The following is a 72,089-nucleotide window of genomic DNA, read 5'->3' on the forward strand; positions in this document are numbered from 1 at the left end:
ATGGCAGGTCACAGGAGATAGGTGTGGATTGTGATGAGACCTTCAGTCCGGTAGTTAAACCGGCCACTATTCGCACTGTTCTCAGTCTAGCCTTGGCTAAAAGGTGGTCGATACATCAATTAGATGTCAAAAATTCCTTTTTACATGGTGATTTGCAGGAAACAGTTTACATGCATCAACCTCCGGGTTTTGTTTATCGGAGGGCTCCTTCTCATGTCTGTCGGCTCCGCAAGGCCCTCTATGGCTTGAAACAAGCTCCCAGAGCTTGGTACCAACGCATTGCGAATTTTCTTATTAAATTGGGATTTGTTATTGCTAAAAGTGACAACTCTCTATTTACTTTCCGGCAGGGAGATGATATGGCATATTTGCTCTTATATGTTGATGATATTATTTTAGCTACATCTTCTGACAGGTTGCGCACATGGATCATATCTCAGTTGCAAACTGAGTTTCCCATGTTTGACTTGGGGCCTCTGAGTTATTTTTTGGGTATTGCAGTAACCCGAAAACCTTCTTATTTGCTACTTTCGCAGGAAAAGTATGCATAGGAAATTTTAGAGCGTGCAGGGATGGCCTCTTGTAAACCTGTTGCCACTCCAGTAGACACTAAGTCCAAACTTAGTGCAGATTCGGGACCACCTTTTCGGGATCCTACTTTGTACCGCAGTTTAGCAGGTGCTCTTCAGTACCTCACTTTCACCAGGCCAGATATTTCTTATGCGGTACAACAGGTGTGTCTCTTTATGCATGATCCCCGGGAACCTCATTATGAGGCATTGAAACGCATTCTGCGTTATGTTCAGGGTACCATTGATCACGGTTTACATTTATATCCTATTGTTTCTCATCGACTAATTACTTACACTGACGCTGACTGGGGAGGTTGCCCCGATACCCGGCGTTCCACTTCGGGCTACTGTTGTTTCCTTGGGGACAACCTCGTATCTTTGTCATCTAAACGTTAGCATACTTTATCTAAGTCGAGTGCAGAAGCAGAATATCGAGGCGTCGCAAATGTTGTCTCTGAGGCGTGTTGGCTTCGCAATCTCTTACTTGAGTTACATTGTCCTCTGCGGCCGGCTACTATTGTGTATTGTGATAATGTCAGTGCTATCTATCTTTCTGGCAACCCGGTACAGCACCAACGCACCAAACATGTGGAGATGGATATTCATTTTGTTCGAGAAAAGGTTGCTTTGGGGCAGGTTCGGGTTCTACATGTTCCTTCTAGATATCAGTTTGCCGACATTTTCACTAAAGGCCTACCACGAGAATTATTTCTGGAATTTAGGTCCAGTCTTAGCGTACGCCTTCCTCCCGCTACGACTGCGGGGGTGTGATAGATATTATATTTATGATAATATTTGTCGCAGATTAGGATAATTTTGTATATATCTTGTTATATATCGTATCCTTATCATAACAGGATTACGACTCTTGTAAACCCCTATATATTTGAATCAATGGTGCACACTCCAATCTGAGGAGTTTTCCCGAAATCTAACAAATAGGATATATTTTGTGACCATATTTTATGGCTAGAATATATTTTAACTAGATGAAGCCCGTGCGATGCACGGTTTATTTGAATTTTTTAAAATAATAATTTTACATATATATTTATGTGCTAAAAATTGTTAAATGTTTAGATAAAATTCCTGATATTAAAAGATAATATTTTATATTTAATTAATTTAAACTGGATTATCTGATTCACCAATTTTGCTTACGTGTCAGTTAAATTATTTAATTCTAAAAGAAATTAATAATCTCATATTTAATTGGCTACCACTAAAATTTATTATCTTACGTGGTGCGCTGAAAAAATTAAATCTACGCGGCTCTCTAAAAACTCGGGAAAAAACTCCCCTTTATATATATATATATATTAGATTAGCTTTTGTTAGTTTCCTAATTCTATCTGATTAGGGTAAACTTGTATTATATATTTGCCATGGCAGCCATCAATGAGAATCAAGCTATTATGTTCATTCAATTTATATTAGCAAACTGTTATCGTATTCAATTCTATCCCCCTTCCCTTCCTTGAGTACTAGCTGCGCTTTCAACATCACTGTCTAACCATTGTTCCTAGTCAAAGATAGCCTTGGTTCATTCCACATGTATAAACTACTACTCCCTCCATCGGGGAATTCCCACAATATATTTTCTATTTTCCTATTTTAGAGACCCAAAATGTTATTTATGTTTCCATTTTTTTTTATAGTAATTTATAAAGATCATTATACCCCATTTTTTTTTAACTTTATTTATATTACTTTAATTTCTAAATTACTCATGAATCTTGCACATGCCTGGTATTTTTTGCACTTTCTCTCACTAACTTTTGTCTAAGGAAAATTTGTCTAAAAGGTACTTATATGTTTATTTTTTTGTGAAAAAGGGTCTTATATGTTAAAACTGGTAAAAAAGGTCCTTATAAGTTACTTTTGTTGTAAGGAGGGACCTTGACATCGGAATATGAATGCTGACTTTACTTTTTCGGCATTGACCATCATATAATATGCGCGTGATGTTTTAAAAATGTCTTTTCCTTCTTTTTTTTCTCTTGAATTTAAGGAAAAAGAAGGGATTTCGAGAGAAAATTTGGGGATAGTAAGAGAGAAAATGTGAAAAGGTGGGGAAAAAAATGAACGAAAGGGTATTTTTAAAGCATCACGTGCCACGTGAGTGATGGTCAACACCGGAAAAGTAAAGTCAATGGCCATATTCCGATGTCAAGGTCCCTCCTCACAACAAAAGTGACTTATACGACCTTTTTTACCACTTTGAACATATAAGGTCCTTCTTCACAAAAAAGTGAACATATAAGTACCTTTCTAACAAATTTATCTTTGTCTAATTGTACTTATCACTTTTTTAACGTAATGTGTCTTTTTCTCCTCGCATTTCTTAAATACTGTCAAAAACACAAACATGAACTATATATTATGGGATGGAGGGAGTATATATTTACTTACTAGAGGGTAATTCATGCACAAATTTAATTTGCTCGGTTAAGCTATACTTCCATGATTGATTGCTCTCATGACATGCTTATATGTATTATTCAAGATATTTAATTACCATGCCAAGACACCCTAGTTTATGTATATTGTTAGTAAGCATAGACTTTTCATCAAGGATCCTATACCCATCATTGAATCATTGAGGCTTTATATATGTCCTTGAATCATGTATTAATTAACTTTTTCAATCTGGCTATTGTGTATTTGTGTTAGCTAGAGAAGATGTTATCATCATTGTTCTAACTTTAGCATTTTTACCTTCTCCTAGCCTACATATATAATCTGACTGTTGTTGTTAGCAAAGCATTTGGTCAACATCTATTTAAAAAGACATGTTAGAAAAGAAGGTAACAATTACCTTCCACTATTGTTAGAATTGAATTAGCCTAATTTTGTTCATTCCTAATTTTGTTATTTTTTGGGGAAAGTGGGGCCCACACAGCCCATCCTAGAAAACTGTGGGTGGGAATGCCCAGGGATGTGCTCGATCCCGGTTCGAGACCACGGAATGTGAGTGTAGCTCCACTGAGCTATTCACTCACTGCACGTTCGTTCCTAATGTAGCATTGAAGTTTTCAACCAATTTTTTTGACGATGGATATGATGTCCTTATTGAACATATATATACTCCATGTTGATTGAGGTCCAACCTTGGTGAGGAAGTGGAAATGAAGGAAAGTTATGCATTTGTAAATACATAATATTGACTAAAATATTTTAAAAACACATGGTATAGAGAGAAAAGAGGAGAGATAGGAAGAGAGAGGTATGTAGGTGGACCCCACCTATTTTATGATCGGATTGTATCACGTGATGAGGGACTACATGTTGATTGTTCCACTGAAAGTTTATATGGTACAATTGAATCATCAGTTGTACTATTTATGCATAAATTTTGTACAACTGAATGCATATATAATAACATTATGTGCATATATAGTATCACTATATATTCAGTGATGTTGTTGTCAAAAAAACAATATATATATATATATATATATATATATATATATATATATATATATATATATATTCAATGATATTATTTGATCATCCAATGATACCAGAATATGCATTCATTTGTACATATGTATAATAACATGAATACCCCTTGTTATGCATTTTTACATGCCTAACATTCCTCCCTTTAAAATCCCTCCAACCTTTAATTTGTAAGGGAGATAAGTGAACTTTGTGTGAATCAAAGTAAAAAAAGAAAAAAAAAAAAAAAAAAAACGATTTCTCGTAACCTTAAAAATGCAACTTTTATGTTTTCATAAATTCATTCCTTTATTAGTCTGATTTTATAAAATTATACATTCATAAATTTTAAATGAATGAATTCGAAAGTAATTTGGTTGATTTACGTGGAATATAATTAGTTGTATACTAGGTTAGTTCACGTGTCATGCACGGTAATTTTAACAATCAATATCATTATAATTAGTGTTTTAAAAAAAATCTTAAAATATAGCTGACAAATTTTGATCAAAATAAAGGATTATGAAAGATTTGTTATTAGATATGAAATGATGTATATAATGGTCGATATGTTATAAAAATATGATAATTGTGAAATATTATTTTAAGATTGAAATAAATGTATGACAAATAAATTTTATTGGTTAGAGTAAGACAAATTTGTACTATTAGTTCATAGGAAGATTTGTAAAATAGATTATTTTGGATAATTTTTATTCTATAAGAAGCATTGGAATAAAGAAAGAAAAATATTGAGAATGTGGATGAAATAATAATAATAATAATAATAATAATAATAATAATAATAATAATAATAATAATAATAATTTTTCTTTCAAAAAAAAATAATAATAATTTACTATAGTTAAATTTCACATAATAGTGGTTTGTTATTTTAATAGTTTTGCATATGTTTGGAGCTATTTTCATTCTCATCTGTAATATATTAATATTTTAGCATTTTAAAAGTTTTGAATATTTGTAGAATGTTTTGCAAATTATGTTAAGAATTTTTTTATAGCTTTAAATATTTGTCTTAGTTATTTTTTTTTTATTTTAAGTAATTATATAGTATACGATTAGCGAATTATTTTTGTATAAGATTTGTTCGTTTAATAGAAATTTATCAAGTAAAAAAAAGGACATACCATGAGATGACATGTGTCATTGTTAGTGTGTCTTTTAGTATATAGTTATTGATTGATTGATGATTATTGATGATTGATTGATTTCGTGTCTCATGGTTTTTCTTGATAAGATTCGTTTTGAATTTTAATTAAAAAAAGGTAGGGGATGAATAGTTAAGGGAAATTATTAAGGGGCATTTTAATATTTTGCTAAGTTTCCCTTACCAATATTTTTTTTAACCAATTAACGTGAATAATGTCATTTGGAAGATAAATAAGTTAGCAAGGATTATTTTGTTAAAAAAGAAGAAAAAAAGCGGAACCATTCCAATCATTCAACATAGTAAAATTTAGGGGGGCTTCTATTGAAAAAAAAATTTAAAAATAAAAATTATTTTGTATCTAAGACGGTGAAAAAAAGTGTAATCTGTGTGACATATTGTGTGGTCGGCTGACACACACCAAAACGATGATTAGGCAACCCTTAACTAATCAAGTAATCTTTTATCAAGTAATCCTTGACTGAGTATCCTATAACCAAGCAAGCAATCCTTAACCAATTAATCCCGGCCACACCCATGTGATGTTATTTACAACTACATACAAGTACATATTTGTTATACCTTATACCATAAACTTCTTAAAATTTTGTAAAGAGTATAATAAATAAAACCTCCAAGTCTCCAACCAATATAATTATATAATATACCTACCAAATTTATTGTTTTGGCCCCATATTTTGATTTTTTTTATTTTTTTTTTTTTGACGGAATAGTTTTGCTTTTCTTGAATAGAACTTTTAACACCTAATTATTGCTCCTTTCCCTCCAGTTAATTGCCTCCTTCTCCATCCTCCCCTCTCATCCATTGAAATCTACTCACTCAAATCATCAAACACAACTCGACAACTCGCCCTGAACACGTGAAAGGACGAATGATCAAGAATGGTACATATTATTGACAAAGGAAACAAAGAGGATCCCCTGTTTTATTGTTTTCAAATGTCTAATTGTTTGTCTTATGGCTTAATAACAACTTTGGGCTTCCAATCTATCAATATCGGTCATCCAACTACCAAACATAAGGTGCAAACGTTTTAACTCTGCCTATTTTGTTCAATTTCAGCACCTTTTTTTGTTTTTTTGTTTTTTTTTTTTTTTGGGTTGGTCTTAATTTTGATTAATAATTGTTAGATTATGGCAAACTCCTCAAATTGGTATTGATACCATTAAGGGGGTGTTTGGTTCAAGCATATTAGGTATAAGGTATGGGTTTGGAATGACCAAAACCCATACCTTGTGTTTGTTTCTAGAAATTTCATTTTTCAAACTCATACCTCAAACCCCCAAGGTATGGGTTTTTGAAACCCAAGGTGGGTATGGCTCATACCCATACCTTTAGTTTAAAATTAAAAGGAAAACTATCATTCGTAGATAAAAACCAAACACATGAAATCAAGTATCAAGTTCCAACCCTATACTACCAAGGTTTCATTCCTCATTCCAAACGTATACCATTATTTGTACCAAACGCCCCCTAATTAGTATACATAGAATTTACAAGATTAACTCTAATCATGTTAGAGGACCTCATGCAATAAAAATACAAACTATACACAAAGTCTATATCTGTAACAAATATTATCCTAAATATAATATATATCACACCCCCGCATTCATAGCGGGTGGAGTTCATGCGCTAAGACCGAATCTTAAATCCAAAAATAAGTCTCGTGGAAGGCCTTTGTGAAAATGTCTGCAAATTGAAACCTGGTAGGAACATGTAGACACCGAACATGACCCAACGCAACCTTCTCTCGAACAAAATGAATATCCATCTCCACATGCTTGGTACATTGGTGTTGAACTGGGTTGCTAAACACATAGCTAGATAACATTAATTTTATCACAATAAACAATAGTAGCCCGACGAAGAGGACAATGAAGCTTAAGTAAGAGATTACAAAGCCAACAAGCCTCAAAGACACATTTGCAACGCTTTGATATTCTGCTTCCGTACTCGATCGGGATAAAGTAGGATGACCAAGAAACGAGTTGTTCCCCAGAAAGCAACAATTTCCCAAATTTAAACGACGAGTATCGAGACAACCTCCCTAGTCAGTGTCAGTATAAGTAACCAAACGAGTCAGAGTAGACGGATATAAATATAATTCATTATTATTGGTACCCTGAATTTACGCAGAATGCGGTTTAACGCATCATAATGCAAGATTCCTGGAATAATACATGAAAAGAGTTGCTTGCTATACCGCATAAGCCATATGTGGCTTAGTGAAAGTGAGATACTAAATAACCCCTGCTAAACTGCAGTATAGAGTAGGATCTTGAAATATGGTCTCGAACTTGCACTAAGTTTAGACTCAGTATTAATAGGAGTTATTGCAGGTTTGCAAGAGGTCATACCTGCATGCTCTAGGATCTCCTGTGCATATTTCTATTGGGACAAAAGTAAATATGAGATTTGCAAGTCACTACAATGCCTAAAAAGTATCTCAAAGGCCCCAAGTCGACCTGACATAAGAAACTCAATTTATAACTCAAAAATGATTCATGTTCGCAACTTGTCATTAGAAGTGACTAATATAATGTCATCAACATAGAAGCAAATATGTCATATCATCACCTTGTCGAAAATTAAAAGGGAATTGTCACTCTTAACAATGACAAACCCCATTTTTATAAGAAAAATCCCAAATCATTGGTACCAAGCTCGCAGACCTTGTTTTAAACCATAAGAGTCTTGCGAAGCCGACAAAAATATATAATTAGGTATTTTGTCGATCAACAAAGCCCGAAGGTTAACGCATATAAATAGTTTCCTGTAAGTCACCATGTAAGAAGATATTTTTGACATCTAATTGATCAATAGACCACTTCTTAGCCATAGATAAATTAAGAAAAATACGAATAGTAGTCATTTTAACTACAGACACTAATACTCTCATCACAATATACACCTTCTTGTGACCTACCATCACAAATAAGACGTGCTTTGTGCCTTTCTAGGTCACTATTAGACTTGTATATATTTGTGTTTAAACAACCATATACAATTAATAATATTCACTCCCGTAGGCTTATGCACCAAATTTCAAGTCCCTGTTTTAATTAAAGCATTATATTCATCATTCATTGCCGCATTACAATTTTGGTCATTTAAGGTTTGTTTGCAAGTTTTAGGTAGCGATGATTTATGTGGAGCTGACATGGCATAATGCGCATATTTGGCATTGTGCTTGAATATGTCGTAGTGAGAGAGGGTTTGCATTTGAGGTGAGTTAAGAGTAAAGGGTAAAGGTGAAGGGGCAACTCGTTGGTGTGACCCAAGTGATCGAAGAATGGGTTGTGGTAGTTGCAAACCTTGCTGGGCCAGGAGAAAAAACCCTCTAATTGGACCGTTGGAGAACCAACATGCGCTGGGCCAGTGGCAATCAGTGGTGTTTGGGTCTCTGAGTTGCTCTCTAGGCTACGAGCATGATGCGCTGGGCCTAGAGAGGGGGGAGATGCCATGCTAGAGATGTTAGGCTGCTAAGACTAAGTAAAGCTGGGGCCAAAATGCTGATTGGGTGCATGTGTGGGCTTGTGTTTGAAGCATAGTGGCGTGGGTCAGTGTAGGTGAAGCGTCCCTTTTGCCCAAATATTATTACTCTTCAAGCTATATTGACCCAGAATTTGATGAGGAAATGAGGTCTCATTGAAGGTGACATGATGAGGCAATATGACTTTATTTGTGTAAAAGTTAAGGAACCTATATCTACAATGATTGGTGGGTATTGTAGCCCAAAAATAAGAAAGGGGTACATCTAGGAGCAAATCTAGGAGCAAGTTTATGAGGAGTTGTAGAAGATATATTTGGGAAATAGAGATAACCAAAGAGACGAAAATGGGCATACGAAGAAATCATTTTTCTTTTAGCTTTTCCATTTTTTCACATAAAAAAGTTTAAATGGTTCATTGTCAAATTCATGTCCATGGTTACTTTAGAAAGATTTGATGGGACGCTTAAACATAGTTTGTACATATTAGCAAAAATCTTAAAAGGTTTGAAAAGCTTGAGACTTATAACTAAGAGGAATGGTCCATATATACATAATGAGTATAATATAATGACCAGGAAGAACTAAATAATATTTGTTGCCATTAATATTACTAATCGACGATGTCCCATGATCAGCATGAATTATGTCAAAAGCACATGAAGTATTACTATTTGAATAATAAAAAGGTAGTCTAGTATGTTTCTTAATCAAACAAGAATTAAAAAAATTTGTGTTGTTGCCATTAATACTACTAATCGGTGATGTCCAATGATCAACATGAATTATGTCAAAAGCACGTGAAGTATTGCTATTTGAATAATAAAAAGGTAGTCTAGTATGTTTCTTAATCTGACAAGAATTATAAAAAAAAAAAAAAAAATAAAAAAAAAAAAAAAAATTGAGTTATGCTCTTTATTACAATCCATGAAATTTCTACTACTATGAAAAATTTAATGAAAACGCTCCCAGATGTCCTAGACAATTATGTCAAATGGAAGGAAATACGGCCGTAAGAGAAATGGCTGAGTATGAAGATGGATTTGTGGTGGTGATTGGATAAAGATCCCTCAAAGTATTGTACCTCGTTATTATTTTCCATGTGTGAAATGTTTCTCAAAAAATAGTCAAAATGATCGAACTCAATAGAAAACCGAATTGTCAGAAGTATATTAACGAACATAAATTAGGTTTTATTATTTGTGGGGCTGATAAGACATTTCAGAGGTTCAATTTGGTTAAGGGGAGGGTGGTATGACCATAACAAGAAATTAGAATACTATGAACATTGCTTACTAAAATATGATTCGCAATGCTTAAATTAAAAATGGGCAAGAGATTACCTGAGTTATTTGTCATGTGAGAGGATGCCTGGACTCGAATCCATGTACCTTCCATCATCTGAGTTAGTCAACATCATAGTAGAGAAAGCAATTTCGATATCTGTAAGGGTTACGAAAGAACCGTATCCACTTGGAGTCGCCATGTAGGCTTGTTCTATGTTACTCGGACTCTTTTATTTACCTCACGTGTCCGTGTCGACACGACTCGTGTCGGACACCGACACCGACACTTGGACACTTCATTTTTAACTAAAAACAAAACTTTTTTCAAAAAAATGGGCGAGTCTGATACTTGGACACCCGTGTCTAATTTGACACTTCATCCGAGTCCAAGTAACATAGGGCTTGTTGATGGGCTCGATTGATAGAATTCTATTGAGGTTTTCCAAAATAGAAGATTGCTTCTCATAGTAGGGATGAGGAAAAGGTCGAGCTACCTACCGCTAACCAGTAGCTCATTGTGGTAGAGGTTAGGAAAACCCATATTATTGGCGTGGGCCAGCCTACTAAGGGGTTGTGTTATTGTTATTAGGTGCACTTTGTTGTTGTGGTTGGGCAAGCTTGTTAGACTTGGATGGGGTTTGACCTCTTCCATGCCCATGACCACAGCCGGCCTTGTCTCCCTTGCCGGTGCCTCTATCAACACCTCGTCTGTCGCGACCTGGTACTTGCTACTGCTGTTTAGATCTGGTTGAAGGAGCTAAATCAATTTGGGTTACAAACAATTGAGATAATGATGGCTTATCGTTTGAGCACCTGGTTTCTTCAAGAAGAAGGTGAGAACGAGATATCTCAAAACTAGGTAGTGGTTTGGTCTGTGCAAAGATTCCAGCGACGTTATCGTACTCCATGTTACGAAGGTCAGCTATGGGCTGCATCACGAGCATCTGCTCGAAGACCGGATGATGATCAACGCTGGCAAGTTGATATTTGAGGCGCTTTAAATGTTTATAGTAGATTGATACATCCGAAAAAGATGTAAAATGAAGGTTAGTGAATTGTTTTTAATGGTAGAGGGCTTGAGTCATCTTGTTAACTTGAAAGATTGCCTTGAGTTTATCCCACACTTGTTGCCATATCTCATTTGGAGAGAACCATTTGGAGAAGATCGGTAGAAATAGTGCCATAAATCCATTATTGCTTGACAACGTTGTCAAGGTGCTGCCATAAGGAGTTCGAAATTTTGGTAGGTTAAGGCATTTTGGAACTTATATGGTCAAGAAAGTTGTAAGTGTAATACCCCTCATGATTGCTTAAAAAGAATTTCATATACTACTCATATTAACAAGATGCATCTTCCTTTTAGGGAGCTCATATGCTAAGTTACTCCGTAGTTAAGCGTACTTGGATGGGAGTAGTCTTGGGATAGGTGATCTCCTGGGATGTTTTCCTGGGGTGCACATGATTGAGGACAAAAATGCGCCGAAAGGACTCGTGTTGGTCTTTGGGGACAATTTTTGGTCCTTGATACACATTTTGGCACAATAGGCCCCTTCCTAATTTGTTTGGGGTCGGGGTGTTATAGTAAGCATAAACCTCAAATAATTCCTCCTACTTTGAGTATTATACGATCTGATGATCAAGAATCAACGGAATGTAGTTTTGATATTGCTCACCTAGAGAGCGGGGGAAATTGCATGTGGAGATGGTGGCGGTGGTTGGTTGTCACTGTCTTCTGTCGTAGTGATAGAACACCATTGCTAACAAACAAACGAGAGAGATTTGTGCATTGTGCAGAAAAGAGGTGAGCACTGATTTCAAGAAAAAATGAAATAAAATAACGAAAGAGATTAAAACTCAAATTGTTGTATCCATGTAAGAATTCTGGAATACTCCTCAAAGTGGAGAGTGTATCATTGATAAATATATACATTTTTTGCAAGACTAGTCGTAATCATAATGTTAGGAAACTTAGTACGATAAGAGTACTAACTATTCACGAAGTCTATCTAAATATGCGACAAACATTATCCTAGAAAATACTTCCTCCGTTCCCAAAACTTCGACCCTTTTAGGTTAATATTGCAGTTATTAAGAAACTTAAATATAATGAAATAAAAACATATTGAAAAGATAAATTTATATGGTGTTTGTAAAAAAGTAGAGAGATAAAGTATTAAAAATACATGAAAAAACAAAATTTTATATGGGAAAGTTAATTTTGCACAAATATTGTTGTAAATTGGTGGGTATTTTAATGCAAATGGGTCGATCATTTTGGGACTAAAATTAGGCCAAAGGATCAAGGTTTTAGGGACGGAGGGAGTATGATATCTATGGATATAAACCGTTTTTTTAATTTATTGTTATTATAATATTTTAATTAACTAAACTTTACTTCTTTGAGTATTGTCATTTTCATAACGGTTTTCAAGTACCCTTAGCTTTTTTGTATGCCTAATGATTCAATGTATTGGGGCCATCAAAAGATGGAATCTACACTGTAAAATCTGGGTATTGGATTGGAAGGATGGGCTATATCACCGGAGTGACTGATGAGGCTGAGAATGTATCTTGATTTATTATATGGAAGTTAGGAGGCCCTACGAAACTTAGTCATTTCTTGTAACGAATGTACAAGAGGCGGGTGGCGGTCAAGCAAAACATATCTCTTGGGATGAGTAGTGTGGGGAGTGTGATGGTGGAGTTGAATCAATCATCCACGTGCTTTTTGATTGTGATGCAGCAAAGGGTGTCTGGGATACTAGCCCTTTTCGATCTAATTTGAATGATTCTCCTAACTCCTCTTTTAAATTAGCTCAAAGCTAGTCTGGCTTGCAAGTAAGTTAGATCGGTATGAATTGTGAGTATTATGTATCCTGGCTTAGTCGCTTTGGTTTCGGAGGAACAAGAGATTTCACGAGGGCTTGTCCCTTAATGTTTCTTACACGACAACGACCTATGTAAAGCTCGTTAAGGACTATTGTTTGTATGCCAGTAAAGTGTCCTGACCAATCTCGAAATTCACAATTGTCGACCTTGTCGTCATCGACATGGATTCATCCTTCAGAAGGTTTTCTAAAAGTAAATGTCGATGCTCATGTAACTAATTCCTATATGGGATTGTGAGCAGTAGGGAGAAACCACCGGGGGGGAGTTTGTATTGGACGGTTAGACGAGTTGAGAGTATGTGGGATGTGGAGTGTGCTGATGCAACCGTAACACATTTTGGGATTTCAGTGGCTTGGCGACTAGGTGTGGCACGAGTATGGATGGAAGGGGACTCTTTTTTAATGTGTGAGGCAATCTACAGTGGCTCCAGAGGTCCCTCGTCCATTTGTTTAAATTTATGATGATATCAGCTTTTTATTACAGTCTTTTGATGATTTGTTTTTTGTTCACATGTTTGGAGGGCAGGTAAAACGGTAACCCACCTTGTGGCAAGATGGTATACTCGTGATTGTTCGAAGGTTGTCTGTATGGGTCTGTTCCTGCAAAGTCTTGTAATTTTAGAAGATTCTAATTTATAATAAAATGTCTTCCTAATGTTTCCTCGGTGAAAAAAAAAGGTTCGTAATGGTTAAGATATACGAAAAAAATAGAAAAGATATTTGGATAAAAAAAAAAACAGGGGGAAAATCTTTGGAGTTTCGAGCTTGGTAACTGCACACTTGATATTCAGAGGGGATATGTACAAAATTTTTGGAGTTTACACTCTTGTTTAAGACTCCCTTAGTCTAGAATAACTGAAACTAATGCTGAACTTTTTTCGCTATTTATATATTTACGTTGACTATAATTTTTTTTTACTAATATAATAAAACATATTTTTATTAAAATTATGTTGTATAGTTGAATAGGAATTAATATAAAGTTTCATATATAATATAACTTTTTTGATAATTTTTATTAATGTTTAATCATATAAAAATAAGGTCAAACTAATGTATTAGCATGTGTGCAAGTTTGAGGGAGTAAAAATTAATTGTCTATAGAAAAATTCCTAAAGGATTCCGTTAACAGATTCCATCCACTTTTACTGTTTGTGGAACCTATATTTTAGTTTTTCCTCCCATTTTACTTTCATTAAAGTACGTGACGCCTCCCTTGTTCAATTTCGATTCTCTCTATTTTTTTTTAAATTTCACCATCTCTTTCTAAACTAAGCGAATTTTACTACTCATTTTCCCTTTTAAAGTCAGATCAGTCAGCACGAGCTGTTTTGTAACAACCAATTTTCAATCCCAGTATTTTTTTTATCAACCTACTTGAAAATTTTGCATCTATTCTACCAAATGAAACATCTTAGAAATTACAAAAAAAAAATACCATTGACTTAGACATTATACATATGAAAACTGGAACAAAAATAGTAAACAAACAATTGAATTGAAACATTAAAGCCTCGAAATGAAAAACCCTTAATTCAATAATTGAAACCCTAAACCCTAGAAATACAAAACTTACATATATAAATGAAACTCTGATACCCAAATTGAATCCCTAATTATGATATTTTGGTGAGTAATTGTCTTTAGTTGGTTCGAATGTAGGGTTCTTGGACTTTTCATTGTAGTAGGAGGAAAAGAACAATAGAAGGAACAAAAATATAAGTCCCACAAACGGAAGATAGTTATTTATGTAAAAAAAATAAAATTATAGTTGTTTATTAAAAAAAAAGTCGGGTATTTCTGGATAAACTTTATGTTTAATATCAAAGGAAATCACGAATTATTTTTGACCTAGGGGACTTAACAATTTTTTTTGCATATTATATTTTGTGAGAAGTGTAATAGTGTTTTATTCATTTAATTCCTATTTTTGTGAATATTGTATAATTATTCTATGAGTTTTCCTTAACGAGATTAGGACCCATTGTTAACCCTATATATAAGAATCAAAAGAATACACTCCAATTTGAGAAGCTTCACATATCTAACATGGTATTACAGTTTTGGTTTTGATCCAACCTATCTCCCGCAATTTTTTTATTTGGTGGGTACATGATTTTATTGACTCGAATAAGGTTTAACATAAGGTAATGAGATTCAATCACTAGTGGGAATTAATAGAAAGGGAGGTTCTCATAAGTATATTGACATAATCAACGACATGTATCGAGACGTGAAAGCTAATGTGAGCCTTTTTTTTTTTTTTTGAGATAAGCTTAAGCAAATTACATATAATTATTAAAGGACAAAAGACTATTGCAGGCTATAGTAGCTAAGTCATGAGCTTTCTGGACCAAATCCCATTGAACCTTATGGATGCAGCACCAATCAGAACATGTGCTTAGCTGTCAAATTCGATCTGTTGTCCAACAAAGACCAATATCACTTGCTTGTGTATTTCTTAGTAGTAGAATCATAGACGCGGAGTCCATGTCTATAGTTACTGCTGGCAATGACTTTGTTTCCGCCCAGTATAGACCTTGTAGGCAGGTTTTCATGTCCTTATGTAGAGCAAATTGGGCTAAACCACTCTCTGGGCACCAACCCATCTCTGATCTATGAGTGTGCTTATGCCAAGAACCATCAACCAGAATAACTGGTGGAATCACATTCATCCCACTATTATGAAGTACAACACGCATAATTCCAGGGGTTTAATCTTCATCAATCTCAGGCGGGTGCAAAGATCTCAGACTATCCTCAAGTTTATTGGAGAACAAACCCTGTTATCGCAATCCCTCAGATATTATCGCCGGCGTTGACGGGTTAGCCGGCATTGAGGATCTGAAAACCCTGTTATTCCGTGCTAACCACAAACCCCACAAAGTCGCAAAAAGTAGTCCTGTGACCATCCTGACCTAGAAATAGGCGGATATAATACAGAACCTAATCCTGAAAAGATTGGTCTGCGTTAGCTTTTGAGTGGATATGCAAGATTTTACCCCTCCAAATATCTCGAGCACATGCAAAACTTGAACATATGTTGTAAATATTCCTTCTGCGACCCACAAAGGTCGCAATCCATAGAAATATGAAACCCCCTTCTCCCCAAGTTAATTTTTGTAGCTATTCCATTCCAGAGAAGTTTCCATAAAAAAGTTTCCACTTAGGAAGAATATGGAGGGACCAAAGAACCTTAAACATATCCTCTTGTCCAACATCCCCCGAGCCCATGGAAGAACATTTAAGGAATGTATACCCAGTTTTTACTGTGAATCTTTCTAACTTGTGAAAATTACAGAACATGTAGTATTCCTATGCTTGCTCTGGTTATTCCAAGCTAGTAATACCCGAAGGATCCTTGGGTTCTAAGGTAGAGATTAAGCTCGTCTAGTTCCAATTATGAGTATGAGGGTCCAAAAAATGATTCACCCTATAGGTTTTAGCTTGAAGGAGCGTCATATTAGAATTAAAAACCAGAACCTTACCTTCCATCCACCTGTCCTTTCTTGCCAATATGGAGTTTCCATTCCCTACCTTTCAACCAAAACCCCCAAGAAGGTTATTCCTGGCTCTAGCAAGACCCTGCATGCCCCAAGATAGGTTCCTATTTGTCTCCCTAACCTGAATCCCTTTTAAGAGCGGAGATTGAAACCTTGCTGAATAGACTTTAGCTAGTAATAATTGGGGACTGTGAAGTAATCTCCACGCCTGCTTCATAAGTAAAGTCTCGTTGAAGCAACCCAAGATTTCACTAGTAGAAAAAACGCATTAGGCAACGGTTCAAACCCGGTCTAAGGCACCGGTTTGAACCGCTGCCTATTTGAGGGGTGCCAAAAACCTACTTTTTGGCACCGGTTCAAAACCGGTGCCATAGGGTTTAATAGGCACCGGTTAACCGGTGCCATAGGGTTTAATAGGCACCGGTTAACCGGTGCCAAAATAGCCCACTGAAAATTATTTGAAAGTCTTTGGCACCGGTTAACCGGTGCCAAAAAGCCCCAAAAAATATTTTTTTTTTTTTTTTTTTTTTTGTTTGTCATTTTTCACTTAAAAATAAAAGTGACTAAAATAAATGAGAACAACAACATATTAATCAAATATCATTGAATATAACCGAAAATTTACAGTATATAATTAAGAAAAAAATTACAATATACGAATTATAAAATTAAACAATTACCACATATTAATAAATAAAAAAGAGCTACAATATAACCAAAAAAAAAATATTACAACATCACAATAAAAAAAATCCCCAAACATCACAATTCTTGATTCTTGATTCTTCGATTATTGCACGGGCTTGCAAAGCAAATAGTATACCTGCGAAAAAAACCGAAAAAATTATAATTGAAAATTTAAAACCCAGAAAATCGAAAATTTAAAACCCAGAAAATCGAAAAAATAAAAATCGAAAATTAAAAAAAAAAACGAAAAAATTATAATTGAAAATTTAAAACCCAGAAAATCGAAAATTTAAAACCCAGAAAATCGAAAAAATGAAAATCGAAAATCAGTTGAAAATCCAGAAAATGAAGAAAAAATTAAATTAAAACCCAGAAAATTGAAAAAAATTAAAATTGAAAAAAATTAAAACCCAGAAAATTAAAAAAAAATAAAATTGAAAATTAGTTTAAAACCCAGAAAATTTAAAAAAAAAACCGAAAAAATTAAAATCGAAAACTTAAAACCCAGAAAATCGAAAAAATGAAAATCGAAAATGAGTTGAAAATCCAGAAAATGAAGAAAAAATTAAATCAAAGCCCAGAAAATCGAAAAAGATTAAAACCCAGAAAATTAAAAAAAATGAAATCGAAAATTAGTAAAAAACCCAGAAAATTATAAAAAAAAAAAAAATGAAAAAATACCCAGAAATCGAAAAACAAATAATAATCGAAAAATGAATCAAAATCGAAAAACATTAATCATACCCAGAAATGAAATCAAAAAACAAATACCAAGAATTCGAACAAAAATATAATATATCAAAATCGAAAAAAAAAACCTTTTAAATTCGAATAAGGAGATGAGGGAGGAGGAAACCAAGGAGAAGGAGATGAGGGAAGATAAATAGAAGGAGGAGAAGGAGATCGAGAAAGAGGAGGAGAAGGAGATCGAGAAAGAGGATGAGAGGAGGAGAGAGAAGAGGATGAGAGGAGGAGAGAGAAAGAGAAACGGCTGAGTGGAGTGAATATGTTAGGGTTGGGGGGGTTTTAAAGGGCCGGTTTTTTTTTTTTTTTTTAATTTTTAATGGATCCGGTTCAAAAGGCACCGGTTCAAACCGGTGGCCTTTATGTCTTTGGCACCGGTTTGCTTTGAACCGGTGCCTTTTCCCTTAGTTTAAAAACCCGCCCAATTTTGGGCCGATTTTTGGCACCGGTTTGGCCTGAACCGGTGCCATATGGGGGGTGCCTAATGCTATTTTTCTACTAGTGTTTAGACCCCTAAACCCCCCATTCCCTTCGGAAGGTTGACTTTATCTTTACTTACCCAGTGCATCCCCTTTTGGTCTCTATTTGCCCAAAGGAACCCTAATAGCAAATAGTCAACTTTGTTTGAAATGCCAGCAGGCATCTCAAAACAACTTAGAACATGGGAAGCAATAGCGATGACAACGACATTGATCAAGATGATCTTCTAAGGTTGGGATAGAGGGAACGCATTCCACCCCGAGATTCTTTTCCGAATGTTATTAATGATGAACTGAAAAGACGCCCCTTTACTACCCATCAAGTCAATAGTTACCCCCAAATGGACAAGAAATTGATTAACCTAATCCATCTCCAAACATGATCTAAATCCATTATGTATTTGAACTAGGGTATTTGGACTAACCTTGAAATGTGACTTTTCAAGGTTCAGCTGCTGACCCGAGTCCATGCAAAACCTGTTGAGAATGCCATAAATGGCCATACAACTTCGATCCGACGCTTTAAAAAATAAGAGGGCATCATCTGCAAAAAAAAAAAACGTGAAATGGAAGGGCCCCGCTTTCCTAATTTAATACCGTCGAAAGTCTCATTTCACAACCTTGCTTAATCATCCTAGATAGTACATCCATACAAAATAAGAATAGATAGGGTGACAAAGGATCTCTCTGGCATAGACCACAAGAAGGCTAGAATTGGTCACTCGTCTCCCCATTCAGTAGAACTTTGTAAGAAATAGTTGAGATGCACTATCTGGTCATCCGAATCCATGTCCCTGGGAACCCGTAGTGTTGTAGTACCCTCTCCAGAAAACCCCAATTGACCCTATCATAGGCCTTACTCATGTCGATTTTGACTGACGCCAAATAATCCGCACCTGACACATTGCTATTTATTTTATCCATCATCTCGTGACTCAAAAAGAATGTTATCAGTCATTTGTCTTCCTATAATAAAAGCATGTTGAGACTGTGAAATGAGATCCGGTAAAGCTTTCTTCAGGCGATTAACTAACATTTGGAGACGCATTTGTAGACCGTATGACAAAGACTAATTGGCCTAAGATTCGATGTGACCTCTAGAATTTTACCCTTTGGTATCATAACCAAAATTGACTGGTTCCACTCAGTGAGTATAAACCCTGTGTGAAACTCTGCGCTGAAAGAATTACTGAATTCCCCACTGTATCCAAATGTTTCTGGAAAAATGCTGTCGTTAAACCATCCGTTCCTGGACTTTTATCCCCATTTAAACTAAACATTTCCCTTCGAAACTCATCTGGAAAAAAGGGTCTGGTCACCCTATCTGTCACTCATAGTTAGAATATCTAATTCCCTTAAAAGTGCATTAGTGTGAGTAGACGAATTTGTCCCTTGTTGGGGACACAAGACCTTTTTCATTGAATAAACCACCAGATCCCTAACCTGTTGTCGATCCTCAATCCATGTACCTGAATCATCCTTAAGATTCAACACTTGATTCCTTTGTTGTCGTATCTTAACCCTCGAATAATGTAAGGATGTTGGCATGTCCCCCATTGCCACCCATGCTTACTTCATCCTTTGCTTTCAATATGTCACATTTAAGGCAACAGTAGTTAAGGCCTCCTCCACATGATTAAGGTACAACCGAGCAAGGGGAATATTTGTGGCGGCCAAGCCATTTGGCTCTAACTTTGAAGTCAAAACCTTCCAATTAACTCCCCAAAGTTTGGTGTATCTTAAACACCATTGCCACAAACATCCCCTTAAAGCAACTAACTTCCTAGTTAGATAGTACATACGTGACCCTGTAATCGGCTTCCTCTATTCCTCTTCAATAATGGTTCGAATATCTTGAAAATCAAGACACCAATTTTGCACTTGATATGGGTGTTTTACTATCCTTATGAAAGCTTCATTGTCAAAAGCAATAGCTACATGATCAGAAGCAACTAATGGTTGGTTTATAATTCGACTTTATGAAAAGTTGGAAAACCAATCATTTGACATATATATAACCCTTATCTAAACGCTCCAAAATAAGACCTTGAGTGAGCCTTTTGTTATTCCAAGTATATCATGGTCGTGAAAAGGAACATCTAGTAGGTGATTTTGTAACTTCTAGATAGAAAAAACATCACTACCCCTTATACTTGAAGTGCCACCTAACTTATCCTCAAGTAGTGATGATAAAATTATTGAATTTCACTATTCATAACTTAAATGAATACAATATGAGCTTTGTTGAAGTGACAAAATATTTTCCAATTAAAATTATGACTACTTTGAAGACCCTTTCCTAAATTAGACAATCTGCTATTGTGGGAAAGTTTGCCGCAGACATCATCACATCACCACAAATCCACAATGGTGAAATCGCGTGGTTATTTATAGGCGTTACTGATTTACTATGTGATGTTGTAGTATGTTGTTTTTTTTTTACGCGAAATGCACTCAGAATATTATTAATCAAAGGAAGGGCTGAAATTAGCCTTTACAAGCTCTAGTAGAGCACCAGGGATGTCCTCCATCCAAACCATCATCTCCTCATAACTACAACTTAAAGAAGCTAAGCTATGGGCAACCTTATTCCCCTCCCTCTTTACAAAAAAAAAAAGGAACAAGAGACATAAGAGTATGAAAGCTGTAAAATGTCATAGACAACCAGACCGAAAGCTGTAGGATTTGCCACCAATCGCACCAAACTGTTATATAGTGACAAGCAATCAGTCTCGAGACAAAGATTATTGAAACCCGACTAAATAGCTATATTAAGAGCATGCCTCATTGCCATTGCTTCAGCAATTTCAGTCTCAAACCCACCCTTCACCAGATGACACGATGAAGCTACCACATCACCAACATGATCACGCAAAACTGCTCCAAACCCCACTGCCTTATTGCTGAAAATTGCTGCATCAGAGTTTACTTTAATCACCCCAATGGAAGGAGCAGACCAAAGGTTAGGATGCTGTAGAGGCTTCGCACAAATGTTGCTAGCTTCAATCACTTGCTCGTACTCATCCACCAAGTTGACAGCTTTTTGGAGTAACTCTCCAACATCTTTTCTCTTGCCCTTATAGACCCACGCGTTTCTCCGTAGCCATAATCCCCAAATGATACACCAGAAAATACTCCACCACTGAACATCCTTGTCTTTGCTCCTGACCGACGCACACCACAATCTGAAATTACTCCCCTCAAACCATTCAACATCCAAACGCAGAGGAGAGAGGTGCCAGGCAAGTTTTGAGTCATTGCAAAAAACCAACAAATGCAGAATATCTTCCTTATTTTCACCACACATAGCACACACATTATCAATTTGCATACCTCTAGAGCATAAATCAGCATGGGTAGCAACCCCATTACTCATAGCACGCCACGCAAAGTTTTTTTTAATTTTGGGGGAACATCCACATTCCACACAATATTCCAATCAAACTCCTCATTGCATCTAGATGGCGATGCCTTCTCACGGTCCTTCATTAAAATTAACATTTTATAAGCGCTCTTGACAGTGTATTTCCCATCCTTTGAGTAGTGACATGCCCACACATCTTTTCTATCGAACATAGGAATCGGGATGGCACAAATGGCTTCCACCTCCCTAGCAGAAAATATTGTGGTAAGTTTCTGCATATTCCAGCTTCTATCCACCCAAAGATCACACACCCTGACAGCCTCATCATTTTCAACCCCAAATTCTGGTAGAGTTTTAAAATTAGGAAGGCTAGGAATCCAGGGGTCATTTCTAATCAATGTCGTAGTACCATCACCAACCACCTTCCTAGCTCCCATTTCCAGCACATCTCTAGCACCAAGAATTGAACGCCAAGTATAACTCATATTCGGGGAAATTTTAGCCTCAAGGAAAGAAGAATTGGGAAAATATTTCCCTTTGAGCACTTTTGACATCAAAGAGTCCTCATTTGTCATAATTCTCCACGCCTGTTTTGCAAGGAGGGCTCTATTAAAGTTCTTCATGTCTCGAAATCCTAGACCACCATGTGACTTTGGAGCATACAATTTCTCCCAAGCCACCCAGCTCATCTTCCTCTCATCCTTCTTTTGACCCCAAAAGAAGTTCCTACATATATAATTTTTTGATCTCATCAAGAATGCTCATCGGTAGCAGAAAACATTGCATTGCATACGTGGGAATATCTTGAGCAATAGACTTGATAAGAACTTCCTGCCCGGCTTGAGAAAGAAATTTTTCCTTCCACCCTTTCAACTTTTTCCAGACTCGATCCTGAATGATTTGGAAAACCTGTTTCTTTGAACCCCAATGTAAGTCGGAAGCCCAAGATATTTGTCATGTCCATCGACAGCCTTAAATGATAACTTCATCTAAAGCATATTTTTCCGTTCCTGCTCAATGTTTCGGCTAAAGGACACCTCAGATTTTTCCATATTCAGTTTCTGACTAGAAGCAACTTCATAAGTGGAAAGAATCTCCAACACATTCTCAACTTCCTCCTCACAAGCACGCACAAATAAAAGACTATCATCCGCAAAAAATAGATGAGAGATAGGAGCAACCCTCCTACCAATTTTAATCCCATGAATGAGTCTTTTATTTTCCGCATCCCTCAAAAGAGCCGACAAACCATCCGCACACATAATAAAGAGAAAAGGGGAAATAGGATCCCCTTGCCAGAGGCCCCTACTAGGCTTAAAATTCCTTGACCGCTGACCATTCACTAAAACATCAAAGGACACAGAGCTAACACATTTTATCACCATGCTCACAAAATTAACCGGTAGCCCCAACTTGATCATCATTTTCTCCAAAAAGAACCCCATTCAACTATATCATAGGCTTTACTCATATCAAGTTTAAAACCCAAAAAACCTTTCTTTCCTGTTTTCTTCTTCCGGAGGTAATGGAAACACTCATACGCAACAAGAATATTATCAGTGATCAACCTTCCCGGAACAAAACCACTCTGCGACTCATGAATAATAAAAGAAAGGGCCTTTTTCAATCTGTTTGCCAACACTTTTGTAACAATTTTATACAGGACATTGCAGAGACTAATAGGTCTATAATCAACAGGAGACTCACAAATTTTTTTTCTTCGGAATCAGGACAATATGAGTCTGATTAATAGAACCTATATCACCATAGCTATTCTAAATATCCAAAACCTTCTCAGTTACATCATCTCCTACTATATCCCAAAATTTCTGAAAAAAAATTGCAGACATACCATCAGGGCCCGGGGCCTTAGTAGAATGCATCTGTAAAAGAGCTTCACGGACTTCCTCCACATGAAAAGGAGCAGCAAGGAAGCAATGTTGACGTTCAGTAACTTTCGGTTCCACCTTTTCTATTACAGCATCTGAGTCAGTAAGATTGCTAGTGGAAAAGAGCTCTTCAAAATAATCCACCATTACTTCAGTGATCTTCTCCTTACCCGTAGCATCCTTGATGCTTTTGATGTTATTTCTTGCTTCACGTTGCTTTGTCTTGGTATGAAAGAAAGTTGTATTTTTATCTCCATTTTTCAACCAATCCTGCTTGCTCCTTTGTCTCCAATAAGCTTCTTCTCTACTCTCTAGTTCATCCATCCGATCGTCAAGGGCCCTCATTTGAGCAATTACATCATCCGATTGGTATTCACTCATCAAGTCCTTCATACGTGCCCTACAATCTGCCATCTCCTTTGCAAAGTCACCAAATTTTTCTTTACTCCACGTACTAAGCCGGCTTGAGGTACACGCAATTTTTGAGCACAAATCGCCACCCCCTTCCCACACATTAGCAATGATCTCAGCACACTTATCATTCCGGAGCCACATCTCTTCAAATCGGTACAACTTTTTTTTCCTTTTTTTCTTTGGAGTAGCAAACGCCTCCTTCATACACAAGAGTATCGGGAGATGATCTGATCTTCTCTTTGAAAGATGGGTAATGAAAGACCTTGGATAAAGCTCTTTCCATGCTTGATTAGAAACAAACCTATCCAACCTCTCCTGTGTATTATAAGCGCCTCCTCTATTGTTTGTCCACGTGATGTCATGCCCAAGATAGCCCATATCCACAAACTGACAGTAGTCCATTGCTCTTCTAAAAATATCTGCTTCTTCTACTCTGAAATTCCATCCCCCTTGATTCTCACTTGACACCAACATGAGGTTAAAGTCACCCCCACAAAGCCACGGTTTATCATAAGAATCAGCGAGGTTCTCCAGCAGAAGACCCGTTTTATGTTTATGTTCCTCCTCGGGGAAACCATAAATTCCTGAAAAACGCCACCCTCCATCCACCAAGCTGTCTACAAGAACATCAATATGGTTCTGGGAGAATGACAACACATCTACATCCATGTCATTCCTCCAAAGCAACATCAAACCTCCCCTCCTCTTCCTTCCCTCTCCCTCGCATTCCACCACAAGAGCACATGAGAAATTTATTTTATTTTTTATTTTTTCAGCTTCATGTTTTTTCAGACGAGTTTCCAAAAGGAAAATCATACGGGGATTTTCAAGGAACACCACACGCTTCAAAGCGTTCACTACAGAGATACTCCCCAAACCTCTACAGTTCCAAGAGAGGATGTAACTCATTGGCCACCGAGAGCCCAAGGAGTGGGGCTCGCCACTTGTTGAGTTGAGATTGTCACTGCTCGTTTTTTATTACTTTCAGCACTGTCAAAAGTCATTGAGCTATCATCTATATTGTCTGCTTCTATATCCTTTCTTTTGTTCCCTGCATGTTTCACGCCACTCCCCACCTTATGTTCTTTCTCTCTAGCATGTCTCTTCCAGCATTTCTTCGCTCCTTCCCCTTCTAAACTGTTAATACCTCTAAACTCAGCATTCACCTCTTTATTTCCTTCGACCTCTCCACCACTGCTGAAGAAGAAAACCTCATTGCTTTTTTTATCATTCCCCTGCTCCTGACTACTAGTAATTCCCAGCTCTACCTCATTAGTTTGGATAGAAAATTCCTCCTGCTGAAAAGTTTTAAGGCCAGTAACACTATGTCTTTCAGCATCCAAATCAACCCTTCCCAATTTACTCACCATCTCCGTCACTTCCACTCTAGAAACCTCTCCCTCAAATATTTTTTTTCGGCTTTGTTATAAACAAAGTTTTTGCACAGGTTCCTTTCTCACTACTCCCTCCCTCAACCCTGCTATCAAAGTTGTTCTTCCAAGGCGAGGCTTTCAGCCACACCCCATACGGTGACACATCTCCTTCAACACCTTTATTATCATCACAATCCTTCAATCCATGCCCCATACACCCACAATTGAAACTGAATAAGGGCGGTCGTTCATACTTCACCTCAAAACTTTCTTCTATCCCACCTCTCATCTTTAATTTAACTTCTTTGACAAGGGGCTTTCGAACGTCTACAAGGGTTCAAATACGAATAGATTTATCTATTCCCAGTCTTGCAGAGGAGTCCATCTTGACAGAAACACCAATTTTGTTACCAATTTTTTCCACATTGCTCATGTTGAACCTACCCTTAAGAGGCAAGTTATAAACCCAAATCCACATCGGCATATGAACGAGTTGGATATCCAAGGGTTTAATTGAATTTGTAGTTTCTCCAAGAAGGAGAGCATGCTTATCAAAGTGCCATGGTTGCTCATCAATAACCTTTTGTTTATCTTTCCAATGGTGAAATTGGAACATAAACATATTCTTCCCATCAATGTTGCTAATATCGACTCCATGTTTTGGTTGCCAAACCCCTTTCATAGTTGTAATAAAAGCATTATTGTTAACACTGCGATTAGTCCAAATTTTCCCGACCAAAGCTAATTCAATACGGGCATCATCATCCTCTTCTCCATCAATTTCCCATTCAATCGCTTCCTCTGATTCTTCCTTCTTTTCCTCAGTTATAGGTTTATTAACTAAACCATCATTCTGACCAGTCACAATTGTATTATCTTCGCCAGCCATCATGAATGACACAAATAAAGTGAAACCCAACAAAAAATAGAGAGCAAATCTCCAAAACTCGATAGAAATCGAGAAGAAACCTTGAGACAAGGATACCCTAGCAAAAGAACTAGAACAAAACCCTCCCAAGGAAAACCTAGAGGGAACTTTTGTTTGGGAACGAAACCCTCCCAAGGAAAACCTAGGGGGAACGTAGTTAAGTGTATCAATATTATGGGATGGAGAAATTATTAAATTTCACTATTTATAACTTAAAGGATTTTTTGACTTTTACCACAAAAAAAAAAAAATCATAAAATTGTTTTTTACTACCAAAAATTTTAAAAGTTTTATTTAAAAATAAAATAAAATTAAAATTATTTTTTTACCACTTGCCATCAAAAACCTAATGGAATTTATTAAATTCTTTGACTTTCGTGCCAAACACATCATCTTTAGGGGTTTGGGGGGGCAGATTGGTCCTTTGGATCCAATTTAAGGTCAGAATTGACAAAAAAGATCAGAAATGCTTCCTTTTGCGTCTTTAAAAATAGCTCGGTTTACGTGAAATGCGCAAAACGAGGCATTTTCGATCATTTTTTGTCAATTCTGACTTCAAATTGGAACCTTAGGACCTAAATGCCCCCTAAATGTATGAACAACATGTTTTGCACACGAAAATCAAAGAATTTTTTTAACCGTTAAATTTAACGAATTTCTTGACGGTAGGTGGTAAAAAGCAATTTTTTTGGTAGTAAAATAAAACTTTTAAAATTTTTGGTAGTAAAAACAATTTCTTGATTTTTTTGGTGGTAAAAGTCAAAAAATCAACTTATATGTATAAATATGATCAACAAAAACAAAAGAGTTGGTAATAATATAATCGTTCTACAAAGATTTGCTCAAAATTTTTGGTAATAAAAAATCGTTGTTGCATCTCAATTAAAATCGTCCTATAATGGAGGGAGTATATTCAATTAGAAAAGTTTACATGACAATGATAGTGGATGAAAACTTAATTAGTTAAGTGTGTAAATGAATACGGATGAAGTATAATCAATCAATAATCAATAATCATGGATCATCAATAATTCAATAATTATATATTAAAAGACACACCAGCAATGACACGTGTCATTTTCTGGTGTGTCACTTAATTCAAATTTGTTTATAATAACATCAAAATATTCTTTATTGAAACTCTATAATACTTAGCTCTACTCTACTGAGTATTAATAATCTGCTGACACTTGTTTTACCCTGCTGACATTGCTCTGCTAAAATATGATATTCTTTGCTTTGCATAGAAGCTAAAAAAAATGGTCTTACTCTTTTATGTCTGTGGCCACGCAATGTAGCAAGCTATTATGGGGTTTACTTTGTCAAAGTTATAGAGGTTACTAGTTCAGTGTTATAGGGGTTACTCGGTTAGTGTCATATGGGTTAGTGTCTTGCTTTATGAGTTACATACTTTGTTCAGTTGCAAGTAGTTATTCGGTGAGACCAGTTGCGCAAAAACGTGTTGTACATTTTTTTTTGTTTTTGATGATTAGAGAAGTGAAAATTGTTTGGAGGGTAATCCCTAAAAAATGCATATAGTTGAAGGCTTGGGGATAGTGTATACTCGTATTAATGCATGACATATATTATACTACGCACCAAAAAATAATACGCGTAAAACAAAGTGAAATGTTAGCACGTAGTGTTTAAAAAAAAAGTGAAATGTTGGGGATTTTAAGTGCTATAGTGAATTGTTGATAAAGGAACTGTATACTCGTGCTAACGCACGGAATATACGTATTTCATATGTATATGTAAAAGAAAATGAATTATTTGGAAGTCATAATGGTATAGTTTTTTTTTTCTAAAAAAAAAGAGAAGTGGAAGTGATTAGTGATATGGTTAAAGTTGGAGAGGAAGTTATTAAAAAAATAAAAAATAAATAAATAGAATGCATAGAATTGCTCCATTCAAGAATTAAAGTGTTGTGGTGAGAAGTTGTAAAAACGACTCTTAAATTATATATTAGATTTTTTTTTTTTGAATAGATTTGTTACAATATCTTATATAATATTTAAAATTAAAAGATTATTTTTTGCCAATTTTTTGTATTTAATAACATTTAAATTTATGCAAAGGAGGATCAACATATACAAATTAAATTATATATGATAATAGTAAAAAAAAATTGCCTCGTCAAAAAAAAAAAAAAAAAAAAATTGAAGAGAAATTGTCTATCATTTGATGGGCCTTTTTATGTATGTATGAAAGAAATATACACAGAATATATCATAAATGATACTCCATAAAAGGTTGGAGTAACAGTGTAATACTCCATGAAATTTTCTAGCCTTCTTGGTTACGTATCATTTTATTAATACTTAAGTTTTATTATATATATATATATATATATATATATATATATATATATATATATATATATATATATATATATATATATATATTGCAATATTTAAGGACAAGAAGATTTTGTCAAAGGATAAGAAGATATTTTCGAATTTGGGATTTATTTATTAACATAAATGTAAAAGTTTGATTTAAGAAAATATCTTATAATATATTTTCATAAAAAAGGCCCCATAATCAACAGATTATAATAATTTGTTTCCAAAAAAAAAAAAGAACCTAATTAACGGATTTTGTAAATAAAAATTTATAAAAATATTAGTCATCTTCAACCTTATGCATTTTCAACATTCAACAATGCCACTATATGTATCTTCAACATTCAACAAGATTAATCATTAAATTATATCAAAATTAATCACAAAATTATTTTAATTAATACTGAAATAAATGTTATATTCGGATCTCCGGCCAAATAAATTATTGCAACTTGATTGAATAATTATTTCTCAAAATCTAGAACTTTGAAGTTTATTTTAATCTAACTAATACTCGAATCACATTACTATAATTGATAAATATATTAATTAATTCTACAATTGATGATTGAATAATATAAATAATTATATACTGTAGTTAGGTTGACAAATTCATTGAAATAAAATTTCAGTTTAAGATGGAATGTTTATGGATGAAGATGACATAGGTTGAAGATCAAGTTCAATTTTAATGTGAATGATGATTTAAGGTTGAAGATCATATATTTAAATTAAAATCTGCTATTTTTATATTATTAAAAAAAAAAAAAACATGTGTGTAAAAAGAATTATCTATTAACCAAACAAGCTTTTGATGACTGTGTAGCATATGTGTTGGATTGGATGGCTAGGATTAGATAAATAAATATCAACGATTCAGATTTAATCTCTTAGCGTAGTCGTCTGTAATCGTCCGTAGTCGTCCGTAGTCGACGACTATACTAGAATTTACTTTAATATGTGATTGAGAGAAAATTTGTACGTTACTTAAGAACAAGTCGGATTGAATTGGATCTATTTTAAATTGAGTTATGGTAAATTATTATGTCGGTACAAATTAAAATCTGAATCAGACTTTTTTTTATATCAATATTGAATAGAGTCGGTCCAGTTAGGTTATGACATTTTTAGAATTGTACCCTAACCCATGTACTTGATGTCTTGATGGATTGATAAATAATTTTTTTTTTTTTTTTTTTTTTTTAACGTAGTAATTAAATTATGTTATATCCCACGACCCACGAGGCTACAATATACTTCGTATATCCATGTCGGTTGAATTTGCAAGTTTAAAGTCTTTAAACAATGTAATTTTCACGTTTCTTGACAGCTTGGGTCACCTCATTTTTGTTTCCATTTCCGTGCTAATTTGATTGAGACTTGTATTGATTATAGAAAGCCTCATGCACAGTTATAACCATTAAGTCTTTCAATCCAAAATAAATTAATAAAATTGATATTATTATTAAAGCCATTAAATGTCTTAACTGTAGGCTTGATTCTACACCATGTTAAACTCGCACTCAGGTCACATTATATTCGTCATCAATATACATAATGAATCTACTTTACTAGTCTAAAGAAAATTTCATTCAAAAACCATACGACCATACTTTATCAATGTGAGACACTTATATTTGTTGTTTTAGAAAAACTATACTTTTAATATATTATCATTATTACCAAGCAAACACATTATCATAACCACGCAACACTTGGCTCTCTTGATTAAGTTTTTACTTCTCATCCCAAGGTATGTGATAGAACTCCTGCTAATTGTTTTCCTCCTACTTCAAGTGTCTAAACGGTAAATATTAGAGTAGAAATCTGTAAATAATATTGACCAAAAAAACTGTTGCGATTGAGGCTTGGTCATGATGATTTTCTATGCCATAAAAAATCCTTATATTACATACAAGTGTGTTTTTATTTTTACAAAAATTGATATATAAAACCTTAAATCTAAGTGTATGGAGGTAAATAAAAGTGAAAATAACAATGATATAAACTTTAAGTACACGATCGACGCGTTATTATGTTATACATACTTAATATAAATCCTATGTGAAAAAAAATATACTTAGCATAGTTATAATGTAAAATACCGCACATACTTTTACCCTATACTATAACGGAGATTAAGAAACATCACATTGAGCATTTAAGATCGACTTCTATATCATCTTTGTTTTTGTTTAATATTTGTATTTAGTTCTTTTACTCAATTTATTTCGTTTTGTTATCTTCTAAAAGAGGGGCCAAAATACATGCCAAACTTAATTAATAACAAAATTTTGTGTCATAAATACGTGCCAAAATTAATTAATAAGAAAATTATGTGTCATAAATTATGGTCCTTAAGCATGTGGATATTTTCACAACCTACAATCTTACACAAATTTTCTTGTAATCTAGCGGGATACTAGTTATGACAATTAGTTAGGGATTAATAAGGACAACTTCCATCCATTATACTGTATATACATATATTTGTTTCGAGGGATACCCACTCTATTCTCCAAATAAACGAAATTTGTTTATTTGGGGGTATAATTGTCTTTTCAAGTAACAGTGGAGGGGTATATGCGTCTTTTCATGTACTAGTTGAGGGGTACATTTGTAATTTCCTCACCAAATAGTAAAAGCAAACAGTAATTGGACAGCTCACCAAAAGTACTGAATAAATGACCCTGCTTTTTCAATATATTTACAAAAATGTCATCGGATTAACAAAAATTCGTTTATCTGGCAGATTAACTTGTATTTTCTCATTTGTTTCATCATGTGTGCCACTTGAGGTTGGCCACATCGTGTGACCACCTAAAAAAATAGCATAGTCTCTATAACATTAAATTAATAAGGACTTTTTGTCAAAAACTACCTAATAAAAAACAAATTTTGTGAGAAACTACCTAATAAAAAAAATTTGTAACAAACTACGGAGTACTTTTTTTTTTTTGGGGGGGGGGTCCTTGTAACAAACTACCTAACAAAGATAAAATATTGTAAAAAACTACCTAAGAAAAATAAACTGTTGTAAAATACTACATATACCGAATTTCCACTGTTAACCGACCTCATAACTTTCGCGAAACCACCGCTTTCATTCCCAAAACTAACACAACTTGCTTGAAATCACCTCCACCATACCTGAACCACCTTTCAACCCCAAAACCACCACCTCTAACCTTAAAAATCACCACCCCGACGCATTAATCTACCCTCACCAACTCGGATTATCCTCCAACCACCCCTCGAATAACCTTAATTACCACCTTCAAAACCAACCCTCGCAGTGGTTTTTGGGGTGTTATAAGGTGGATCAATGTCATAAAATTAAGTCAACGGCGAAAATTCAGTCAAATATCTTACAACATTTTATCTTTTATTAGGTGGTTTCTTACAACATTTGTTTTTATTAGGTAGTTTCCCACAAAATTTAGGTTTTATTAGGTAGTTTATCACAAAGAGTCCAATTAATAAAGTACGGAGTAACTCATATTATACTAACAGAGTAACCCCTATACCACTAACAAATTAACCTAGTAATGACTTGCCAAATATAAAAAGTTTATGACCTATATATATTGTGAGTTTAGTACCTCCTCTTAATTGACTGTGTTTAGAGTTTTGGTCAAATTTCTATCTTGTTACTAATTTAAGATCTAAGGCCAAATTTAGACTAGTTAGTTATAGTCATCAATATGTATCTTTATAATAATTCTAACGATTACTGCATTTCCTCCTTTTTATTTTATATATAGTGGACTAGTGATTTCGGGCATGTTCACATTTACTGAATTGAGCTGAACTGAACTGTGTTGAACTTAGCTTATTGGAGCTGAACTGACTGAGATGAATTGAACTAAATAGAGTTGAAATGAATATTTTATGAGAGAAGGAAATTAGTAGCTGAACTGAACTGATTGAAGCTGAACTAAACTGAAAATAAGTTAAAGTGAACTATTTTCCATGTTTAGTAAACTATACAGAAATTATATTGGAATGAAAATGATGAATATGCCAGCAATTTGTTAGGATGAACAATCTATTAGTAGTTTATCCATATTAGTTAAATTATATTATTGATACATATTTTGTTAGGATGCCTAACTATTTTTTAATGACATCAATTGTTTACTTGCATTAATTCCTCTTCTTTGTGTGTTACAGAACTAACCATATCATAGACAAAAATGGGGATTGTATACGCAAGTAAACAGTGACAGATTTACTTGCATATACGTTACTCTACTAATTTGACAAGCTGATCCAGTCAAGATATGGATTTAACAATTGGATTAATCATCAGGTAAAATTCTTTCGTCAACGTTAATTTTTGTTTGAAATCTTATAACTACTACTCTACAAGGCATTATTATCTGAAAGTAATTTATTCCGTGAATATTTGCATTCCACTCACTGTCATTATATACCTTGTACATGCTTAAGTTAGGCCACTAATTAAGCTAAGAGATATACATCAAATAATCTAGGCTACAAGTTAGGCAACTATAAATATACAAAGTCAAAGATATATTCTAACTAATATATCTTAACACACCCCCTTAGTCAAAGCGGGAGGAGGACGGACACTTAGACTATCTCTAAATCCTCAAAAAGCACTCGGGGGAGGCCTTTTGTAAAAATATCCGCAATTTGATGCCTAGAAGGAACATGAAGAACACGGACTTCACCCCTAGCCACCTTTTCACGAACAAAAAGTATGTCCATCTCAATATGCTTGGTCCGTTGATGATGTACCGGATTACCCGAAAGATAAATAGCACTCACATTGTCACAATACACCAATGTAGCCTTTTTAATCGGACAATGTAGCTCCAATAATAAATTCCGAATCCAACATGACTCGGAAACCACATTAGCAACACCCCGGTACTCTGCCTCTGCACTAGACTTAGAAAGAGTAGCTTGTCTTTTCGAGGACCAAGAAATCAAATTATCACCCAAGAATACACAATATCCAGATGTGGAGCGTCTCGTATCGGGACACCCACCCCAATCAGCATCAGTGTAAGACACAAGAGAAGAAATAGATGAAGGATAAAGATGTAAACCATGATCAAGAGTACCTTGTACGTACCGAATGATACGTTTAAGATCAGCCATATGAGTCTCCTTCGGGTCATGCATATGCAAACAAACCTGTTGCACGGCATAAGATATATCTGGCCTGGTGAAAGTAAGATATTGCAACGCCCCAGCAAGGCTGCGATATAAGGTCGGATCTGCAAATGGTGAACCCGAAGCACTGACCTTCGGTTTGACCTCCACCGGAGTAGCCGAAGGTTTACACGAGCGCATACCTGCCCTGTCAATGATTTCCTCAGCATATTTCCATTGTGACAAAAATAAACCACCCTTATGCCTTGTCACAGCAATACCAAGAAAATAATTAAGAGGACTCAAGTCCTTCATAGCAAATTCCGAGCCAAGAAGGGACATAATAGAACGTCGCAGAGTATCGGAAGAAGCAGTAAGAATAATGTCATCAACATACAATAGTAAATAAGCCACATTCTTCCCGTGACGATAAATAAATAGGGAATTGTCACTCTTACTATTAGTGAAACCAATAGTAGCAACAAAATCTGTAAACCTCTTATACCACGCCCGGGGTGCCTGCTTAAGACCATATAAGGATCCCCGTAATAAACACACATAATCAGGGTGAGTTTTATCACGGTACCCAAGGGGTTGATGCATATAGACTGTCTCTTGAAGCTTACCATGCAGAAATGCGTTCTTAACATCAAGTTGATGTATCGACCAAGCTTTTGACAAAGCTAGGGTAAGAACAGTACGGATTGTAGCCGGCTTCACAACCGGACTAAAAGTATCCCCACAATCAATGCCAACCTGTTGTGTTTTTCCATCACCTACAAGACGGGCTTTATGCCTCTCAAAAGAACCGTCAGATTTCACCTTATGAGTATAAATCCACATAGAACGAATAACATTAACATCAGGTGGACGGGGCACCAACTCCCACGTCTTATTTTTAATAAGAGCATTAAATTCATCATCCATAGCCATTTTCCAATTCGGGTCACGAAGAGCAGAAACGGGGTTACGAGGAAGAGGGGATTTTGTAACCTTAGAAACCACAGCACTGAAATTTTTATATTTCAGGTTTGGTTTAATGATACCATTTTTGCTCCTAGTGACCATAGAAGAAGAAGGAATCGGAGATGGGTTGGAGATAGAAGCATTGTGGCCAACTGTTTGGGTAGACCGCAAGTGGGCCGTGGCTGAATGAACAGGCCCACGGTCCGCCTGTGATCTATTCTGCCCAACAGAGGCTTCAATGCTAGGAGGAGAAGGTGGGCCTTGATCCATGTTGGGAGAAGAGTGAGGAGCTGAAGTTGGGCTAGAGGGAGTAAGAGAGTGGCGAACTGGGCTGCTAGGAGGAGTAGGCTGGCGGGCTGGGCTGCGTGAAGGAGCAGCAGTCGGCCCAGTTTGGGAAGGAGAGAACGGAGGTGGGCTAGGTGGAGTAGCTTGCCTCTGTTCGGTTTGGGCCAACGGAGTGGGCTGCCCAGTGGTCTGTAAATGGTGAATATGAGAAGGATGAAGACCGTCATCCAAGAAGTCATAGGTGTGAGAGTTGGGTGTATGCAACTTGGAAAAAGGAAAAACCGATTCATCAAAGACAACATGTCGACTAATAAAAATCTTATGAGTGCTAAGATCATAACACTTGTAACCCCTATGGTTGGATGGAAACCCCAAAAAACACATGGTGTAGACTGAGCTTGGACTTTATTAATAGTTGTGGACGGAAATAAGGGATAACACAAGCAACCGAAGACACGAAGATGAGAATATGACGGTTTCCTTTGATAGAGAACCTCAAGAGGGGACTTAGACTCTAATAATTTACTTGGAAGAATATTATGAAGATAAGTAGCCATTTGTAATGCATGATGCCAAAAAGAAGGGGGCAATGATGCATGTGCAAGAATAGTGCGAATAATATTATTCAATGATCTAATTTTGCGCTCGGCCTTCCCATTTTGTGATGAATTATGAGGACAAGAAAGACGGAAAGACATACCATTAGACTCACACAAAGCCCAAAAAGGTCCATTATCATACTCCTTCCCATTATCACATTGAAAGGTCTTAATAGGTCGTTCAAATTGAGTTCGTATTAATGCTTGAAATGCTAAAATTTTATCATAAACATCCAATTTCTTAGCTAATGGGAATGTCCACAAAAATTTAGAAAAATCATCCAAAACAAGCATATAATATCGATGGCCCGATGAGCTCAAAACAGGTGAAGACCGAAGATCACTATGAACAATATAAAAAGGCATAGTAGTAGAAGAAGTAGAAGAAACAAATGGCAATTTAATATGCTTTCCAAGTACACAAGAATGACAAACACTTGAGCTAGAGGAGTGAGTACATTCAATGTTTTTATTATTTCTAAGAGTCTTTAAAATAGAAGATCCCGGATGTCCCAAACGATCATGCCAAAAAGATGAAGCTAAAGCAGTAAAATGTGATGGAGCAGAACTAGAGATATTGGTAGTGAGTGGATAAAGGTCCCCTCGGCTATCACATCTCATTATTGGCATGCATCCCCGTCCGATAATCCTTCACGGAAAAACCATAAGGGTCAAACTCAACAGACACATAGTTTTCAGTGGTAAATTTACGAACAGAAATCAAATTTTTAATGAGTTTAGGGGCATGTAGGACATTGGAGAGGGACAAGGGAGGATTTGGGGACGGTAAAGTAGTATTACCACAACCACGAATTGGAATAGAATGACCACTACCAACAATAATACCATTATGATGATTGCTCAAATTAAAATAAGACGAGAGATTACCATTGTTGGATGTCATATGAGAAGTGGCGCCGGTATCCATGTACCACGAGGGATCGGGTTGCTGCAAGGACATAGTGTGGAAAGCCGCTTCAAGATCCGTTGGTGCATAGGAATTGGACTGAGAGGCTGCATAGGCTTGCTGTGGAGGTCGTGGACCGAGAAGACCCTGTTGCTGCCTGGATGGGCCTTGAGGCCTGGCCCAACCTTGGGTTGGAAATGGGCATGGTGGAGCAGCCCACGGCCAACCCCAAGGAGGGTATGATTGCTGCTGCTGACCGTTGCCACCACGGCCAGCACCGCCGGCGCCGCCATTGCCTGAACCACCAGCAGATGTACCGCGACCACCTCCGTTTTTCCCTTTCCGGCCACCATTCTTCTTCTGATTTTTACCCTTCCCGCGTGCATTTCCCGAGCCATCAGACCCCGAATCACCGTCACGAGAAGTCACCACCATAGCAGACGCCGAGCCTGACGCCATGGCTGCCCGTTTTGCCAAGTCCGATTCCTCCAATGTGAGCATTGATCGGGCTTGGTAAAAAAGAGGGAGAGGAGAGCTTTGTCGTATAAGAGTAGCCACGCCATTATACGGTTCGGTGAGGCCCGAAACCAACTGTAGAACCAGCCGATTGTTATCCACCGGAGCTCCAACATTCCGCAATTGATCGAAAGGCTTTTGAGCCTTTGACAGTAAGCCGACGTATTGGGAAAATCCTCCATTTTTGTAGAGGAAAATTCTTGTTCAAGAGTAACGGCACGAGAGTTTTGATTGTCTTGGAATATATCACGCAACCTATTCCAAGCCTCCATGGCCGTAGCATCGGGTTCCATAATTGTTTGCAAAAGATCATTGGAAATAGTGGAATAAATCCACCCAACCACGGCTGCATCCAAGATGGACCACCATTCTTTCTCCTCGTCGGTGAGAGGAGCCTTTTCCTTCGCCAGATCCTTGGATACGGGAGGGATAATATGGTCTAGAACCCGGTGCGATCGAGCGTGAATTTTAAAGAGTTCCGCCCAAGTAGAGCATTGTGAATTGTCAAGTTCAAGAACCACCGGAATGGAGGTCTTGATGTTGTTCACAGTAAGAGCAGGGTGATACGAATGCTTTGAATCCCCCATAGATAGAAAACAGAGTATAGAAGAGAAGAGGTTGAAGAAGAAGAGAAACAGAGGGCGGAAAATCGTTAGGGTGCAGCGGAAGAACCCTAAGAAACTGATACCATGAAAGTAATTTATTCCGTGAATATTTGCATTCCACTCACTGTCATTATATACCTTGTACATGCTTAAGTTAGGCCACTAATTAAGCTAAGAGATATACATCAAATAATCTAGGCTACAAGTTAGGCAACTATAAATATACAAAGTCAAAGATATATTCTAACTAATATATCTTAACATTATCAAATGTTGAATATGTATGTTAAAAATTCCTTCAACAAGGAATAGTTTTCCTTTTTGCTTGACTTATATACGAAAAATAATTTTGAAGAATAACATATTCTAGTATATGACATACTTAGTATATGTTGTGAGTTTACTATCTCCTAATAATTATTTGGAAAATTTGACAATTAACACCTATAATTGTTGATGTTTTAGCAATTATTTGGAAATTTTTTTTTTTTTTTTTTTTTTTTTTTTTTTTTTTTGAGAGTGAGGGATAGCTCAAGTGGTTAGAGCTTCCCTCCCGATTCCAGGAGATCCTGGGATCGATTCTCACCCCCGCCCTTGTGGCTCTCTAAACACCAAAAAAAAAAAACCACCTACATTTTTTTTTTGAATTTTACCACCAACTGTGTTTAAAACATCAAACCTCCCCCTCAACTCAAATGTGACGTTATGTGGGGCCCACTAACAACCTTTTTCCTCATTTTCTTTCTTTCTCTATCGATTTCCCATTCCCATGTCTTGTACTTATCTCAAAATTGGGAAAAAACTTCAATTCGTGAAATAATTAACATGAATATATAATTTAATTTAAAGTTTTTTCCCGATTTTTAAAGGAGTTTAATATAGGGGAATGAGAAATTGAGAAAGAAAGAAAGAAAAGGAGGGAAATTAGGTGAGAAGGCAGTTAATGGACTCTACATAATATCACACTTCAGTTCAGAACCAAGTAGGCGGGAAACTTTTGATGTTTTACAAAATAATTGGTGGTAAAATTAAAAAAAAAAATTGTAGATGGTAATTACTAAAACAATAACAATTGTAGGTGTTAATTGTAAGAAAATCCTAATTAATTTTCATATATAAGCCAAGGAAAAGAATAATTTCAAAAGTATAACCGAAGTTTTTTAACCAGAAGAAACTAGTCTAAATAAAAGCCCTTAAACTAGAAAAGGGGTTGTCACTAGACCTCAAAGACAATAAATTATTGGGCCCTAAATAAAGGCCCACGTCAACAGTATAGATGGAATGATTTGCATAACTTTGGGTTTTCATATTAATTCCCCCCCCCCCCGGCAATTTCTTAATATTTGCGCATCAATTGACTCTACATGTTGAATGTTGTAATCAAAACCTTTCTTCTTTGGATTTTGAATGAGAAAATAGAAGACAATGAAATCCATAATAGAATATTTGAGAGAGAATTCGTTGTTATTAATGAATAAATTTTAGAATTCTTATTACATCCCTATATATAGATAATACAAATACATCCCTTAACAAGGAGTTAGTAATAGACAAAATAGAATAGCTGATTCTGTTATAATAGAATCACAGAAGAAACTGCTTGAATAAATAAGAAATATCTGGACCTAATGAACAAGCAGTGTGCATTGGGTGCAAGTTGCTTGAACCAACAAATCTTCAAAAGTCCTTTATGCATCCGTTAAATATACTTCTTTGACTATTAAATATCTTTAATACCGTGCGTTTCTATGCGGCTAGCCGCACCATATGGCAGAATGTCAAATCAACAAATGACAAAGTAACCCCACCAACCTGATAACCCCACAAACCTAGTAACCCTTCCAACCAAGTAATCCCTGACTGGACCTAGTAACCCATCTAGTAACCCCTTAAGTACGTAACCCTTCCGACTTAGTTACCTCTTACCGGACCAAGTAATTAACCCCTCAAGTAACCTCTCTAGTAATCCCTCCGACTTATTAACCCCTCTAGTAACCCCTCAAGTAACATCACTTAAATAACTTCCCAACTAATTAACCCCCCAAGTAACCCCTAGTAACCCCTTCAAGCAATCCCACTTAAGTAACCTATCTAGTAACCCCTTAAGTAACCCTCGACCTACCAATCTAGTAACCCCCGACTTAGTAACCCTTGACCCACCACCACCCCCAAAACGCCATTAGCCCCACCCCCAAAACGTAGCCCCACCTCCAATACGCCATGCCGCCGCCACCACCACCACCATACACCAAACCCACAAACAAACATAAATCCAACCGAACCCACAACCAAATCGTTTAAAAAAGTTAAATTAAATCGAACAAATACCTTTAAAATTAACAATGACTTCGAAATTCCCTTCAAATATGGCTAAAAACGCCAAATTGGACCATGAAAACTCTTGATCTAGAGTTTTTATGGCCGAAATTGGCCTTAAAAACCTTGAAGTTGTTTTCCGATGACGGAGTACGAGGAGCTCACGGAGTACGACGACGGGTTGGTGGAGGACATGCGTTCTTCCTTTGTAATTGCAGGTGGTTTGTATTGCAAGTATGCTATCCTTTATTGGAGAAAGGAGGAGAGAGAAAGAGGAGATAGCTTGGTGAAAAGGGTGATGTTTTGGGTGTTTTTGTCCCTCGTGAGAGTTACGTCACGAAGACTGATCCGGCTTGATCTGCACCTGCAAAATAACAGAGACTCCGGGTGGTTGGAGCTCCGCCTCCGACGGTCAAGTTAGTAACTTGAAAAGGAATAAAGAGTACGGAAATTTAGGTGGGTATCTGCTCGGATTCCAAGCTCAGGTGTTTCTCTAATGTAAGAGAATGCAGGTATATTATATGGTAAAACTCTGCCCTCAAAATGAGGGACATCTCCCTATTTATAGGGTCTTTGGGAATTGTGCCCCTGATTAGGTCACTAAACCCTAATCATTGGCAGGCTGCGCCATTTTTGAGGCATTCTCGAGATTTGGGCCTGAAGGCCGCCTTTTCCCTTGATTTCTGGAATGACACGTGTCGAGCAGGGATTGGTCCATTTTAGACCAATCTGGGGCTGACACGTGTCACCTTCTGATTGGGCCACGTGGCAGGGTAAAATTACCCTAAACATTTGCCCCTCACAGATGTGACGTGGCACGCCACGTGGCATATGTGACACATGTCACTCTCCGGTTGGTGGTAATTTTACCGTTACAGAGTAACCGTTCACCTTCCGGGTAAATTACGGAAATGCCCCCAAATTTACCCTCTATATATAGCCGTTTTACCCTCATAATTTTGTATGTTTACAAAAATTTCCTAGAGAGAAAAACTTTGAGAGAGCAGAAGTCACTTGTTTGAGTCAGACGTGAGCAAGAAAGTTTGTTCTTCAGCAATACAGCCGGTCCCGCCTACATTCAGGGACCACCCGTTGCCATGGATTCCGACCAGTTATGTGTCTGTGCAGGACACCATGGCTCGGACAATGCAGACGGCCACGGACCCGAATTACAAGAGCAAAGGCTCAGGCGGCCAAACGCCTGAGGGAGAAACGTCTGGTCGGGGAAACCAGACGGCTCTGGAGAGATCCCCTCCGCGCGCCCCTTCAACCTCTGCAGACTCTTTTTTAGAAGAGTGTGACCAAGGCGGCGACGAGGCCGCCTCTGCACCCATGGACCAAAGCAAGGGGGAGACGGAGAGTGACAACTCCGCCTCTACCTCCGAAAGCAGCGATGACTTGCCCCCTCTTCCGGATAGCGAGGAGGAAGAAAGGAAAAAGTGGAGTGAGAAGGACGATCCCTTCAGCATCCACGTCTCCTCCAAGGACCGAATCCAGATGGGGGACAACTTAGAGAACTTTAAGAAAATGCACCCGCTAACGGGTATAAGATCCGGGTGTCGCCTGAGCTGGGCACCATCGCCTGGGGGGATGATCAAGAGAACGCCAACAGCTATTCTGGCTGCTATGAGGCGGCGTTCAAAGTCGGCCTTCGCTTCCCCCTTCACCAGGCGGTGAAGGCAATTTTGAGAGGCTACAGCCTTGGGGTCTGGCAACTTACCCCCAACTCCCGGACCAACATTCTGGGGTATGTTTCCGCCTGCGAGTTCCAAGGGCTTAACCCCGGCTGGGAGGCTTTTGCAAGCATGCATTACCTCACCAGAAGCCCAGGCGGCTGGAGGGCGTGGTATACTCTAACCACACAGCCGCAATACATGATGACCTTGGACAAGGTCTCAAAGTTCGATGGCTGGAAGCACAGGTTCTACCTGATGTCAGCGCCAACCAGACGGGAAAATTATGAATTCCGTCTGTTCAATAAAAAGCCTGACTTGTTGGGCAGGAAGTGCGCTCTTCCCCGGATCCCAGAGGAAGACTTTGACAAAATAATCGAGGCAGACTTTTTCGGCCTCACGGACGCAACTCTGTCAACCGGGGAAACAATAAAAGTCCCTAAGAATTGGATTCCCAAGAGCGCCTGGTTCAGGGATGAATGTTTCCTAGCCGCCTGCGGGCTAGGACACATGTTTAATAAACGTATGCGCCTGAGTTCACACCGTCTGTAGTATTTTTCTATCGGAATTGATTTATGATTTTGACCAATTTCTTTCTTTTTGCAGAAGAAGCACTAAACATGTTGCAGTCGGAGAAAACTCCCAAGCGGTCTTCTGCGACCATCCACAAAGATCTTGCGGAGAAAGTTGCGGCCGAGCTCAGGGCCAAGGTATTGAGCGCCTGACCCTTTCTTAAGTTTATTTTATAAACTGTCTTGCCCGGATACTAACCTTGACTTGTTTATTTTCACAGGGGGGAGAAGTTGGGAAATCGTTTGAGAAGAACCTCAAACGGGCTAGAGAGGAGGCCCCAGCCGTTCTTAACAAGATAAAAAAGTCCGCCTCTACGTCAACTCCTGGCGCCTCAGCCGGGGCTAAGACGATGCGGATATCGGGGCGACTCGAGAAAGTAGGCGGCAGCGTGTGCCTTGATCTCGTCAACTCCTTATCAGCAGCCGCGGGGTTCACCACGACTGCAAGTGTTTCCCGCTTGGCCGGCTCTGAAGGTAAGAACCCTTTTGAATCCCCGCTTAAGCTGGGGTGGCCTTTACGGGTGAAATCCCACTCCCAACAGACGTCATCCTCAGACGGTCGGCAACAGATAGGTGCTGCCTTAGTTTCGCACTCATCACGTATTGATTGTGGTGCTGATCAATCTCCCCGCTGACCAGACGTCAAGAAGCACGCCAAGGCCATGCTGGAAGCCGTCCGGAAGAGGGATAAGGACAATATCCCTAGGATAGAGACGTTCAATCTTGAACGCATTCTATCCCTTCTGGCTGAGGTAAGAAACTTGTCAATTCAATTTAATTTTTTCCAAGTAATTATCCCGCCTGTAATTCTTATACCGCCTGCTTTTTGCAGGCCATGCTGCGGGTGGACGGGCTCAAACGTCCTTATTCCCGCAAACGGGAAAAGGTAAAAAGGGCCAAGAAGTCCGCCATAGATGCTGATAATATTGCTTTCCACTCGACTATCGTAAATGAACTTGAAACTAAAGCAATAATTATGACACAGGGGTCTAAAATCCAGCAGCTGGAGCTAGATCTGAAGGCGGCCGACCAGCGGGTAACGGATGCTGAGACGGCCAAGAAGGGGGCGGAGGAGGCCCAGAAGAAGGCAGACGAGAGCGCCAAACAGGCTGATAAGGCGCTCAAGAAGGCCCAGGCGGACCTTGGCAAACTGAAATCCAAGGTTGAGAGGCTGGAGAAGGATGCTGCTCAAGCTCATAAAAACTTTGCAGCAACCCTGGAGGCGGAGCAAAACCGCCTTGTTGCTGAGAGTGATGCTGACAACGACGCCCGTATGAAGATTGCTTGGGCTGCCTTGTATCCAGACGCTGATTATAGCATCTGGGCAATGGCACACAGCTATGCCAAATACGTGGTGTACTTGAGAGAGCAAGGCGAGCCAGAGCCTACCTCCTTTGAAGCCTGGCTCAGCAACAATGAGCCGACCGCGCCCGAGCTTCCTGGTCCCGGTGAAGCGCACCAAATTCCCTCAGATGATGAGGAGAAGGGGGAGAACCAGGAGGCTCCGTCTGCAGGCCAGAAGTGACCCCTCAGCGGCAGTATGCCAGTCTTTGCTTTTTTAATTCTTTTTATTCAGCGGCTGTATGCCAAAACTTGCTTTTTCCGACCTGCGTGCCGAGTATTTGTGTTTTTACCGGCTATGGAGCCGGGTGTTAATTAACAATTTCTTTCTCCCGGACGGGGTCCGGTTAACATTTGATCCATTACAACCGTTTGGTTGGATGGACTTTTATGAGTTGCACCGACTAAGTCGGTTTTGATCATTTTGCATTTGAATTTTTGTTTTTTTGCAAATTTTAATTTTTGCCTAACTTATCAAAAGCATGCGGCGATTTCTTGCCCAACTAGTCAGTAGTCCGGCTATCCTTGCCCCTGGACGGCAGTGTGATTGGTTTCAATTGGAGCTGGTTGATTGACTTGAAAACGTTTGATGCTGCAAAGAGCATGATATGTTTGTAAGTTAATCAATCACAGTAGTGATTGCCCCAAACCAAGTGCACAGCCGTACACCAACAGGCGTTTCGGTCACTACCCAGACGGCTTATGCCCGTCTTGGTAGAGATTTCATAGCCATTGAACTCTTGCCCCAATTGGGGTGAGGTGCAATTTTTGGAATAAATAACCTAAGTGAGAACTTCAGCCGGTGACTGACTGATGCCTATGGGCATCCGGTATCTAGGAACTTATTCGTTCTTCGTAGGTTATTTTGGTCAGACGGCTATGAGTTGACCAATTTGGTCGTTCAATTTTTGCCGTCTGCATGGATACGTAGAACCGACAAATAGTCTGTTCTCTGCAACGATTGCATCCGGAGGGGTGTCGCCGGACGCCTTTGTCCATATTGGGACAGACGATTTTATAAAATGAGCAACCATCCGGCAATTTTAGCCTCTGGTCTTGTTTGAGACCGGTTGTGTAGCCACTAAACGTTTTTGTGCTTAGTTTCTTAATCAGTGTTGAATTTACACCAAGTATCGAACTTAGTTTTTTAGTCAAACGGATCAGTCTGGGTATTACCCAGGCTGATAATCAGGCGGTTTAATAAACAAAGTATCAAACCTAAACAAACAAAGGGATCCGAGTATTACCCAGGCGGTCCAACAAATGCAACCTTTACTAAGTGTCAAACCTAGTCGGGTAAAGGAGAACCCGCCTGGGTATTACCCGGGTGGAGAATAAAAAAATAACAACTTGCAAACAAAGTTTGATTTGATTAGTTCATTTGTTTACAAAATTTTACATTCTCAGAAGTAGTACTTTTTCATATTGTCTACATTCCAAGTTCTAGGCAGGCGCCTGCCGTCTGGGGTTTCCAGGCGGTAGGTGCCGTCCCTTACTTCTTCATAGATCCGGTAGGGGCCTTCCCAATTTGGTGTTAGCTTTCCCAACTCATTGGCCCTACCGGTTGCCTCCATTTTTCGTAACACTAAGTCGTCAACTTTCAAAGGACGCTTGTGTACTTTTTTGTTGTAGGCTCTAGTCATTCTTAGACGGTAAATCTCATGACGCAAGGCGGCATTGCCCCGGCGTTCTGGGAGCGAATCCAATGTCAGACGCATTGCTTCCCAGTTTGCCTCTTCATCATACAACATGACTCTGAGAGTCGGCTCGTAATGTTCGATGGGCAAGACGGCTTCAGCACCGTAAACCATGAGAAATGGGGTTTCACCGGTTGCCCCTTTCGCTGCTGTCCGAATGGCCCATAGGACATGGATTAATTTTTCTGCCCATAAGCCACCGACTCTTTCTATTTTCTTTTTAATGCCGTCTGAGATGAGTTTGTTGAAAGCTTCAACTTGGCCGTTTGCTTGGGGCCGGCCAACAGATGCAAAATAACTTGAGATCCCCTGATCTCCTAACCAAGTTTTTAGCTGAGGCGTCTCAAACTGAGGACCATTATCAAACACCATAGACATGGGTACCCCGTACCGGGTGATAACATTCTTCCAGATGAAGGAAATGACGTCTGAGGTCTTGATGTTTTTAACCGCCTCAGCCTCAACCCACTTGGTGAAATAATCCACAGCCACTAAGATATAGCGCTTTCCGCCTGGAGCAGGCGTGTAAGGACCTAGAATGTCCATGCCCCACTTTGCAAACGGGATTGAACTGTGGATGGCCGTCAGATCAGTAGCCGGACGATGAATAAGTTTTCCAAACTTTTGCCACTTGTCACATTTTTTCACCAATTCCTTGGCGTCTGCCTCAAGAGTGGGCCAAAAGTAATGTCGTCTGGCTCTGACGGCTAGGGACCTGTCGCCTATGTGAGAGGCGCAGAATCCCGAGTGCAAGTCTTCGAGAACTTCTTTCCCCTTTTCTGGGGTGACACACTTCAACAAAGGCTTCAAAAACCCCGCCTTGAAGAGTTCTCCATTTTTCCACTCAAATCTTGCAGCTCGCTTTTTCAGGACGGCTGCTTCCTGTGGTGAATCAGGAAGTGTGCCGTCTGAGAGATAGGCCCGGATGCCATCCATCCAGGTAGAGCTTCGGTCCAGAATTCCAACGGGATCCTCATAGATGCTTCTCTTTTCAAGAACTTCCCAGAAGACTGACCGAGGCGTATCATGGCAGGCGGAAGATGCCAGCTTTGACAATGCATCCGCCTGGTTGTTTTCCGACCTAGGCACCTGATTCAGCCGGAATTCCTCAAGTGCCTTGGTCTCTTCTTTGACTGCCTGAAGATATTTAATCATAGCCGGATGGGTAGCCTCATAACTTCCCTCATACTGGCTAACAACCAATTGAGAATCAGAGTAGGCGTCAATTTTCATGGCCCCTGCCGCCTTACACATGCGTATGCCGGCTAGCAGGGCTTCATATTCCGCCTCATTTTTAGAGGCCTGAAACTTGAAGCGTAGTGCATATTCAAATCTGTCTCCTTCAGGAGACTCATAAATTACGCCTGCACCACAGCCGTTCTTTGTAGAGCTCCCGTCTACGTACACTTTCCAAACCTGGTCAAGGTTATCCGGAGCCACCAGACGAGTCATTTCAACAATGAAGTCGGCAAACGCCTGACTTTTCACTGCCTTTCTTGATTCGTAAGTGATTTCAAGGCTCTGCATTTCAATAGCTCATTTCAACATTCTCCCGGATGAGTCCAAGGTAGACATTGGCCGCTTGAGTGGCTGGTCCGTGTAGATCACCACCGGATGTGCCAAAAAGTAAGGCTACAATTTCTTGAATGTCATATACAAAGGAAGGCCAAATTTTTCAACCATGGGGTACCGGAGTTCAGCATTCTTAAGAACATGGCTAATGAAGTAAACCGGGAGCTGTACGCCGTCTCGCTCAGCAAGGAGAACGGCACTGAGGGCATGGTCTGAGACGGCTAAATACATGTACAACGTCTCCCTAGGCAAAGGACTGACCAACCTAGGCAGAGAATGTAAATGCTCTTTCAACCTCTGGAGCGCCGCCTCAGCATCATCCCCCCATTCAAATCTGGTCTTCTTCCTGATTGCTTGGAAAAAGTAGAGGCACTTGTCACCTGACCGACTGAGGAACCTCCCCAAGGCGGCCAGACAACCGGTGAGTCTCTGAACTTCCTTGACAGAGCGGGGTGACTTCATGTCAATCACCGCTTGTATCTTTTCGGGGTTAGCCTCTATCCCCCTTTGATCAATCAGGAATCCGAGAAACTTCCCAGACTCAACACCAAAGACGCATTTCTTAGGATGTAACATAACCTTATGCTGCCTGAGGGTGGTGAATGTTTCTCGGAGATCAGCAAGGTGATCCGTCTGTAGTTTGGATTTGACTATCATGTCATCAATGTACGCCTCCACATTCCTCCCAATCTGATTAATGAAGACCGTATTAATCATCCGTTGGAAAGTGGCAGGCACATTTTTCAAGCCAAACGGCATCACAGTATAACAGAATAACCCCTGATCAGTGACGAAAGCCGTCTTCTCTTGATCTTTCTTCCACAGGGGTATCTGATGGAAGCCGGAATAGGCATCCATAAAACTCATCAAGGCGTGACCGGCTGTAGAGTCGACCAGACTGTCGATCTTTGGAAGCGGATACCTGTCCTTTGGACACGCCTTGTTGAGGTCTGTGTAATCAACACACATGCGCCAGGTCCCATTCGGTTTCTTAACAAGGACCACATTGGCCACCCAGTCGGGGAAATTGCAAGGCCGAATGAACCTGGCGTCTAGCAGCTTTTTGACTTCGGCAGCTGCCGCCTGACTTCTTTCCTCGCCGTGATTTCTTTTCTTTTGCCGGATGGGCTTCTTTTTGGGGTCCACGGCGAGTTTGTGGACATCAAGATCCGGGCTGACGCCTGGCATCTCCTCCACTTCAAAGGCAAAAATGTCTTTGAATTCCTTCATCAGAAGGTGCAAGCTTGCACCCAAGGTAGCATGAGCTACCGTCCCAACCTTAACAGTACGTTCTGGACGGCTGTCATCCAGAACGAGATCAATGCTTTCGCCAGCCGGTTGGGGACGGAGCTCATCTGACCGTTCACCGGTCAGTGATTGCTATTTTTTCTCTTTCTTCACCTCCACCAGCAGGGGTGCCTTTCTTTTCTTCCCGGCTGCTGGTGGGGCGGGAGCTGGGTCGGCATCCTTGACATTGTCGAGGTCTATTGGTTCCTGGCCGCCTGGGGCCACAGTATCTTGGACGGCTGAGAGATAGCACTCTCGGGCTGTCTTCTGATCCCCATTCAAGGAACCAACAGAGCCGTCATCCCTCTCATACTTGATGAGCATGAGGGACGGGATGATTACTGCCTTGACTACATTGAGGGTTGGCCTGCCAAGAATGATGTTATAGGCGGTCAACTCCTCAACGACCAAGAATCTGACGACAATATGTCGTCCCTGGCCTTTCTCTCCCAGCCGGATGGGTAAGTCAATTCTCCCGACTGGGTAGACCATCCCACCCCCAAAACCAACCAAGGGGTGGGTGACCGGATGCATGCTGCTGACGTTGTATTTCAGCTTTTGCAGGCACCGGAGGCTGATGATGTCTGATGAGCTGCCGGTGTCTATAAGGATTCGTCCAACCAGCTGATTGGCAACCTTACATTCAATGACCACCGGGTCATCATGCGGGCGGCGGACGCTGCCCCTATCCTTCTCAGTGATCAAGACGTCTGGGAAGGAGGAGCTGGCTTCCGCCTGTTCATCATCATCTTTGTCCATCTTTCGAAGATGACTCTTGGTGCCCCGGATGGTAGGGCCACCACATGAGAACCCGCCTGCTATAGTGTAGACCGGCTCCTTGTCGGTATCCGAGCTACTAGCAGGCTGGGGGTAGTCTTGGAGGACTGACCCTTGTTTTTCTTTTCTGCCCCGGCTGGGGACTTAGAAATGTAGGACTTCAACAGCCCTTTGTCAGCCAGACGGTCCAACGCACGCTGAAGACTAAAGCAGTCGTTGGTGTCATGGCCAACTTCCTCATGGAACTGACATAATTTATTCTTGTTCCGTGACTGGACAGAACTCTTCATAGGATTCGGCTTCTCAATGGACAGCCGGTCCTTTACCTCCATGAGGATGGAGTTGCAGTCTTTGTTAAACTCGTACTTGGGGACGTACGGTTTAAACTCTTTCTTTTTTCTTCTGGGACGGCTGGTCAGAGTCAGTAACAGCCCAGACTTCTTTTATTTTCTTGCTCTCTTCTTTGTTTTTGGCCGGGTGAGCTGACCGGCTGTCTTTCTGTTTGTCGGACTTCTTAGAGTTCGACTGGCTACCAGGCGAGCAGAGGTCGGTAGCTTGAATGTAGCTTTCCGCCTCCCTCAGGGCCGCCTGTAGGGTGAAAGCCCCTTTTCTGACTAGGTCGAACTTAAAGGTCGACCCGTCTCTCATACCTTTAAAAAAGTCTGTAAAGGCTACCTCATCAGACAGCCCCTGAATCTGAATTCTGATCAGGTTGAACCGCCTGACATATGAACGCAGCCCTTCTCTCTCCCCCTGCTTAACAGTGCTCAAACCAAGGCTTGTTTTCTTAGCAGGGATGTTCATTGAGAAGTTGGAAGCAAACAGGAAGGCAAGCTTCCTGAAGCTATCTATGGACCCGGCTGGCAGATTGCCAAACCATTGTTGGGCAATGCCCTTCAATGTAGTCGGGAAGCATCGACACAAAGTGGCATCGTCCAACCCCTGCAGATACATGAGGTTGGTGTAAGCCATGAGGTGATCTTCCGGATTGGTGGTGCCATCATAGGTACCAACCAACACATTCTTAACCTTGGCCGGCTGTGTCGCCTCGGTTATCTCCCGAGTGAACGCAGAAGGTTGTTCACCCAGGCGCAGCAGACGAAGCTGCCAGTCCAATGGCTGGATATTTGGATATGCCGCCTGACCCCCAAAGAAGGCCGACTGCATGAAGTGAGGAGGATACTGCCCGTAGGCCTGAGTAGGCACATACGGGATAGCTCCAATCATATGAGGGTCAGAATGGACGGTATTACCGCCTGTCTGACTCTCATGCAAGGAGGGTGCACTCCCTGCAGAAATGTTGTTGAAGCTGTCTGGAAAGTTCGACGTTGAAGCCGACTCAGACAGCGATTGGTTTCTCTTCCGGTTAATAATCTCCCGGGCATCAAGAGTTGATTTTTTACTTCTCACCGGCTGCTGGGTCCAGCGAGTGTTATTTGTGTTCCTCCCAGGAAGGAGAATTTTCAACCAGTCAATGGTCCCGGTTGCCTTCTCCTTTGGATGAGGAGTGGGCTGCCGGTTTCTGACTGACTTCCCCTTCTCTGGAGGAGTCTTCTTCGCCGACTGACCTTTACTTGGGCCAGCCCGGCTTTTGGTGATCAGCTCTGTAATTTCACCCTTGAAACTCGTCATGAACCTCATGAGTTCGTCTCGGGTGACAGGGGCTGATCCAGCTGCCGTTTGGGTTGCCCCTTCCGGCTGCTCGGTGGGTCTGCTCGGACCCGCCTGGGAGGCGCCCCGCTCCAGAGTCTCTCTGGGCCGGATGCGCTTGACTCTGAGAGAGCCGTCTTCGGCTGTAGAGGTTTCGACCTGAGGATCCTCATCCTCCTCATGGTCTGTAAAGACTTTTGGGTCTTCGCCCAGACGGTTAGGGGGTACAGACTCTTGAACCATCCTCGAGGTACTCTCCCCACAGACGGCGCCAAATGTTTTGGGTGTTTTTGTCCCTCGGGAGAGTTACGTCACGAAGACTGATCCGGCTTTAGCTGCACCTGCAAAATAACGGAGACTCCGGGTGGTTGGAGCTCCGCCTCCGACGGTCAAGTTAGTAACTTGAAAAGGAATAAAGAGTACGGAAATTTAGGTGGGTATCTGCTCGGATTCCAAGCTCAGGTGTTTCTCTGATGTAAGAGAATGCAGGTATATTATATGGTAAAACCCTGCCCTCAAAATGAGGGACATCTCCCTATTTATAGGGTCTTTGGGAATTGTGCCCCTGATTAGGTCACTAAACCCTAATCATTGGCAGGCTGCGCCATTTTTGCGGCATTCTCGAGATTTGGGCCTGAAGGCCGCCTTTTCCCTTGATTTCTGGAATGACACGTGTCGAGCAGGGATTGGTCCATTTTAGACCAATCTGGGGCTGACACGTGTCACCTTCTGATTGGGCCACGTGGCAGGGTAAAATTACCCTAAACAGGTGATATGGGTGGCTAATTGGAGAAGAAGAAATTAAAAGAGGAGAGAGAAAGAAGAGATAGAGAAGAGAGAGAAGAAGAATTAAAAAAAAATTATATTGTGTCTGGCCGTACGGTGCGACCTGCCACATTTGAAACTTTATGTCTTTAATAATATTTTGTTAAAAATTATATAAAATAAATAAAATATAATAAAATTTGAAAATACATATATTGGAATGGAATTAATTCAACAACCACTAAAATAGTGAAATTTACTACCTCCGTTACATATTATTTGCAACGATTTGACATAAAGTAGAGAGGAAAAATGTCTAATCGTTGCACATAATATGTAACGGAGGTAGTATTTATATATGCGTAAATGGTAAATTATGGTAAAAATTTATATAAGAATATTATAATAAGCCAATTGATGCAATTATTGTAAAACAAAGGAAGTATGACATTAGGAGCTTTAGAATTTAGGGCCTGTTGTCCTACGTTGAAATTCAGTTAAGTTCAATTCAGTTTAGTTCAGCTCCTAATTTCCTTCTCTTATAATATATTCATTTCATTTCAGTTCAGTTCAGTTCAGCTGAGTTCAGTCAATGAGAACAGGCCATGTGTAGCCGACAAACATTACAAACCAATTACAAGTACTATTTCAAAGGACGTAGAGAGTATTAATTACTCAATTAATTTAAATAGACATGATTATTAAGTTAATAGTTATTTTCCACAGTAGAAGAGGTTATACTTTTTCATGATACTAACTTGTAAGCTGATTAAACTGAAAAAAGTCACATGTAAAGAATAAGTTGTTGCTGTCCATACATCCATATCATTTTATACAAAGACAAATAACAAATAATTCAGAACCTTACATTGTCACTATAAAATATAGCAACGTACTCTATAATACAACTCCATAAGTCTATATATAGTGCTTTATATATTCCCTAACTTCCATCATTATCTTGCCTGAATTTTCTTTCAGTAACTAGCCACAATGACGAGAGGAGCAGTAGTAGTTCTTGCACTACTCCTCATGATTTCTTCTACCACATTCGTATTCGTTCGTTGCGAACCTCAGGTCCCTTGTTACTTCGTATTTGGAGACTCTTTGTCCGACCCTGGCAACAACAATGACCTTAATACCAAGGCCAAAGCCAATTACCCGCCTTACGGTATCGATTTTCCGGGGGGTGTAGCCACGGGAAGGTTCTCTAATGGCCGAAACTTTGTTGATAGAATCAGTAAGTATGGCTTATTGTTATGTTCATGCATTACTTACTAATCTGTTAACGCTATTACTATTACTATATAATCTTCTAATACATACTTTGTCTCCCATATAAGTGGAGGTATACAATGATAATATCCATTTGTAAAGGTTTTTTTACATCATACTTTACAATTAATAATATCTTATCCGTCTTTTTCCAACGCATCACCAACAATAATTAAGTACGGAGTAATTATTAAGGGTATCGGTCAAGTGACGCACTACTACTTTACTAAGTACAAATGTTTGACTTTTTTTTTTTATTCTTTGATCACTTGCACTTTAAAATAAACTTTTCTAGAAATTAAAAATCTTAATTAGTATGAACAATCTCGCATATTGATAGGGCTTGTTTGATAAACTAACATTTTGACAGCTTTTTGTTGTGTTCAAACAACCATAATAATATATATATGTTTGGTTATTTGGCTTTTTTGGTTGTTGGCTTTTGGCATTTTTGTATAAAATTTTAAAGTATTAAATAGACAACAAATAATTTTATCAGACATATTTATTATAAGTCAACATAAAAAGCCAATACAAACAGTTGGGTAAATTAACCAAGAGAAATAATAATCAATCAACAGCCAATTGCCAAATAAGGCCATAACCTTATACAGTTACTCACTTCGTTAATCTAAGTGTTACTTGCATTTTACGTGGTGTCAAATAAATTCACTACTTTGATTATTAATTTCTTTGATTGGGTAATAGTAAAAATTATACAAACATGATATATTTAAAATTTAATAATACAAATCTAATAGGTTTCACATCACCATGCAACAAAGATTTATATATGTATATGTATGTGTTGGTTGCAGCTGAACTTTTGGGATTCGACGAGTATATTCCACCATACAGCACAGCTAAGGGACGACAAATACTAAAGGGTGTGAACTATGCATCTGGAGCGGCCGGAATTCGCTCTGAAACTGGACAACATCTAGTAAGCAACTATCTCTCTTAATTTTTTTTTTGAAAGAAACTATCTCTCTTAATTTTGGTTCATTACACTTTGTGTTCTTGTAAATTCTTTACGCAATTTATTCGATCTATGTATGGCATTGATTTTTACACTTAATCTCATTTGGCCTACCGCAACTTATTTACATACAATATCTATTACAATAGTCTACACAACAGCTACTTATACGTAAATGTAAAGGAACTTATGCACTTAGATACTTATGCTCTAACATTTTTTTTGGAAAGACTTATGCTCTTACATTGTTGGATGATTAATGGTTTGTTTGGATAAAGAAAAGGGAAGGAAAAGAAGGGGAGGGAGGAGAAGAGGAGGGGAGGGAAGAAGGATGAGTTTTCCTTCCAAATATCTCCATTGTTGGAGGGATCAATTTCCTACAATTTAATCCTTCCATTTCTCTCCCCTCCAATTCCCTCCTTTCCTCATTTGCTATCCAAATGAAAGATACTCCATCTCTCCATTTCTCTTCCCTTCCTTTCCTTCCATTTCCTTCAATCCAAACACACCGTTAGTCAAAATTTTCCTACTCACGTTTTCACATACTCCCTAATTACCTTAGTACATGTAAAGAACTATACAAGTTCTAAAAATATAGATGTAAACAAATTAAATACTCCATATTACTTTCATTTTCTATTTTTTAATTACTTATTTATATATGTAAGCAGAACTACAAAATTTTGGACGTGTTTATTAATTAAATAATACTAAAGTTGATCTTTAAGGCTTGTCAAGAAAAAAAAAGGTCTTTAATTTTAGGATTCTCTTTTATATACTTCATACTCTGTATTACTAGGGGAGTTTTGCACAGTTAAATCAGATTAACGAAGATTACATATTATTACAAAACTCTTCTCATCAGGATTTTAGTAAAATTTTTTATCATAAATAGTGAAATTTTGTTTAAAACAGTACTGAAAAATTTTACTTGTAAATGGCTATCGTATTGACTTTCCGGATAACCAAGAGAAATATATGAAAATCGTAGCTAGATAATGTTACGATAGCACGAAATGAAGTTTGTATGATTGTTAAAGTATCATTTTCTAACCTCATGTTCTCATCAAAGATAAGCCCACAAGTTAATTGTCGTCACTCGAAGAATATCTTCTTCAATATTCTGTTGGCCTAACATGAATTGAACTGACGTATGTTTCAAGTATACTAAGCATTGAACTAGATTTGCGCGTGAAAAAAGTGAAAAAAAAAAAAAAAAAAAAAAAAACAAAGTCGTTTACAGAATAATACTTTTTCAATTCTATTAAAAAAAAAAATAATAATAATAATACTTATTTAATTCAGTAATATTTGTACGTACCAATTATCTTTTGAAGGATAAACTTGTCAAAATGTGAACTTAAGTTCTGATTTTAGTACAGGAAATGCAAAAATAAATACAACTTTTTCACCGTATGCCCTTGAGTTTATGTTTATTCATCATATACCCATAAACTTTTTTAAATTGATCATTTACCCCTGAGTTTTCACAAAAATACACCATATACCCTTTGATGACCAATGATTATTAATTTTGCAAATCATTAGTGTTAATTATGAACTGAAATCACCCTAAATACATTCCCCTACTCCCGAAACCACCCACATTCCTATATTCCCACCCCCAAACCACCCTAAATTTTCTTTTCTCATCCTAAAAATCAATCATACATATATGGTTATTAAGATTTGGAGTGGTTTCAAGGGCTGGAGAAAGGTGAAGAGTGGTTTTTGGGATGAGGGGGAAAGATCTAAGATGGTTTCGATATATCATTAACAAAATTCTAATCATCTTATTTTTATTAGGGTTATATGGTAAATATTTGTAACAATTTAGCTAGGGTATATGATGAATTTGAAAAATTTCATGTGTATATGGTGAATAAACAAAAAACTCAGGAGTATACAGTGAAATAACTTAAATAAATAATAAGTGATAATTAGGTTAACTTAATCTCAATGTTTAAATATTAAGATTTTCATTATTCTATATGGTGTCGGTATTTTTACAATATCATCATGTTATCACAGAGAAGGTCTCGTTATCTTTCAGTGTGTGGTTCCTACAGGCGTGGGTACCTTGCATGGTACAGACGTTTCAAGGAAAGAACATATTATATAAATGTAGAGGACATATAGTTATAGTGAAAAGAACATATTATTAAAATGTACTGAACATATACCTAAGGTAAAAAGAACATATTTGCACCAAAAAAAAGTGAAAAGAACATATGTCCATGTTCTTTGATTATCAATGTAATGTACTTTTATTTGTGATATAATGTTCATTACTTATTGTGAATTATTCTTTAAATTGTCTTAAAATTATGATGGGTATATACAAATAATGTTCATTAAATAGTAATATCATGTTCTTTATTAATGTTACAGATGTTCTTTAGATATAAAAAAAAAAAAAAAAACATAAAATTGAATGTTCTTTACAAAACTACTATGTGTTCTTTACAAAAAAATTGTATGTTCTTTACAAAACAGCTACATGTTTTTTCCGCATTTTTTTGTCTGTACCTAGCAAGGTACAGGCTGCTGTACCTTAAAATTTCCAGTTATCTTTAACTTAATTTTGCTAAACTGAAATTATTTTTACTGATTTTCTATTATATTTCTTATTTAGACTTACTAATTTTTACGGAGTACTAAATTGAAAAAACTTTTACTGAATTGAATTTATTTTTAAAATTATGGATGTGTTTATTAATCTAATATATATATAAAGGGGAGTTTTTTCACGTGTTTTTAGAGAGTCACGTAGGATTTAATTTTTTCAGCGCGCCACAGACGATAATAAATTTTAGTGGTAGCCAATTAAATACGAGATTATTAATTTCTTTTAGAATTAAATAATTTAATTGACACGTAAACAAAATTAGCGAATGAAATTATGCAGTTTAAATTAATTAAATATAAAATATTATCTTTTAATATCAGGAATTTTATCTAAATATTTAACAATTTTTAGCACATAAATATGTATGTAAAAATATTATTTTAAAAAGTTCAAACAAACCGTGCATCGCACGGGCTTCATCTAGTTTCTTTTAAGGTGCGGTAAACTCGCCTTAGTAGAAAAAATAAATCCTCCCTTTTTATTTTTCTTTGTTATCACTTTGTCTTTTTTTTTTTTTAACTCACTTTACTTTATTTCATTTTTACTTACTTTATCTACGATCTTCAATTCTTACTTTCACCTATCTTCTTGCAGCATTCTATTTCTTACTTTATCTGATGTATCATATCAATGCATTCACGTTTTAAATACCCCTTGGTTTTTGTAAGCAACACGCATCCCTTGTCATAAACATTCTACTAATTTTAATTATTTCTTTAACCTTTTTTTACTATCATCGGTCGATAATTTAAATTATTTACCTTTCATCATATTTTTTTTTAATTTTTTTTTTGTAGACCGAACACATCATGACATCTACATACATGTTTTATTATATCTTTCATCTCAAAAATTCAAATCATAATATTTAATTATCCCACAAATTACACTACTTTTACAACTTGTATATTTTTTTCTAGAACTCTGCACGAAACTGGTGAGTTGTTTTTTTTTTTTTTGTTTTTTTTTTTTTTTTTAAAAAGTGTACTTTCTTAAATTGAGCTTTTACTATAAATCTATAATTGAGTAGAACATACAAGAATAGAAGGATTATTATTATTAAGAATGTGATGATATTTCCTACTTGGTACAACTTGTGGGTTGTAATCTGAAGGTAGAATACAAAAGAATTGCATTATACTTTAAACATAAGATGTATCTAATGATACCATCATCTACTAGCTAGCTCTTTTTTACATCTTTTAAATTTCCACTTTCATCCTTTGTTTTTGTGATATTGAGTACAAAGCTAGGAATCTGACGTTCAACCTCACCAAAATATGGTATGAGGAATGACGTTAAGTGATGGGTTTAACAACTTTTTGTTAGAAGTCGTCTTCAATAATGAAATTTAGTTCTGAACTAGAATCATAAAATTAATTTAGGTTATCTTATTTAATTTTACTTTTAATCAAATTTTCCAGTCATGTATTCAACTCAATGAAAAATATAATACATAACCACATATATGTAGTGCACAGTGGCGGATTAAGAAAAAATATTCAACGGGATCAAAATATATTTGATATATTTTAATGGGGTCATTTGATTTAAAAAAAAAAAAAAAAAAAAAAAAAAAAAAAAAAAAAAAAGCAATTTTTATAAGGAAAAAAAAAAATTATATATGATAAATTTTTCATGTTCAAGTAGGGTCAAATTAAAGGACCCACTTTATTACATTTGCATCCGCCACTGAATCCACTAATAGTGCAAACATAAACTAAAAGTACGGAAGAAGATCCCATGTTGGTTTACACAAATTAACCCAGCAAGCCTACCATTATGATATATTAACACAAAGTTATCACTTAAATGAACCTTAGGAGTGAACTAACCATTAACAATTTAAAGCAAACATTTTAACAAAGTGTCCTTCGCCCTATTATAAGCTAAATGTATTGGCATATTTCAGTAAGACCTTAGCTAGGTCTCTTCGAGTTATGTAATAATGTAAGTACTAATGGATGCTAAGATTTTAGTATATTGTGATTGTCAATTACCTTAATTAGTTGATTAAGGGACATAGTGGTGCCTAATTTACGATTTAGAATTGATTCATCATGTAATTTACATACGATGGTCGTACTATGTAGCTCACCAAGTCACTAGATGTAAATGGATCAACTAAATTCAATTTTTTTTTTTTTTTTTTTTTTTTTCTTCAGGGTGATAGAATAAGCATGGATCAACAGCTAGTAAACCATGGATTGACAGTAGCAAAAATTCCATGGTATGGCTTTACAGCGTTGCGGAATCTAGGAAAATGTCTGTACACAGTCAACATAGGCAACAACGATTACATCAACAACTACTTTAACTCGAACTACAGTTCGAGCTCGATCTATAACCCCGAAGAATATGCTCAAGCACTAATCAGTAAATATGGTTTGCAACTCAAGGTTAGGAACTCAGGATTGTGTTTTACTCTTCTTTGCACTTTGTAGTTTCTAGTTTCTTACTACAAAAATTTATTTACTAGCACCCTATACACTAATTGACTAGTCATTAAAACACTATCATTAAACTTATAAAAGTTTGATATTTTGAAAATACAGTATATATCATAAAAAATAAAACAAAATCTCACGTGATTATGTTGCTGAGTGATACATCATAAAGGAACTTATTGGTTCTCTATATGTATTTTGGTACGATGTACAAACATGGACTAATTGATTAATATATATGTGTAATTTTGGACATACAGTCTCTATATTTATTGGGAGCAAGGAAGATCGCGGTGTTTGGAGTTGGTCTAGTTGGGTGCACTCTAGGAGAAATATACACCTTTGGTCCATCAGAAGGATCATTATGCGTAGATAAAATCAATGAAGCTGTCCAAATTTTCAACGAAAAGCTCATTAATTTAGTGGATGATCTTACTATGGAGCTTCCTGGAGCACAATTTACTTACATTGGTGCTTCATCAAGTACCGACACAGGTACTAACTTTGTTTCATAAATGTTAATTGCCTCAGATATACGTGTACACATGAAATCTACAAACTCAAAACATTCAGATAATTCAATAGTTTTTGGTGTTGAGATTATTTATGTATTTGTGGGTTTCGATCAGGTTCTGCTGTAGCGAATACTACTTGTTGCAAACTAAGGGATGATTTTCAGTGTGTTGAATTCGATACAGTATGTGAAGGCCGCGACAATTACATATTCTGGGATGGTTATCATCCTACTGAAGTCGTGAATATACTCTCAGGAGAATCTGCATACAGTGGTATAAATTCGAAGTATATACATCCGGTGGATATTAAAACTCTAGTGTCTTGTGATCGAGAATTCATGCTCAGGAAAGTGAAAGACCGTATTTCTACTCGTTTAAGCAGTGCATAAAAAGCTCATATATTACTTATTGTTCCTTGTGTTTCCTGTAATTAGTCCCAAGCACTTTGTTGCATATGCTAGTTTTATGTTGAAATGTACGAAGTTTATTACGACGTGTAATAAAAATCTCATTGTTGTTTGTAGTGTGGTTGAAATTGAATAAAGCTTGGTACAACGTAGTATTCATGCATACTAATTTTACCAATGATTTGATTCGAAATAAGTTTGAATTAATTTTACCATTGTTGTTGGGTTTGAATTGATTCGAAATAAGTTAAAAGACAAATTCCTGTTGAAACCCATTGTACTCCATTTGTGAGTGTCTCACGTTGGAGAAAGAGGAGAGGTGGTTCTACTTTATAAGGTAGAGGAGTAACTCCTACTATTGTCAATTGGTTTTAGCATGGAAGCGCCTAAGCCTATTTTGTGGACCAAACTCTCCTCCTTTTTGTTCGGGTTATCCAGACCCATTTCATATTGTTTCGAAATTTAACGATTCCCATGTCCAGAAATCCACAATACACTATGAACTGTGCTACCTCATATGCATTCAGGATCAGGTCAATGAACCAATGTGCCGCATTGGGATTTATTAAGTGTATAGCTTAGTGTGCCTTATTTCGGAAATTAATTTTTGTATTCCTAATTTTATTTATTATTTAGGATGAAACCTCACTTTGGGCATTGCTAGTGGACTTGTCTCCCTTGTCCTTCCTAGTGGGCTAAAAATGGCTTCTATTAATTTCGGTAAAGTTGTTTTTTGGGCTATTCCAAATTAGTTTTGGAAATACGAAACTTCCTATAAAACCCAAATGTTGTTCGAGAAACCTAAAATCTTTGGATTGGGCATGATTTAATTTCCATTCAACTACGGTGGCCCAAAATCCTATTTTGCCAGAGGCTAGCGACTTAACGAGGGTGGGATTGAGGCTCAACACCGTGTGATGTTATTCAGTGGTGATTGGCTGACTTCACTGCACAATATCCGAGTTTGGACACATATATTAGGGAGCTTAGGGTTTGGTTAATAATGTAGGTTTATTTACATCATAAACAAATTTGAATAGGGTCTAAATTTTGTAAGTAGTCTTCAAATGGAGTAAAACTTAGAATTGGAAAGTTCTCCTACATGAAAAGGAAATAAAAGTTTTGATGTGTTTATTAACTTGTGTGTGCAATAAGTGATTAAATGTTTGGGCCTATAGAATTGGGCTTGGTCATGGCTATGCGCCAATGCTAATGGTTAATTAGTACTTCCACCGTTTTCTAAGAGAAAGCCGTTTTTTTTTTTTTTTTTTTTTTTTGGCGTGAATTAAGAAAGTTGTAAATTTTAAAAAACTAATTATTAAAAGTATATATGTGCATGTGGGGTTAGAGAGAGATAGAGGGAAAAAAAAGGAAATAATTAAAGTGACAGAGAGAGAAATTGTTGGATCTTGAAGTTAAAAGTAAATAAAGGGTAAAGGAAAAAAATTGACAACTCATAAAACGAGGATAACAATGACAAAAAAATATTCCCTTTGTCCCCAAAAGTTCGACCCTTTTGCCCTAATTTTAGTCCCAAAATGATCGGCTCATTTGCATTAAAATACCCACCAATTTACAACAATATTTGTGCAAAATTCGTTTCCCCATATAAAATTTTGTTTTTCCATGTAGTTTTAATAATTTCACTCTCTAGTTTTTATCTTTCCAATACACTTTTACTTTGTTTTATTTAACTTTCTTAATACCCGTGAAATCAACCCAAAATAGTGTTCAATCCAGGAATTTAGGCATGGGGGTACGGAATGAGGTTTGTTAAATAAATAAAAAAATAATAATAAGCCTTACAGTACAAAACACAAAATTTGGTAAAGTAGAATATCTATTAGTTATAATTACACATACACTCTTATTAGTTGTCATTACATGTTTGTATTTCATTCCACTTAAATGGTGAACACAATTGAGCAAAACAAAGAAACCAATTATATTAATTAAAGCAAGGTTACACTTACCTAAGCTAAAGAATTAGGGATAGCTCTCTAGGTTCTCTGGTGCATGTTTAGGGCGATTACTATCATGCATTGACCTCCATAGATGGTGAAGAAGAAGAAGAACTCATCCTCGAATAATGCATTGGAGAAAAATGGATCTGCTGTAATAACTACTGCTGGTGGCGTTCCTTTAGGAGTTAGTGGTAATGTTAGTCTTCGAACTATGCTGGTTCCGGATGGTGTGGGTGGTCAGGTAGAGATGATTCAATCTCTGTTAATTAATCCAAGTGCGGGGCTTATTACTCGGGAAGATCATGACAGGATAGAGGAGCAGAATCGGGCTTTGGGTTTTCCTGCAGTGAAATCACTGGAACAGTAGCCAGATCTGGAAATTTGGGGGAAACTTCAATCGGATCCGGGAATACCTCGGATCATGTGATTGAGGATGAAACTCATTGTTTGAATGTTATGGGGAATGTTGTTGAGGAACAACAAGCTATACCTGAGAACACTATGGTCAAGGAGAAGCAAGTTTAGCGCCGACTTGACATGAACAAGCCAGCAACCACCTGGACAAGTTTCTTTCAGAGATCACCATTGACGAGTAGGGGTGTAGCTCTGCAATTTGTTGCTCCGGTACGGTGATGAAGGAAGGGAAGAAGGTTGCTCAAATGCAGAAAACAGAGATTGAGGCTATGAACCTGAAATGGCCTGCTTCGATTACCCTATATGTTGTTGGAGATACTCCTATTCTCTCAGCGGTGAAAAGGTATATTACCTCAATCTGGAATCAAGTTTAAATGCTAAATGTTTTCTTGCATGATGATGGATACTTTGTTGGCCAATTTAACTCTATTGAGGATAAAGATATTATCCTGACTGGTGGACCTTACACTTTCTTAAATAAACCTCTGATTATCAAGCCATGGTCTGCGAACTTTAACTTCTATGAGGAAATTTTGAAAGTGATTCCTTTGTGGATTAAGTTACCCAATCTTGCTCTAAATTGCTAGAGTGCTGATTCTCTGAGTAGAATTGCTAGCACCCTAGGTGTTCCCTTATTTGCTGATGACTGCACTACTAGGTCGCAAAGGGTTTCCTTTGCTCGCATTCTGGTGGAGATGGATGTTACAACTACTCTCCCTGATCATGTTTGGATTGGGGATGAGAATGGAGTTGAATTCAAGCAAATGGTGGTCTATGATTGGAAGCCAGCTTACTGTAAACAATGTCAAGTTCCGGGACATGACTGTTTTGCTTATACTAAGATGCCTAAGGAGGTTGTTCTAATGAAATCAACTCAGAAACAGGTTTGGGTCCCTAAAAAGGTTCAGACCCAAAAGCTTACCCAACAGCCTGATCAGATGATGCAACAACCTAGTGCCAATAATGTGATCACTCCTGAGCACTAGAAAATTATTGGCAATCAGTCTGGAGCAGATGCAGGGTGGAGAATTGCTACAAAAAAAGCTAAAAATAGAGGAGTTCCTATTAGTTCAACTAATACTTTTAATTATCTTTCGGTGATGGGGATTGCAGAAGAGGAAAATATAGATGCAATGGACAGCTCAACTCAGGATATATCTGGGGACCCTCCAGACATTTGATGATTAGTCTTTGCACTTGGAATACTAGGGGTTTGAATGATCCCTCGAAGGTTAGTGAGGTTAAAAAGTTGATTAGTATGCATAATATAAAAATAATTGCTCTACTAGAAACTAGAGTTAAAGATTATAATTGTGCTAAATATATGAAGAAAGTTGGTATACTGTGGCAATGGGAAACGAATTATGCTTTTTGTGATTGAGGCAGAATTTGGTTGGGGTGGCAACCTAACAGTGTTGGTGTTTCTATTCTTTCTAGTTCCTCTCAAGTTATTCGTAGTGAGATCATTGATCTTGCTCTTGGTCAATCTTTCTTTTTCTCTGTTGTGTATGGTTTTCATTCTGTTGAGACCAAAAGTCTTTGTGGGTTGAATTAGGGAATTTCTCTGCTTGTGTTGGCAAGCCTTCTTGGCTTATTGCTGGGGATTTTAACACTATGATAAATCTCACTGATCGTGTTAATGGTATTGCTGTTTCCATGCATGAGATTCATGATTTTTCTAAATTTATTACTACTTATAATCTTACTGCTATCAAGAGTATAGGTCACTATTATTCTTTGCATAAAGGTGGTGTGAGTACTAATACTGCCAGTAGAATAGACTGGTGTCTTAGGAATATAGAGTGGATGATAAATAAAGGTGATATAGTTGCTGAATTTCTGAACTCATCTATTTCTGATCATAGTCCAATCTTGGTGAACTGTATTGATAATGCTCCTGGAGGAGGAAGACCCTTCAAATTCTTTGACTATCTTGCTAATCATAAAGATTTTCTTCCCATTGTTAATGAGTGCTGGAGTTATGAGGTTGCTGGCTCTGCTATGTTTTCTGTTTGGTCAAGGCTGAAGATGATCAAAGGGAAGCTTAAGGGCCTGCATAAGGAGGAATTCCAGGCTATTTCAGAGAAGATTGATATTGCTCGAGCAGACTTGGATGCTATTCAAACTCATATGCAGAATTTTTATTCTGATCCTGATCTGCTTCAACAGGAAAGAACCAATAGGGTTATTCTTAAGAAGTAGCAAAAGATTAAAGAGACTGCTCTAAGGCAAAAATCTATAGTTCAATGGCTTCATATTGGGGATTCTAATCATCACTTCTTTTACTCTTTTGTCAAAGAGAGACATAAACTTAATAGAATTTCCATTCTTTATAATGATTTAAATGAGACACTAACTAAACATGATGATATTCAGAGTGAGATTCTTAATTTCTATGGTGGCTTGCTAAGATCATGTGCTACTCAACTTCCTGTGATTGATATCCCTATAATGAGAGTTGTACCTTGATTGACTATTGGTCAAAGAGATTTTCTTTGCTAACTTGTTACTGATTTGGAAATTGAAACTGCTCTGAAGGGGATTGATGATAGAAAAGCTCCTGGAATTGATGGACTGAATTCTGTTTTCTTCAAACAATCTTGGGTTACTTTGAAGCAAGACATCTGCTTGGCTGTTAAGGAATTCTTTGATAAGAAACAGCTCCTTATGCAAGCTAACTGTACTATTGTTATCTTGATTCCTAAAGTTCCTAATCCTACAAAAGTTAAGGACTTTAGACCAATTGCTTGTTGGTCTGTGATCTATAAAATTATTGCTAAGAACTTGACTGTCAGGCTTCAGTCAGTGGTGGGATCCGTGGTTGATGAGTGTCAGGCTGGTTTTATCTCGGGAAGACATATATCTGACAATATTCTTTTGGCAACAGAGCTCATCAAGGGCTATACAAGAAAGAATATTTCTCCTAGGTGCATGATAAAGGTTGATCTAAAAAAGGCATATGACTCCATTGAATGGAGCTTTTTGAGGAGTGTTATGCAGGAGCTTGGCTTCCCAAATAAATTCTTAGAGTGGATCTTTGCTTGCTTAACTTCTGTCTCTTATAGTATCCTTGTTAATGGGAAACCTAGCCCTCCTTTTCCTGCTAAGAAAGGTTTGAGACAAGGAGATCCTCTTTCTCCCTTTTTCTTTGCCATAGGCATTGAATACTTGTCCAGACATATGGACCATTTGAAAACTGACTCAAACTTCAATTTCCATCCAAAATGTGAAAAATTGAATATCACTCACATCATGTTTGTAGATGATCTTTTATTGCTCTGTAGGGCTGATATTGTTTCTGTACTATGTACTTTGAAGCTTTTTTATAGATTTTCTTGTGCCTCTGGATAAGAAGCCAACCTTGAGAAGAGCAATATTTACATTGGTGGAGTTAGTTGGGATGATCAGCAACAAATCATTTAAAAATTGCAGATTTCAGCTGGGACCTTTCCTTTTAGATACTTGGGAATGCCCCTACCAAGCTCTCATATGCTGATCGTAAACCTCTCATAGACAGGGTAACTGCTAGGGATAAAAGCTGGACCTCAAAGAATCTCTCTTATGTTGGCAGGTTTTAGTTGGTCAAGGTGATTTTATTAAGCTTGCAGTCATATTGGTGCCAGATTTTTATTATCCCCAAGAAAGCTATTAAGGAAATTAAGATATTCTGCAGATTGTTTCTTTGGATAGGCAGTATTGAATCTTCAAAAAAATCTCGTGTTGCCTGGCATACTCTTTGTCTCCCTAGGGTGGCTGGTGGTTGGAACATCAAAGATATGGTCAGCTAGAACAAAGCTACCATTTGTAAGCTTTTATGGGTTGTTGCTTGCAAAAAAGACAAGCTTTGGGTAAGATGGATTAATGCTTACTATATGAAGAACAATGATACTCTCACTGTTAGATGTCCTGCTAACAGCTCTTGGGCTCTAAGGAAAATCTTTGCTTGTTCCCTAATCATAGTTTCTGCTGGTGGGTGGGATAAATTTGTGAAAAATGGAGTGTTTTCTATTAAAAAGATGTATAAGTATTTGCAGGGGGACTTTGAGAAAGTACCTTGGAATAAAGTTTTGTGCCAAAATCAGGCTTCTCCTAGAAGCTTATTTACTACTTGGCTAGTTGTCAATAATAGACTCCCATCTAGAGACAGATTGACTGCTTGGGGGTATTGTGACAAACATGAGTTGTTGTCTTTGTAACACAGTGCCTGAGTCAATTAAGCATATGTTCTTCCAGCGTAGTTTCTCTGCTCAAATTTGGACTATGGTTCTTAAGCTTTTGAAATTTGATAGAGCTCCTAGTACTTTCTCTAGTGAGCTAGAATGGGCTGTGAAAAGTGCTAAGAGGAAGATTGTTTAGCATCAACTGTTCTTGATGTACTTTGCTGAATGTCTTTATGCTATATGGTTACACGGGAACAGATCTAATCAAGGACGCAAAACTGTATATGCTAATCTTCTGTTTAAAGAGATCAGTTTCAAGGTGGCCTGCAAATCCAGTGAAGCTCAGAGGAAATTTTTGTTAGATAGTTGATTTCTTTTTGTTCTATTTTGTTTGTTTTGGTTGTTCTGACTTTGTAGTCAGTTTTTTGGGTGTGTTGGTTGTTCCTTAAACTGTTCTCTTCCCTCTGGTAATTAATAAAAAATTTTAATTGCCAAAAAAAGCTAAAGAATCAGATTAACCTAATTTTAATTATGAGTTTATAACTAAGATATATACATTAAAAGATATATATTTTAATATATAATTTAATTTAGTATAGCTAATAACATACACTTACTTTAAATACATTGTCATATTTTAACACACCAGAATACATGGCTTAAATGATACGTAATACGATTAGAATATGAAGAATACCGAATATATATCTACTCCATAATCGATTTTAGTTGGTGGAAATAAATTATAAACTACAAAGAAAAAATTGAGACAAACAAGAGCATATAAAACAATAACAACAACAACAACAACAGGATCGGGTTTGCTATAGCTAGAGGGGTGGGGGCCTAGATTGTATCTCGGCTTCCCACCAATTTCTTGTAAAGTGATTGACTTTGAAGGTTTTTTGATATTTTTTTTATAATAATAATAATAATAATAATAATAATAATAATAATAATAACTCCTAAGTGTCGATTGGTTTTTCTCGGGTTCTTAAAGGGGCCCTTGATAAGGTGATTTTCTTGCCTGATGACATCTCTTGTTGGGTTCAATTGCTTGTGTTGTCTATCCGTGTCCTTAAAACATTTTCTCCGAGGAGTAGTCGAGAGTGTTCTTCGGATGTCAGGCGTCAGCGGCAGGAAGATAGTATCACTTCTGCTATTCGTTCTTGGTGTGAGCCTGGTGGTTCTATGCAACTTGTGCACGACACGTTGGCTGATGTATCTCCGCCTTTATTGGATGCTGATGAGGATGTTGATTTGTCTGAGCGTAATATTAAGCAGTGTAAGAGAAAGATTTCTGACGGGCATTACACTGCTGCGGTTAGGGTTCTTTCGTCTTCTGGTCTTTCCCCTTACAATGATGCTACTCTTACATATTTGCAAGCTAAGCACCCTTCCTTTTCGGCTTCTATCTTACCGGATATTCCTGTTTATCAGCACCTTATTGCTACTCCTACTGTTGTTTTGGATCAGATTAGGGATTTTCCGCGAGGTACGTCATGCGGTAGAGACGGCTTGCGTGCTCAACACCTTATGGATTGTTTGAGTGGTGCTGCAGTTGCTATTTCAGATGAGCTGGTGGCCTTTATTACGCAGGTGGTTAATCTTTTTTTCGCTAGGAAATGTCCTACCCAATTGGGTGAATATATTGTTAGTGCTCCTCTTACGCCTCTTGTTAAGCCTGGTGGTTGTATTTGGCCTATTGCGGTGGGTACCGTTTGGAGGCGTCTGGTTTCAAAGGTTGGGGCTACTTTAATTGGTTTGCGTCTGGGAAGCTATCTAGGAGGTCTTCAGTTTGGTGTCGGGGTGCCGGCGGGTGGTGAGACTATTCTTCATGCTGTTAATCGTTTGGTTGAGGCTTGTGGTAGTCATGTTGGCCTTTCTATGTTGCTGGTGGATTTCCATAATGCTTTTAATTTGGTAAACCATTCGGCTTTGTTGCGTAAGGTACATCTCTGTTGTCCAGCTTTCTCGCGAAGGGTTGAATTTTGTTAACTCTACTCCAGCCAGGTTGTTTTACGGGGAGCATACCTTATGGTCATGTCAAGGGGTGCAGCAGGATGATCCTCTAGGCCCTTTTCTTTTTGCTTTGGTTCTTCATCCGTTGGTGTGCCAAATCAGGGATTATTTTGATTTATGTTTGCAGTCTTGGTATTTAGATGACGGCACTATTATTGGTGACACCTTAGTGGTAGGAAAGGTTTTGGAGTTGATTTTGGCGGAGGGACCTCGTCTCGGACTCCATGTCAACGTTGAGAAAGTGGAAGTTTTCTGGCCCTCGGAGGACCCTTGTAGCCGTATCGTGGGTGTCTTTCCTCCTAATACTGTTCGTCCTGTTCATGGCGTTAAGTTGCTGGGTGGTCTTGTCAGTGACGATTCCTCTTTATGTGGTGAGCTTGTTACGTAGAGAGGGTCGAAGACTATTTTGCTAATGGATGTTGTTCCTAAGCTCGATGATCCCCAATGCGAGTTGTTGCTTCTTCATGCGTGTACTGGGGTTTCGAAATTGTACTTTGCTATGCGCACTTGTCCTCCTCGTCTTTTTAAAAAGACACAAATTTCTTTTGATGTGGCCCTTCGGGCTTCTTTGGAGTGCATTGTTACTGCTTCGAGGCCTAGTTTTGGTGATTGGCAATGGCGGCTTGCCACCTTACCTTTTGTTTATGGTGGTTTGGGTGCCTATTCAGTGGGTGATGTTTGGCACTATGCTTTCCTTGCGTCGCGTCTGCAGTCTTCTGGTCTTCAGGCTACGCTTTTTAGCAATTTTGGTATTGTTGGTCCAAGACCAGCCTTCGATGGTGCTCTTAGTCTTTTTAACAGGAATTCGCAGACTGACCTTATGAGTAACCCTAGTGAGATCGCTGCCCCCAGACTCATGAAAAAATTGGCAGATATATATTTCACGAAGGTCACTGCATTTGCGGATTCCACTTTCTCCTTATTTGTGCGTCAGGTTGCCTTATGGAAGTCCCAATAGGGGGATCACTCTTCGGCCTGGTTGCAGATAGTCCCGGTATTGGTTTTGGGTTAGACTATGAATGGTAAGACTTACCGTAGTGTTCTTTGCTACAGGTTGGGTGTTTCTTTGTTCTCCATTTCAACACCGTGTTCTACTTGCTCAAAGGTTTTTGATAGGGATCATGCAGTGTCTTGTGCTGGAATGATGGGTATTAAATATCGGCACAACGTTGTTCGTGACACCCTTGTTGATATTTGTTTTCGGTCTGGGATTTCTGCTCGAAAGGAGGTTAACGTTAGGTTGACTGGAGGGAACGATGGAGTTCTTCAACCAGCAGATTTGTTGCTTTATTCTTGGGATAGAGGCCTTGATGTATGCGTTGACTTGACGGGGTCTTCACATTTGACACAATCGAGGTTGTCTGACTTCGTTCCTGGTCATGTTGTGTCTGCGGCGGCTTAGCGGAAGCAGGACAAGTATTGGGAGCGTTGCAAGGCTATTAGCTATGATTTTCTTCCTTTCTTCTTTTCTTCGTTGGGGGAATTAGAGAAGGATGTTGTTGCGTTGCTGAAGCGGGTTTAGGTGTTCGCTAAAACTTAGGATATTGGTGCTCGTGCACCTGCTCACATCTTCAGCAAGATCGGGTTCGCTATAGCTAGAGGGGTGGGGGGGCCACATTGTATCTCGGCTCCCCACCAATTTCTTGTAAATTTGTAAATTAATTGAATGATAATAATAATAATAATAATAATAATAATAATAATAATAATAATAATAATAATAATAATAATAATAATAATAATAATGACGACGACGACGACGACAACAACAACAAAATAAAATAAAGTTGAGTTAGACCTTACAATGACGCTTCAATTTCTTTCCCAAACTTATAATTTCCCGAATTTAAGTATAAATTTTTTTTCTTTATTTTAGTAGACTATTAGAATTGTAGGAATTAGAGAATAAGTGAATTAGAGAATAAGAGAGGACAGAGGAGCTAGAGATGAGTTGATGAATGGTGAAAAAATTGAGAGGAAGAAATAAGGTATTTATAGGATTTTTGGGGTGGGAAATTAAACTGTTGAAACTAGTCGTTTATGGTTGTCGGGGTTCCAACGACCATTTTAACGGATTTTAATTGCTACGGGTAGTGCCTGGCGGGCCGCGTGCCGTGCTGGGCCATGCAACGTGCCGGGCTGGCATGCTGTGCCGGCATGCTGACAGACAGGCCGACCACCGTGCCCATGCCGTGCCCGTGCCAATTTTCTGATTTTTGTTCACAGCACGGCCTACGGTCCACAAGTGGGTTGCCGTGCCGGAGTCGTGTCGGGGCCATGCCGCCCACGTGCCGGCACGACCTATGGCCATCTTTGTAGAACCTAAAAGAGCACCTATTTATAAAAACGGATCTCTTTAATTAACATTTTTAATTTTTTTTTTTAGAATGGGGGTACAACTATACCTTTGTGTACCCCCTGGATCTGCCACTGACCCAAAAGGATCGTTCTTTCGGGGATGGAGGGGAGGGATTACAACCTTTAGATTGAAAGAGGCATTGCATTTTAGTTTATCCAGAAAGAAAATGAGGCTATGTATTAAAGGATGGATGGATGGAGTATTATATTTATCAATACATTTACTAATCAAAGATTAGCATTTGACATAAACAGACTAAAAGGTAGATTTTTTTTTTATACACGCGGGTGTACTGTACACCCGAGCTTATTTGCTCATTTAATCAATAAATGAGCGTATAATATTTGAACTCATTTGTTGATTGAATAAGTAAATGACTCTGGGTGTACGGTATACCCTAGTGTACATAATAAGCTCTTCTAAAAGGGTGATAATAAGGGTATTTTTGCCATTTTCAAGAAGAGAATCTCCACACTAGCTTCAATGGACATTTGAGCAAGAAGATAAAACACCTCATGAGCATTACTAATAATAGATATTATGTTAAAATAAATTTGTCGTCGTTTTCGGATATATTTTGTATCCTTATTTTAGTACGACGATGTTCTTTTGACATTTTATTTGGACGGAATAAAGTAGGGATAAGCATAGTAGAGCATATTTCAGCAAAGCAGAGCAGATTCAACAAAGTAGAGCAAATTTCAGCATTATTATTATTATTATTATTATTATTATTATTATTATTATTATTATTATTATTATTATTATTATTATTATTATTATTATTACTACTACTACTACTACTACTACTACTACTACTACTACTACTACTACTACTACTACTACTACTACTACTACTACTACTACTACTACTACTATTACTATTCTTACTATTATTATTATTATCTCTAAAATAAAAGTCATACAACCTACAATAAATTAGTGGGAAGCCGAGATACAATCTGGGCCCCCACTCCTCTAGCTATAGCAAAGCCTACCCTAGTGAAGATATGAGCTGCAGCACGAGCCCCAATGTCCTACGTCGTCGAGAACCTCTGAATCCGCTTCAGCAATGCAACAGTCTCCTTCTCTAATCTCCCAAGCGAAGAAAAGGAGAAAGGAATGAAACCGTAGCCAATCGCCCGACAACGAGCTTCATACTTAACCCGCTTCCGATGAGCCGCATCAACCACAACCTGTCCTGGAAAAAAGTCAGATAGCCCTGTAATGCGCCCCATACTTGTCCCACTTCCGGTGAGTAGCAACCGACACAACACGACGGGGAACAAAGTCAGACAACCCTTTTTGTGTTAAAGGAGAAGACCCCGTCAAGTCAACACATATATCAAGGCCTCTATCCCAAGAATAAAGAAATACATCTGCAAGTCAAAGAGCCCCATCTTTTCCTCCAATCAATCCAACGTTAACTTCCTTTCGAGCAGAAATCCCGGAGCGAAAAAAATATCAACAAGGGTATCGCGAAAAACATTATGTCGATGTTTAATACCCACCATCCCAGCACAAGACACTGCGTGATCCCCAAAAATATCCCCATCGAAAACCCTTGAGCAAGCAGAACACCATGTCAAAATGGAGAACAAAGGAACACCAATCTGTAGCAAAGAACAGAATGGTAAGTCACACCATTCATAGTCTGACCCAACCCTGAT

General features: G+C 37.8%; 1 protein-coding gene across 1 annotated transcript; it reads left to right on the forward strand.

Moving 5' to 3' along the window:
- Nucleotides 1-5,873: 5,873 nt before the first annotated feature.
- LOC145635014 (GDSL esterase/lipase At1g29660-like) lies at nt 5,874-59,663 on the forward strand. The gene is made up of 7 exons (XM_081686323.1): nt 5,874-6,225; nt 32,770-32,908; nt 52,230-52,488; nt 53,342-53,466; nt 58,297-58,530; nt 58,839-59,073; nt 59,208-59,663. The coding sequence occupies exons 3-7, from the start codon at nt 52,242-52,244 to the stop codon at nt 59,480-59,482; spliced, it is 1,116 nt and encodes a 371-aa protein (XP_081542449.1). The 5' UTR covers nt 5,874-6,225; nt 32,770-32,908; nt 52,230-52,241; the 3' UTR covers nt 59,483-59,663.
- Nucleotides 59,664-72,089: the final 12,426 nt, after the last annotated feature.

Source organism: Chenopodium album, chromosome 6, assembly GCF_948465745.1.
Source record: "Chenopodium album chromosome 6, dcCheAlbu1.1, whole genome shotgun sequence".
NCBI classification, from domain to species: domain Eukaryota; kingdom Viridiplantae; phylum Streptophyta; class Magnoliopsida; order Caryophyllales; family Amaranthaceae; genus Chenopodium; species Chenopodium album.

What these genes read in the sequence shown, in the direction of transcription:
- LOC145635014 (XM_081686323.1), top strand. Translation starts at nt 52,242, where the DNA reads ATGACGAGAGGAGCAGTAGTAGTTCTTGCACTACTCCTCATGATTTCT. An exon ending in AAACTTTGTTGATAGAATCA is followed by an intron (nt 52,489 to 53,341) that starts GTAAGTATGGCT and finishes TGTTGGTTGCAG; the next exon opens with CTGAACTTTTGGGATTCGAC. An exon ending in AATATGGTTTGCAACTCAAG is followed by an intron (nt 58,531 to 58,838) that starts GTTAGGAACTCA and finishes TTGGACATACAG; the next exon opens with TCTCTATATTTATTGGGAGC.